General features: G+C 45.2%; 1 protein-coding gene and 1 pseudogene across 2 annotated transcripts; both read right to left on the bottom strand.

Annotated features, from left to right (window-relative positions):
- Nucleotides 1-36,231: 36,231 nt before the first annotated feature.
- On the bottom strand, nucleotides 36,232-47,825 carry LOC125518189 (mediator of RNA polymerase II transcription subunit 15a). Its single transcript, XM_048683109.2, has 10 exons — nucleotides 47,476-47,825; nucleotides 46,747-46,858; nucleotides 45,555-45,657; nucleotides 41,818-43,035; nucleotides 40,923-40,993; nucleotides 38,135-39,577; nucleotides 37,237-37,578; nucleotides 36,865-37,050; nucleotides 36,701-36,789; nucleotides 36,232-36,623 (listed from the first exon to the last, which is right to left on the bottom strand). The coding sequence occupies exons 1-10, from the start codon at nucleotides 47,619-47,621 to the stop codon at nucleotides 36,425-36,427; spliced, it is 3,909 nt and encodes a 1,302-aa protein (XP_048539066.2). The 5' UTR covers nucleotides 47,622-47,825; the 3' UTR covers nucleotides 36,232-36,424.
- A 1,871-nt stretch (nucleotides 47,826-49,696) lies between these two features.
- Nucleotides 49,697-62,768, bottom strand: LOC125524943 (uncharacterized; annotated as a pseudogene). Its single transcript, XR_015610215.1, has 13 exons — nucleotides 62,623-62,768; nucleotides 58,722-58,873; nucleotides 57,662-57,923; nucleotides 57,287-57,506; nucleotides 57,069-57,195; nucleotides 54,264-54,476; nucleotides 53,761-54,189; nucleotides 52,948-53,106; nucleotides 51,097-51,192; nucleotides 50,849-51,040; nucleotides 50,603-50,748; nucleotides 50,312-50,383; nucleotides 49,697-50,158 (listed from the first exon to the last, which is right to left on the bottom strand). The product of XR_015610215.1 is annotated as an uncharacterized LOC125524943 (transcript).
- Nucleotides 62,769-72,089: the final 9,321 nt, after the last annotated feature.

Genomic DNA, 72,089 nt, shown 5'->3' with positions numbered 1-72,089 from the left:
AGAAAGCCATCTAGCTACTAACTATGGATCCGAAGGTCTACAAAGAACTACTCACGCATCATCGAAGAGGCACCAATGGAGGTGGTGAACCCCATCCGAGATGGTGTCTAGATTGGATCTGGTGGTTCTGGACTCTGCGGCGGCTGGATGAATATTTCATCGACGCTTCTAGGGTTCTGGTATTTTTGGGGTATTTATAGAGCAAAGAGGCGGTCCGGGGGCACCCGAGGTGGGCACAACCCACCAGGGCGCGTCTGGGCCTCCTAGCGCCCCCTGGTGGGTTGTCCCCTCCTCGGGACTCCCCCCAGGTGCAACCAGGGCCCAACATGTTCCTTCTGGTCGATAAAACATCTCCGTAAAGTTTCGTTGCATTTGGACTCTGTCTGATATTGATTTTCTGTGATGTAAAAAAACACGGAAAAAATAGGAACTGGCACTTGGCGCTATGTCAATAGGTTATTACCAAAAAATGATATAAAATGATTATAAAACATCCAAGATTGATAATAAAATAGCATGGAACAATCAAAAAATTATAAATACGTTGGATACGTATCAGCATCCCCAAGCTTAACTCCTACTCGTCCTCGAGTAGGTAAGTGATAAAAACAGAATTTTTGATGTGGAGTGTTGTTTAACATGTCATATCATATTGTTTCCTTTATAACATGGACAATTGGACTTTTTATGTGATTCAAAGCAATAGTCTAGTTTTGACATAATAATTTAGATACTCAAGCATATCAACAAGCAACCATGCCTTTCAAAATACCAATGCTTAAATAAGTTATCCCTTGCCCACCATGCTCAAAGATTGATCCATTCATGAAACACACTTGAATATTAGCTACACCCAATACTTAAGTACAATCATATTGCCTCCTAGTTGGTGCTTTTATGAGAGAAGATGGAGACTCAAATTCAAAATAAAATTTGCATAAAGTAAAAGAAGGGCCCTTCGCAGAGGGAAGTAGGGATTTGTAGAGGTGCCAGAGCTCAAAGCGAAAAACTTAGAGATAGAAAACATTTTGGGAGGTGTATCCATCCCACCAACGAAAACGACTTAGAGTTCCCAACACTTCCCATGCTAGATATGCCATAGGCGGTTCCCAAATAGAAAATAAAGTTTATTCCTTTTTCCACCATGACTTTCACTTTCCATGGCTAACCGTATCCACGGGTGCCCTCCATACCAACACTTTCCAAGGAATTTATTATTTGACAACATAAAGTAAATTCAATTATTCTTTTTTGCATTTCGGGACTGGGCATCCCTAAGACCTTTGCCTTACTCTCTTGCAATGGCAAGTGAATAAACACTCATCTTGAGAATAACACATCCAGCATGGAAAATATTAGCCACCCCTCACCGCTCCGTGAGCGAAACAAACACACAAAAGAGAAGTTTACTTTGAAAAAGAGATGGCACATGCAAATTTGCTTAGAACGGCAAGAGAATGCCGCATATAGGTAGATATAGTGGACTCATGTGGAAAAACTAGGTTAAAGGTTTTTGGATGCACAAGTAGTGATCATACTTAGTGCAAAATGAAGGCTAGCAAAAGATTGGGAAGCGACCAACCAAGAAACGGATAATCTCATAAGCAAGCATTAAGCATAATTAACATCGAATAATGCACCACAAGTAGGATATAATTTTCAATGCATGATTATTGACTTTCGTACTTGCATAGGGAATCACAAACCTTAACACCAATATTCTTACTAGAGCACAATTACTCATCAACATAACTCACATATCACATCATCATATCTCAAAACTATTACTAAGAATCAAGTTTATTTTGTCCAATGATCTTCAAGAAATTTTTTTTCTTTATCCTTCTTGGATATCTATCACTTTGGGACTAATTTTCACATGTTGCTTTTCATAAGCTCAAACAAATATAAGTGAATATCATGAGCATAACAAATTTTCTTTCTCTCAAAATAATTTAAGTGAAGCAAGGAGAGAATTTCTTCAAAATTTTGCTAACTCTCAAATAAATCTAAGTGATGCAATAGAGCATTTCTTCAAAAATACTAAGCACACAGTGCTCAAAAAGATATAAGTGAAGCACTAGAGCAAGTCCATTGCTCATAAAAATTTAAGTGAAGCATAGAGAACAATTCTAACAAGTCATGACATAATTTTGGCTCTCTCAAATAGGTGTGTCCAGCAAGGATTGATGACTTAAAACACAAAATAAAACAAGCAAATACTCATATCATACAAGACGCTCCAAGCAAAACACATATCATGTGACGAATAAAAATATAGTTTCGAGTAAAATACCGATGATCGTTGGAAGAAAGCGGGGATGCCACTCGGGGGCATCCCCATGCTTAGTTGGTTGCTCATTTTTGGATAATAGCTTGGGATGCCGGGGCATCCCCAAGCTTAGGCTCTTCCATCCTTCCTTCATCCATCGTAACATAACCCAAAACTTGAAAACTTCAATCACACAAAACTCAACAAAACCTTCGTGAGATCCGTTAGTATAATAATAATAAATCACTACTATAAGTATTGTATCAAACCAATTCATATTTTGTTTTTGTATTATATCTACTGTATTCCAACTTTTCTATGGAAAAAACTCATCAAATAAAACCATAGAGCCATCAAAATAAGCACACAACACAAAGAAAACAGAATCTGTCAAAACAGAACAGTCTGTAGAAATCTGACTATTTCGAATACTTCTGTAACACAAAAAATTCTGAAAAAATAGGACAGCCTGAGAAATTTGTATATTGATCTACTGCAAGTGGAATGGGTATTTTATCGCTCTCTGATAAAAATGAAAATTAATTGCGTAAGCGTAAAAGTTTATGTTTTTTCAGCAAGATCAAACAAATATCACCCAAGAAGATCCTAAAGGATTTACTTGGCACAAACACTAATTAAAACATAAAAACACAATCATAACAGTAGAATAATTGTGCTAACACACAAAAACAGGAAGCGAAAAAGCAAAAATAAAATTTATTCATTGGGTTGCCTCCCAATAAGCGCTATAGTTTTACGCACTTAGCTAGGCATAAGGCAAGGATCTAAGTTTTGTCTTCCAGAGTTTCGACAACTTTTGTAAGGGTTTTCTCAAACCCGAGAGGCTCTTTACGCTTCGCTAAATTCTCCGGGAAAGAAACCATCTTAAGATCCAAAATATCCAATCGCTTGTTGCAAAGAGTAATCAGGGTATTCATGCGATTGATACTACCATTGAGGTGTTTGAGGGGTTCGTTATATTTCTGTATTTCAACCATATGTTTATGCAAATCACCAAGTTTATCCAACAGTTGAACTCCCTCAGGGGTAAAAGAAATCCCCTTCTTTTGAGGAGGAATTCCCAAAATCCCTTCCAAAATTTCATAGGCAGCGCTTGCATCAAGTTCAATAAAATTTCCTTTAGCGGCAAAATTCAGAAGTTGTCTATGATGCAAAGCTAATCCTATGTAAAAATTACGAAGCAAAACCTTAGCATCCCCCTTTAGAATGGAAATACCATATGATTCCATAAGCCTATACCAGGCATCTTTCAAATTTTCTCCTTGTCTTTGTTTGAAGTAAAGAACTTCAAAATCTGGTGACAAAGGAGGAGTAGGGATGCTAGCCATCGGGACTAGAGACAAGAGATCGGCGAAAAAGAAAGGAGAATAAAACGGAAAAAAATTGTGAAGTGGGGGAGAGGAAAACGAGAGGCAAATGGAAAATAATGTAAATTGCGAGGAGATGAGATTTTTGATTAGGAACCTGGTTATGTTGAAGATCATCCTCGGCAACGGCGCTAGAAATTCCTATTAATTGCTCCCTTGCTATTGCACTAAAAAAGCTCTTGTCTGCTAGGACTATGTCAGTATTTCCCCAAAGAGGAAGGGATGATGCAGCACAGCGACGGTAGGTATTTCCCTCAATGATGAAACCAAGGTTATCGAACCAGTAGGAGAACCAAGCAACACAACGTAAACAGCACCTGCACACAAATAACAACACTTCGCAACCCGACGTGTTAAAGGGGTTGTCAATCCCTTTCGGGTAACAATGCTAGAAATTTGTAGTAGATTGAAATAATATATCGTAAATAAAATAAAGTGCAGCAAAGTATTTTTTGTATTTTTGGTTTAATAGATCTGAATAAAAATGCAAAGGAAAAGTAGATCGCAAGCAAATATATCAGAAAGAAGACCTGGGGGCGTGGGTTTTGTCGTGGATCTAAGACTGACAGTAGAATGGGGGGTAGGTATGAGGAGGCAAGATCCTAGCTATGGAGTAGTTGTACACACGAGTTTTACGAGTTCAGGCCCTTCTCGGAGGAAGTAACAGCCCTACGTCTCGGTGCCCTGAGGCGGTCGACTGGATTATACGTGTGTGTGTGTGTGTGTGTGTGTGTGTGTCTGTTTACAAAAGTGCGAACCCCTGTCCCAGAGGAGGGGGGTGGCTTATATAGAGTGCGCCAGGACCCCAGCTCCCCTCCGTTACACAAGGTTCAATGTTCATAAAGGTGGGGCGTTACTGGTAACGTCTACAATAAAGTGTTATAAATGCCCATAATGCTATGGTTTAAGTCGCGACCGTTGCAGAGTGGAGGGTTTCTCGTCTTCTGGTGGTCGAGTGTCTTCAAGGTGGTCGAGTGTCTTCAAGGAAGTCGAGTGAGCACATCTTCATGGTCGAGTGGATGATATTTTCTCTTCGACTGCTTCTGATTTTTTTGTAAAGATGTCCTCGGGGAGGGTATGCTGGACAGGTCCATGACCCTACCCTAGGTACATAGCTTCATCATTAGCCCCCGAATGGATCAGGGTTCAAATGAGGAAGGGGTTGAGAACACTTTCGACCCACTCTTTGTGCTATGAATATGCCTTGTCCTGAAACAATGAGTTGAGGAGACGACGTCGACTCCTTTCTCAGTCGCCTTGGTCCATTCTTGGTTGTTGTCGAGTGAACTTTCATGGTTGAATTCCGAATGATGATGTAGAGGGTGTTTGTCTTCAGTCTGACAGGTTGTTCCGCTCTCCGAGGATCTCGCGGGATTCGAATTTTGGGAAGTGCGTCAGACGGGAGGAAACGAGGTCATCGGGACGGATTAGGTAAGTCTCCTCGATCCTCGCGCCACCTTTTTCGCCACGCACTGCACACGCGACTATTGCGGGATTTGTTTAGATCGCTTGGGTCCACTAGTCAGCCACTTGGCGGAAGGTCTTATAAAAGGTCTCGGGCCAGGCCTCTGCTCCGCACGCCACCATTCTCTCTTCTCTTTCTCCCGATCTCTCTGCCACTCTCGCTTCCGCCTCGTCGCCGGACCTCCGCTCGAGCTCGATCTGCCACCATGGGGAAGGATAAGACGGCGGCGCTGGAACACATGAAGAAGGCGACCGCGAAGGCGAAGGGTAAGCGGACCAGCCGGGGAAGATCCTCCTCGACGTTCGGCCTGCCAGCGGGCTGGATCCAGGGCGACTGGATCCGCTCAGCAATCATGCAGGACGACCTCGACGACCTGGTGGAGGGGGGATTGATCCCCCACAAGTCGGCTCGGCTCCCGAGGGACGAAACTGAGCCGCAGCCTAGAGAGGGTGAGTGTGTCCTCCTAGCAACCCACGTAGATCGCGGATTCTCGCTGCCTCCCCACCCTTTCTTCCGGGGTTTTTTGAACTTCTTTGGGGCTCAGCTCCACCATTTCGCTCCAAACACCATAGTCTATCTGGCCGCTTTCGTGTCCATGTGCGAAAACTTCTTGGGCTGTCGACCGCACTGGGGGCTTTTCAAACACATCTTCACTTGCCGTTCCCAGTCGGTCAAAAAGGCCAAGTCGAGTGACGAGAGGACGCGGGTGATCCAGATGTGCGGTGGTCTGGGGATCCAGATGAGGAGCAAGAGTACTTTCCCAGTGATGATCCTTCCTGACTCGGTCTGGGGCTGGCAGTCGACTTGGTTTTACTGCAAGGATCAGCCAACCCGTGGCCAGTCGACTGGACTTCCTCCTTTCTCCTTGGCTCGAGTGGAGAAGCCTGCTCCCCTGAAGGTAGTTCCAGAAGAGAAGGCGCAGGTCAAGGAGCTAGTCGAACGGGTCGTCCAGCTTGTCCGCGATGGAGTGACCGGGATGGATCTGCTGAAGGTCTTTCTCGGTCGACGCATCCAACCTCTTCAGGCGTGCGATCATCCGATGTGGATGTACTCTGGGCTCGAAGATACCACTCGGATCCACCCGGAGGAGGTCAGCGAGGATATCTTGGAGAACTGGTTGAGGGGAATCACTGGCAACAAAGACAACCCTCGGGGATCCAAGAGGGCGATTCCATTCGACAACTCGCGCCAGCTGGAGCAGGTATATTTCTGTTTTATCAAGTATCTTTCCGATTCACCACGTGATGTCCCGTTTGTGGTCGACTGAATGTCTTTTGATTGTTATCCTTTCAGGCCCTCATTGAAATGTACTCGATGCCCAACGGAGTGCAGGACCCCGGCGCTGAAGAAGAAGGGAGCGGGGGCGAGAGCGGCGAGGAGCATTCGGAAGCCGAGGAGGACGAGGAGAGCAATGAATCAACCAATGAGGAAGAAGTCGACTCGCCTCCTCGCAGGGAGAGGAGGTCCAAGCACACTCATGACCCGGCACGTGCTCCGGACTTGGTGGCTGCGCCGATCGAGCAATCCTCAAAGCGCCCCAGGACGTCTTCCCTGACGCTGACTGAGAAGCCTCCAAAGCAATCCAAGGTCGCGCCGCTTCCAGCGTCGAAAGTGCCGAAAGCCATCTCTTCCAAACCGCCCAAAGCTTTGCCTCGGATCAAAGTGACCGTTCCTACTATCTCCGGGTAACCATCTGACTTGTCCTTTATGTGGACTCAATTAACTGGGTGTAACTGATTGAATGCGGGCCTTTGCAGTGCTGCTACGTCAGGGACCTCTTCATACCAGTACCGGGATGAGGAAATGGAGGATGCGGTGACCTCTAACCCAGGTATGAACTCTTGCGATTTCGATTCTTGATCCTTTTAGGGTCGAGTGGTTCACTTGGGGTCGAATGTTCTGTCTGGCAGCTCCACCCAACATCATTGACCTTCCGGATGACGACGAAGATGTGGCTCCTAAGCCTAGGAAGAGCAAGAAGGTAACAGCTGGCAGGGTGGCTCGGCAGGAACCAACTGCAACGCCTCCCGTCTATCAAGCTGAAGATGCGGGCAGGGCCACTGTGACGTTCGCTGCACTCTTGCCGAGTGGGCACCCCACGCAGTCGACCGCGCCTGTGGTTCCTTCAACTATCCAACTCCACACCACGGAGCCTCAAGCAGCTGCACCTGGGTCGTCTGCACATTTTTTCACCAGCTACCCCGTCCCAGACAACCAGTCGGAAGCGGCTGCGGAAGCCATCCGACAGGCTGATATGATGATGGAGCGGGTGAAGATAGTGCACGAGAGCAGTCAGGCTGCCTACGACGCTAGTGCCGCTCTTCGGGCCAACGTCGAGGTGAGTAGACTTTCCGACTGTTTTTGTTCTCGAAAAATCTTCTTCTGCACATTCTCCTATTGTTCGCGTTGAATTAGAGCACCCACTGGGTGTTGCTGTCGTTTTTGGTAGTTTCGCTCTTCCACTCGGTCTGGGCGAGTGGGATCAGAACCAGTGGGGGCACGCCAAGTGCACCCACTGGGTGTAGTCCCCGAGACCGCGGTCGACTGCTGGCAGTCGACTGTGGTCTGAGTTATTCTTTTCTTGATGGCGCAATTGTTCTTTCTCTCTCTCTTTTCTTTACTCCTTGCACTCGACTCCGGCGGGCCGGGCGAGTGGGATCAGAACCGGTGGGGGCACGCCAAGTGCACCCACTGGGTGTACTCCCCGAGACCGCGGTCGACTGCTGGTAGTCGACTGGGGTCTGAACAGCTTGTTGTCCACTTCTTTAGGTTTTATTCATTCGGAAAGGAACTGCTTTCGAACCTATCGATTGACCTGTCTCTTGCCTCCTGCAGAAGTCTTGTACTCTTATCTCCAAGTTTGCCGAACTCGAAGAGAAGCAGAGGCAACTCAACTTAGACTTGGAATTGGCTCAGCAAAATCTGAAAAAAGCTCAGGACGAGGCCGCTGGTATGGAAGGTAACTGATTGCCGACTGAATTTCAATATATCTCTTTGATCTCTTTTTTGATTCGATTATTTCTTTTGCAGAGAAAATGAAGTTGGCTCTGGACAAGAAGGACTCGGACCTCGCCGCCGCGCAAAAAGCAGCCCAAGACAAAACCGCTCTCGCAGAGAAGAAGCTTGCTTCAGTCGGAACACTTGAAGGAGAGGTGACTAGACTGACATCTTGTCTTAATGAAGCTAACCGCGAAGTGACCAGCCTGAAGAAGGATAAGGTCGCCCTGAACGAAAAGTTGGAGTCTGCGATCCGCAAGAGGAACGACACAGAAGCTTATCTGAGGACCCTCGCCAAGAAGCTTTATCTCGTGCTGGGAGGTATTTCTTTTAATCCGACTGTGTTGATGTTTGCCATCGGATTTTGCTCGGTTGATTGAACTGACTTTTGGCTGCAGAACTTTTTCAAGACTTTGACGAAGAAACTGGGAGGGTCAAGACAGGTCTGGACCCTATCGCTTCCCCGGTCTGCGACGAAACTGCGATGAACGTGCTCCGACTGGAGTCCCGTATCGCCAGCGCCACGAGCTACCTCGCACGCCTAAAGGAGGTTGTCTCTCGAATCGACTCGACGCTTTGGCCGAAGGCGATGCTTCAGAATGATCTAGAATCTCTGATGACTCGACTGAACGAAATTCCTGACCGAGTGCAAGAATGGAAGAAATCCTCCGCCCGGTGTGGTGCTGACGTGGCGCTGTCCCTGGTGCGAGTCCATTGCAAGGAGGTTTGTGAAGACAAGCTGGCTGCGATCAAAGTCGCTAACACCAAAAAGCACGACTTCCAGTCCTTCATGGAGACTTTCATTGTTGCCGCCACTCGGATCGCTGATGGGATCGATCTGGACTCATTCGTGGAGCCTGCCAGTCCTCCTCCGGCTGAGTGAACAATCTTATGAAACTTGGATACGCTTTAAATTTGCCTCGGAATGCCGAGGGGTTTCTGTAACCGTTAAACTCCTTCGGGCTTGGTGCCCGAGTACTTTTGATTCGCTGCTTGGAACCTTTTAGTATTTATCTGAATTTGGTTTATCTCCGAATGTGCTTGTGTTTGACTTCGGTTGGACTTTGCTTGCTGCACCTCTTCGTCCTTGTGGATAGGGATGGAGCGGACGTTGTATTTGTGTCGCAGCTCCGAAGGAGAAGGTGGAAGTCGACCTGCACCTCGTCGTCCTTGCGGATAGGGATGGAGCGGACGTTGTATTAGTGCCGCAGCTCCGAAGAAGAAGGTTGCAGTCGACCTGCACCTCGTCGTCCTTGCGGATAGGGATGGGTCTCAAACTTAGGCGAGTACTGGACTGCAGCTAAGCCCCCGAGTGGGAGGATTGCTCTCCACTCGGTAGGATTTTTCCAAACTTAGGCGAGTGCTGGACTGTCGTTAAGCCTCTTAGTGAGAGAACTTAGGCGAGTGCTCGACTGCAGCTAAGCCCCCGAGTGGGCGGACTGCTCTCCACTCGGTAGGATTTTTTCAAACTTAGGCGAGTGCTGGATTGCCGTTAAGCCTCTTAGTGAGAGAACTTAGGCGAGTGCTCGACTGCAGCTAAGCCCCCGAGTGGCAGGACTGCTCTCCGCTCGGTAGGATTTTTTCAAACTTAGGCAAGTGCTGGACTGCCGTTAAGCCTCTTAGTGAGAGAACTTAGGCGAGTGCTCGACTGCAGCTAAGCCCCCCGAGTGGGAGGACTGCTCTCCACTCGGTGGGATTTTTTCAAACTTAGGCGAGTGCTGGACTGCCGTTAAGCCTCTTAGTGAGAGAACTTAGGCGAGTGCTCGACTGCAGCTAAGCCCCCGAGTGGAAGGATTGCTCTTCACTCGGTAGGATTTTTCCAAACTTAGGCGAGTGCTGGACTGCCGTTAAGCCTCTTAGTGAGAGAACTTAGGCGAGTGCTCGACTGCATCTAAGCCCCCTGAGTGGGAGGACTGCTCTCCACTCGGTGGGATTTTTTCAAACTTAGGCGAGTGCTGGACTGCCGTTAAGCCTCTTAGTGAGAGAACTTAGGCGAGTGCTCGACTGCAGCTAAGCCCCCGAGTGGAAGGATTGCTCTTCACTCGGTAGGATTTTTTCAAACTTAGGCGAGTGTTGGACTTTCGTTAAGCCTCTTAGTGAGAGAACTTAGGCGAGTGCTCGACTGCAGCTAAGCCCCCCGAGTGGGAGGACTGCTCTCCACTCGGTAGGATTTTTTCAAACTTAGGCTAGTGCTGGACTACCATTAAGCCTCTTAGTGAGGGAACTTAGGCGAGTGCTTGACTGCAGATAAGCCCCCGAGTGGAAGGATTGCTCTTCACTCGGTAGGATTTTTCCAAACTTAGGTGAGTGCTGGACTGCCATTAAGCCTCTTATTGAGAGAACTTAGGCGAGTGCTCGACTGCAGCTAAGCCCTCGAGTGGGAGGACTGCTCTCCACTCGGTAGGATTTTTTCAAACTTAGGCGAGTGCTGGACTGCCGTTAAGCCTCTTAGTGAGAGAACTTAGGTGAGTGCTCGACTGCAGCTAAGCCCCCGAGTGGGAGGATTGCTCTCCACTCAGTAGGATTTTTCCAAACTTAGGCGAGTGCTGGACTGCCGTTAAGCCTCTTAGTGAGAGAACTTAGGCAAGTGCTCGACTACAGCTAAGCCCCCGAGTGGAAGGATTGCTCTTCACTCGGTAGGATTTTTTCGAACTTAGGTGGAACGGATTCGCGACTAAGCCCACCCACTGGGGGATTTTAGGAGTAAATAAGAACAACACAATCGAATGAGAGAACCGTAAGCTCTTGTCTTTGATAAACGAATTACAAAAGGTGTTGCTTATTACATTTTATTCGAACAAGTGTTTAAGTATAAAAGGGGCGGAGCAGCTCCGCGTTCCAAGCCCGTGGCTCGTCTTTCTGATGCTCGATACTGTAAAGATGGTATGCTCTGTTGTGGAGAACTTTGGTGACGATGAAGGGGCCTTCCCAAGTTGGAGCGAGCTTGTGTGGTTTCTGCTGATCCACTCGAAGAACCAAGTCTCCTTCTTGAAAGGCCCGACCCCTCACATTCCTGGCGTGGAATCGACGCAAATCTTGCTGATAAATGGTCGAGCTGATCAAGGCCATCTCTCTTTCCTCCTCTAAGTGATCGACTGAATCTTGCCGGGCATGCTCTGCTTCTGCTTCGGAGAAGAGTTCAACTCGGGGTGCGTTGTGGAGCAAGTCACTTGGCAGAACAGCTTCGGCTCCGTAGACTAAGAAGAAAGGAGTTCTTCCAGTCGACCGATTAGGAGTTGTCCTTAAACCCCACAGAACTGACGGAAGTTCATCAACCCAAGCACCCGCTGCGTGTTTGAGATCACGCATCAGTCGGGGCTTCAGTCCTTTGAGAATTAGGCCCTTGGCTCTTTCTGCTTGTCCGTTCGACTGCGGGTGAGCAACAGAAGCATAGTCGACTCGAGTGCCCTGAGAGGCACAGAAAATTCGAACTCATCGGAATCGAAGTTTGATCCGTTGTCCGTGATGATGCTGTGTGGGACTCCATATCGGAACGTCAATTCTCTGATAAAACTGACAGCGGTGCTAGCGTCAAGGTTCTTGATGGGTTTGGCTTCGATCCATTTGGTAAACTTGTCGACTGCAACGAGCACGTGAGTGAAGCCGCTTCTGCCGGTCCTCAGCGGTCCAACCATATCCAGTCCCCAAACAGCGAAGGGCCAGACGAGGGGGATGGTCTTCAGGGCTGACGCTGGCTTGTGAGACATATCGGAGTAAAATTGACAGCCTTCACATCTGTCGACTATATCTTTCGCCATCTCATTTGCTCGTGGCCAATAGAATCCAGCTCGGTATGCTTTAGCCACGATGGCCCGAGAGGACGCATGGTGACCACAGGTCCCCGAGTGGATGTCATTGAGGATCATTCGACCTTCTTCTGGTGTTATGCACTTCTGACCGACTCCAGTCACACTTTCTCTAAATAGCTGCCCTCTTATCACAGTAAAAGCTTTAGATCGGCGGATGATCTGTCGAGCTTCTTCTTCATCCTCTGGGAGCTCTTTCCTGAGGATGTACGCAATGTAGGGCACCGTCCAGTCGGGAGTAATGGCCAGAACCTCCATGATTAGGTCGACCACAGCTGGGACCTCGACTTCAGTCGGATCCGTGGCGCTCTTGGCTTGTGGGGGCTCTTCAATGAAAGGGTCTTCCTGAACTGTCGGTGTGTGAATATGCTCCAAGAACACATTGTTGGGAATGGCCTCTCTCTTGGAACCTATCTTTGCCAATTCACCGGGTGCTTGATTTTTCAATCGGGGGATGTGGTGGAGTTCTAACCCCTCGAATCTCAAGCTTTCTCACCGCGTTGCAGTAACTAGTCATGGCTGGGCTTCTGACGTCCCACTCCTTCATCACTTGATTAACTACCAAATCTAAGTCGCCATAGACCATGAGGCGACGGACGCCGAGTGAGATGGCCATGCGCAACCCATACAGGAGTGCTTCATACTCTGCTTCATTGTTGGAGGAATCAAAGTGAATCTGGAGGACATATCTGAGCTTGTCTCCTCGGGGGATACCAGAACTACTCCAGCACCAGAACCGTTCAACATCTTGGATCCGTCAAAGAACATGGTCCAGTGCTCTGAGTGAACTTGAGTCGGCAGTTGCTGTTCAATCCACTCGGCGAGGAAATCTGCTATTGCTTGGGACTCGATAGCTTTCTTTGCCTCAAACTTGATATCCAAGGGAAGGAGTTCAATCGCCCATTTTGCCACTTGACCAGTTGCATCCCTGTTGTGGAGAATCTCTGACAATGGAGCGTCGCTGACGACTGTAATAGAGTGATCTGAGAAGTAGTGTGCAACCTTCTTCATGGTCATGTAAATTCCATAGACAAGCTTCTGATAGTGAGGATATCTCTGCTTTGACGGGGTCAGGACTTCAGAAATATAATAAACTGGGCGTTGAACTTTGTACGCTTTTCCTTCTTCTTCCCGCTCGACCGTAAGTACTGTACTGACGACTTGTCCAGTGGCTACTATATAAAGCAAAAGAGGCTCTTTGCTGATTGGAGCAGCAAGCACCGGCTGGGTGGAAAGCAGGGCTTTTAGCTCTGCAAATGCTGTATCAGCTTCTGGAGTCCACTCGAACGCATCTGATTTCTTCATCAGTCGGTAAAGAGGCAGGGCCTTTTCATCGAGGCGAGAAATGAATCGACTTAGGGCGGCCAAGCAACCAGTAAGCTTCTGGACATCATGCACACGCACAGGGCGTTTCATCCGAAGTATAGCACCAACTTTCTCTGGGTTAGCATCGATTCCTCGTTCGGAAACAAGAAAACCGAGTAACTTTCCGCCTGGAACTCCAAATGTGTACTTTGATGGATTGAGCTTGATATCATACCTTCTGAGGTTGGCAAAGGTTTCAGCGAGGTCGGTCAGCAGGTCAGAACCTTTACGTGACTTGACCATAATGTCATCCATGTATGCTTCCACATTTCGACTGATCTGAGTGAGCAGGCACTTCTGAATCATTCGCATAAATGTGGCTCCGGCGTTCTTCAAGCCGAATGGCATTGTGACATAATAGAAGCACCCGAACGGGGTGATAAAAGCTGTCTTTATTTCATCGGGTCCGTACAGACGGATCTGGTGGTGTTGGGGAACGTAGCAGAAATTCAAAATTTTCCTACGTGTCACCAAGATCTATCTATGGAGAGACCAGCAACGAGGGGAAGGAGAGTGCATCTACATACCCTTGTAGATCGCTAAGCGGAAGCGTTCAAGTGAACGGGGTTGATGGAGTCGTACTCGTCGTGATTCAAATCACCGATGACCAAGTGCCGAACGCACGGCACCTCCGCGTTCAACACACGTGCAGCCCGGTGACGTCTCCCACGCCTTGATCCAGCAAGGAGGGAGGGAGAGGTTGAGGAAGACTCCATCCAGCAGCAGCACAACGGCGTGGTGGTGATGGAGGAGCGTGGCAATCCTGCAGGGCTTCGCCAAGCACCACAGAAGAGGAGGGAGAGAGAGAGATGCAGGGCTGCACCAACGAGAGATCGAATCGCGTGTATTATGGGCAGCCCTAGGCCTCATATATATAGGGGAGGGGAGGGGCTGCGCCCCCTCTAGGGTTCCCACCCCCTAGGGGGGCGGCAGCCCTAGATGGGGATCAAGGATGGCGGCCAAGAGGGGGAGAGGAGAGGGAGGCGCACCAATATGGGCCTTAAGGCCCATATCCCTTAGGGTTTGCCCCCTTTCCACCTCTTAGGCGCCATGGGCCCTTGTGGGAGGCGCACCATCCCACTAAGGGGCTGGTCCCTCACCACTCTTAGCCCACGCAAGCCTCCGGGGTTGGTGGCCCCACTTGGTGGACCCCCGGGACCCTCCCGGTGGTCCCGGTACATTACCGATAAACCCCGAAACTCTTCCGGTGACCAAAACAGGACTTCCCATATATAAACCTTTACCTCCGGACCATTCCGGAACTCCTCGTGACGTCCGGGATCTCATCCGGGACTCCGAACAACATTCGGTAACCACATACAAACTTCCTTTACAACCCTAGCGTCATCGAACCTTAAGTGTGTAGACCCTACGGGTTCGGGAGACATGCAGACATGACCGAGACGTTATCCGGTCAATAACCAACAGCGGGATCTGGATACCCATGTTGGCTCCCACATGTTCCACGATGATCTCATTGGATGAACCACGATGTCAAGGACTTAATCAATCCCGTATACAATTCCCTTTGTCTATCGGTACGATACTTGCCCGAGATTCGATCGTCGGTATCCCGATACCTTGTTCAATCTCGTTACCGGCAAGTCTCTTTACTCGTTCCGTAACACATCATCCCGTGATAAACTCCTTGATCACATTGTGCACATTATGATGATGTCCTACCGAGTGGGCCCAGAGATACCTCTCCGTTTACACGGAGTGACAAATCCCAGTCTCGATTCGTGCCAACCCAACAGACACTTTCGGAGATACCCATAGTGTACCTTTATAGCCACCCAGTTACGTTGTGACGTTTGGCACACCCAAAGCACTCCTACGGTATCCGGGAGTTGCACAATCTCATGGTCTAAGGAAATGATACTTGACATTAGAAAAGCTTTAGCATACGAACTACATGATCTTGTGCTAGGCTTAGGATTGGGTCTTGTCCATCACATCATTCTCCTAATGATGTGATCCCGTTATCAACGACATCTAATGTCCATGGTCAGGAAACCGTAACCATCTATTGATCAACGAGCTAGTCAACTAGAGGCTTACTAGGGACATGGTGTTGTCTATGTATCCACACATGTATCTGAGTTTCCTATCAATACAATTCTAGCATGGATAATAAACGATTATCATGAACAAGGAAATATAATAATAGCTAATTTATTATTGCCTCTAGGGCATATTTCCAACAGTCTCCCACTTGCACTAGAGTCAATAATCCAGTTCACATCGATATGTGATTAACACTCAAGGTCACATCCCCATGTGACTAACACCCAAAGAGTTTACTAGAGTCAATAATCTAGTTCACATTTACCATGTGATTAACACTCGATGAGTTCTGGGTTTGATCATGTTGCTTGTGAGAGAGTTTTTTTAGTCAACGGGTCTGAATCTTTCAGATCCGTATGTACTTCACAAATTTCTTATGTCATTTTTGTAGATGCAACTACTACGCTACATTTGGAGCTATTCCAAACAACTGTTCTACTATACGAATCCAGTTTACTACTCAGAATAATATGGATTAGTGTCAAAGTTTGCATCGGCGTAACCCTTTACGACGAACTCTTTTATCACCTCCATAATCGAGAAAATTCCTTAGTCCACTAGTTACTAAGGATAACTTTGACCGCTGTCCTGTGATCCATTATTGGATCACTCTTGTACCCCTTGACTGACTCATGGCAAGGCACACTTCAGGTGCGGTACACAGCATAGCATACTATAGAGCCTATGTCTTAAGCATAGGGGACGACCTGTGTCCTTTCTCTCTATTCTGCCGTGGTCGAGCTTTAAGTCTTAACTTCATACCTTACAACTCAGGCAAGAACTCCTTCTTTGACTGATCCATCTTGAACACCTTCAAGATCATATCAAGGTATGTGCTCATTTGAAAGTACCATTAAGCGTTTTGATCTATTCTTATAGATCTTGATGCTCAGTGTTCAAGTAGCTTAATCCAGGCTTTCCATTGAAAAACACTTTCCAAATAACCCTATATGCTTTCCAGAAATTCTACGTCATTTCTGATCAACAATATGTCAACAACATATACTCATCAGAAATTCTATAGTGCTCCCACTCACTTCTTTGGAAATACAAGTTTCTCATAAACTTTGTGTACACCCAAAATCTTTGATCATCATCAAAGCATACATTCCAACTCCGAGATGCATACTCCAGTCCTTAGAAGGATTGCTGGAGCTTTGCATACTTATTAGCATCTTTCAGGATTGACAAAAACCTTCCGGTTGTATCACATACAACCTTTCCTCAAGAAAATCGTCGAGGAAACAATGTTTTGACATCCTATCTGCAAGATTTCATAAATAATGCAGTAATCGCTAATATAATTCCAACAGACTCTTAGCATCGCTACGAGTGAGAAAGTCTCATCGTAGTCAACTCCTTGAACTTGTCGGAAAACATCTTAACGACAAGTCGAGCTTTCTTAATGGTGATACTTACCATCATTGTCCGTCTTCCTTTTAAAATCCATCTGCACTCAACAGCCTTACGACCATCGAGCTGTTCTGCCAAAGTCTACACTTTGTTTTCATACATGGATCCTCTCTCGGATTTTATGGCCTCGAGCCATTTATCGGAATCCGGGCCCACCATCGCTTCTCCATAGCTCGTAGGTTCATTGTTGTCTAGCAACATGACTTCCAAGATAGGATTATGTACCACTCTGAAGTAGTACGCATCCTTGTCATCCCACGAGGTTTGGGAGTGACTTGATCCGAAGTCTCATGATCAATATCATAAGCTTCCATTTCAATTGGTGTAGGTGCCACAGGAACAACTCTTTGTGCCCTGCTATACACTAGTTGAAGAGATGGTTCAATAACCTCATCAAGTCTCCACCATCCTCCCACTCAATTCTTTCGAGAGAAACTTTTCCTCGAGAAAGGACCCGATTCTAGAAACAATCCCTTATTGCTTTCGGATCTGAGACAGGAGGTATACCCAACTGTTTTTGGGTTGTCCTATGAAGATGCATTTATCCGCTTTGGGTTCGAGCTTATCGGCCTGAAACTTTTCCACATAAGCGTCGCAGCCCCAAACTTTTAAGAAATGACAGCTTAGGTTTCTCTAAACCATAGTTCATACGGTGTCATCTCATCGGAATTACGTGGTGCCCTATTTAAAGTGAATGTGGTTGTCTCTAATGCTTAACCCATAAACTATTGTGGTAATTCGATAAGAGACATCATGGTATGCATCATATCCAATAGGGTGCAGTTATGATGTTCGGACACACCATCACACTATGGTGTTCCAGGCTGTATTAGTTGTGAAACGATTTTCACAATGTCTTAATTTTGTGCCAAACTCGTAATTCAGATATTCATCTCTATGATCATATCATAGATCTTTTATCCTCTTGTCACGACGATCTTTCAACTTCACACTGAAATTACTTGAACCTTTCAATAATTCAGACTCGTGATTCATCAAGTAAATATACTCAACATCTACTCAAGTCATCTGTGAAGTAAGAACATAACGATATCCACTACATGCCTCAGCACTCATTGGACTGCACACATCAAAATGTATTACTTCCAACAAGTTGCTTTCTAGTTCCATTTTACTGAAAATAAGGCTTTCAGTCATCTTGCCCATGTGGTATGATTTGCATGTCTCAAGTGATTCAAAATCAAGTGAGTCCAAACGGTCCATTTGCATGGAGTTTCTTCATGCATATACACCAATAGACATGGTTCGCATGCCTCAAACTTTTCAAAAATGAGTGAGCCCAAAGATCCATCAACATGGAGCTTCTTCATGCGTTTTATACCGATATGACTTACGTGGCAGTGCCACAAGTAGGTGGTACTATCATTACTATATTTTGGCATGAACATGTGTATCACTATGATCGAGATTCAATAAACCATTCATTTCAGGTGTAAGACCATTGAAGGTATAATTCAAATAAACAGAGTAACCATTATTCTCTTTAAATGAATAATCGTATTGCGATAGACATAATCCAATCATGTCTATGCTCAACGCAAACACCAATCTCGATGGTAGAGGGAGCGTGCGATGCTTGATCATATCAACATTGGAAACACTTCCAACACACATCGTCAGCTCACCTTTAGCTAGTCTCCGTTTATTCCGTAGCTTTTATTTCGAGTTACTAACACTTAGCAACCAAACCGGTATCTAATACCCTGGTGCTACTAGGAGTACTAGTAAAGTACACATCAACACAATGTATATCCAATATACTTCTATCGACCTTGCCAGCCTTCTCATCTACCAAGTATCTAGGGTAATTCTGCTCCAGTGGCTGTTCCCCTTATTACAGAAGCACTCAGTCTCGGGTTTGGGTTCAACCTTGGGTTTCTTCACTAGAGCAACAGCTGAATTGCCGTTTCATGAAGTATCCCTTCTTTCCCTTGCCCTTCTTGAAACTAGTGGTTTCACCAACCATCAACAATTGATGCTCCTTCTTGATTTCTACTTTTGTGGTGTCAAACATCGCAAATCTCTCAAGGATCATCATATATGTCCCTGATATATTATAGTTCATCACGAAGCTCTAGCAGCTTGGTGGTAATGACTTCGGAGAAACATCACTATCTCATCTGGAAGGTCAACTCCCACTTGATTCAAATGATTGTTGTATTCAGACAATCTGAGCACAAGCTCAACAATTGAGCTTTTCTCCTTAGTTTGTAGGCTAAGAAAATCGTAGGAGGTCTTATACCTCTTGACATGGGCACGAGCCTGAAATCCCAATTTCAGCCCTCAAAACATCTCATATGTTTCGCGACGTTTCAAAACGTATTCGGTGCCTCAATTCTAAACCGTTTAACTGAACTATCACGTAGTTATCAAAATGTGTATGTCAGATGTTCGCAACATCCACAGACGACGTTCGAGGTTCAGCACACAGAGCGGTGCATTAAGGACATAAGCCTTCTATGAAGCAATGAGGACAATCCTCAGTTTACGGACCTAGTCCGCATAATTACTACTATCAACTTTCAACTAAATTTTCTCTAGGAACATAACTAAACAGTAGAACTGAAGCGCGAGCTACGACATAATTTGCAAAGATCTTTTGACTATGTTCAGGATAATTAAGTTCATCTTATGAACTCCCACTCAGATAGACATCCCTCTAGTCATCTAAGTGATTACATGATCTGAGTCAACTAGGCCGTGTCCGATCATCACGTGAGACGGACTAGTCAACATCGGTGAACATCTTCATGTTGATCGTATCTGCCATACGACTCATGCTCGACCTTTCGGTCTTCTGTGTTCCGAGGCCATGTCTGTACATGCTAGGCTCGTCAAGTTAACCCTAAGTGTTTTGCGTGTGTAAATCTGTCTTACACCCGTTGTATGTGAACGTTAGAATCTAACACCCGATCATCACGTGGTGCTTCGAAACACGAACTGTCGCAACGGTGCACAGTTAGGGGAGAACACTTCTTGAAATTGTTGTAAGGGATCATCTTATTTACTACCGTCGTTCTAAGCAAATAAGATGTATAAACATGATAAACATCACATGCAATCAAATAGTGACATGATATGGCCAATATCACTTTGCTCCTTTTGATCTCCATCTTCGGGGCTCCATGATCATCATCGTCACCGGCATGACACCATGATCTCCATCATCATGATCTCCATCATCGTGTCTTCTTGAAGTTGTCACGTCATCTATTACTTCTACTACTACAGCTAACGGTTAGCAATAAAGTAAAGTAATTACATGACGTTTATGTTGACACGCAGGTCATAAATAAATTAAGACAACTCCTATGGCTCCTGCCGGTTGTCATACTCATCGACATGCAAGTCGTGATTCTATTACAAGAACATGATCAATCTCATACATCACATATATCATTCATCACATCCTTTGGCCATATCACATCACATAGCATACCCTGCAAAAACAAGTTAGACGTCCTCTAATTGTTGTTTGCATGTTTTACGTGGCTGCTATGGGTTTCTAGCAAGAACGTTTCTTACCTACGCAAAAACCACAACGTGATATGCCAAGTGCTATTTACCCTTCATAAGGACCCTTTTCATCGAATCTGATCCGACTAAAGTAGGAGAGACAGACACCCGCTAGCCACCTTATGCAACTAGTGCATGTCAGTCGGTGGAACCTGTCTCACGTAAGAGTACGTGTAAGGTCGGTCCGGGCCGCTTCATCCCACGATGCCGCCGAATCAAGATAAGACTAGTAACGGCAAGCATATTGAACAAAATCAACGCCCACAACTACTTTGTGTTCTACTCGTGCATAGAAACTACGCATAGACCTAGCTCATGATGCCACTGTTGGGGAACGTAGCAGAAATTCAAAATTTTCCTACGTGTCACCAAGATCTATCTATGGAGAGACCAGCAACGAGGGGAAGGAGAGTGCATCTACATACCCTTGTAGATCGCTAAGCGGAAGCGTTCAAGTGAACGGGGTTGATGGAGTCGTACTCGTCGTGATTCAAATCACCGATGACCAAGTGCCGAAAGCACGGCATCTCCGCGTTCAACACACGTGCAGCCCGGTGACGTCTCCCACGCCTTGATCCAGCAAGGAGAGAGGGAGAGGTTGAGGAAGACTCCATCCAGCAGCAGCACAACGGCGTGGTGGTGATGGAGAAGCGTGGCAATCCTGCAGGGCTTCGCCAAGCACCACAGAAGAGGAGGGAGAGAGAGAGATGCAGGGCTGCACCAACGAGAGATCGAATCGCGTGTATTATGGGCAGCCCTAGGCCTCATATATATAGGGAAGGGGAGGGGCTGCGCCCCCTCTAGGGTTCCCACCCCCTAGGGGGGCGGCAGCCCTAGATGGGGATCAAGGATGGCGGCCAAGAGGGGGAGAGGAGAGGGAGGCGCACCAATATGGGCCTTAAGGCCCATATCCCTTAGGGTTTGCCCCCTTTCCACCTCTTAGGCGCCATGGGCCCTTGTGGGAGGCGCACCAGCCCACTAAGGGGCTGGTCCCTCACCACTCTTAGCCCACGCAAGCCTCCGGGGTTGGTGGCCCCACTTGGTGGACCCCCGGGACCCTCCCGGTGGTCCCGGTACATTACCGATAAACCCCGAAACTCTTCCGGTGACCAAAACAGGACTTCCCATATATAAACCTTTACCTCCGGACCATTCCGGAACTCCTCGTGACGTCCGGGATCTCATCCGGGACTCCGAACAACATTCGGTAACCACATACAAACTTCCTTTACAACCCTAGCGTCATCGAACCTTAAGTGTGTAGACCCTACGGGTTCGGGAGACATGCAGACATGACCGAGACGTTATCCGGTCAATAACCAACAGCGGGATCTGGATACCCATGTTGGCTCCCACATGTTCCACGATGATCTCATTGGATGAACCACGATGTCAAGGACTTAATCAATCCCGTATACAATTCCCTTTGTCTATCGGTACGATACTTGCCCAAGATTCGATCGTCGGTATCTCGATACCTTGTTCAATCTCGTTACCGGCAAGTCTCTTTACTCGTTCCGTAACACATCATCCCGTGATAAACTCCTTGATCACATTGTGCACATTATGATGATGTCCTACCGAGTGGGCCCAGAGATACCTCTCCGTTTACACGGAGTGACAAATCCCAGTCTCGATTCGTGCCAACCCAACAGACACTTTCGGAGATACCCGTAGTGTACCTTTATAGCCACCCAGTTACGTTGTGACGTTTGGCACACCCAAAGCACTCCTACGGTATCCGGGAGTTGCACAATCTCATGGTCTAAGGAAATGATACTTGACATTAGAAAAGCTTTAGCATACGAACTACATGATCTTGTGCTAGGCTTAGGATTGGGTCTTGTCCATCACATCATTCTCCTAATGATGTGATCCCGTTATCAACGACATCCAATGTCCATGGTCAGGAAACCGTAACCATCTATTGATCAACGAGCTAGTCAACTAGAGGCTTACTAGGGACATGGTGTTGTCTATGTATCCACACATGTATCTGAGTTTCCTATCAATACAATTCTAGCATGGATAATAAACGATTATCATGAACAAGGAAATATAATAATAACTAATTTATTATTGCCTCTAGGGCATATTTCCAACAGGTGGTACCTGGAGTAGGCATCCAAAAAGGACAAACGCTCGCACCCAGCAGTCGAGTCGACTATCTGATCGATGCGAGGGAGAGGGAAGTGATCTTTCGGGCAGGCCCGATTGATATGCTTGAAATCGATGCACATGCGGAGTGAGTCATCTTTCTTTGGGACATGACAACATTGGCTAACCACTCGGAGTGGTAAATCTCTTGGATAAACTCAGCTGCCAAAAGCCGAGCCACCTCTTCACCGATTGCTTTTCTTTTCTGGACGGCGGACCGTCGAAGATGCTCTTTGACTGGTTTCACTTTCGGGTCGACTCGCAAACGATGCTCAGCCAGTCCCCTGGGAACACCTGGCATGTCAGAAGACTTCCATGCAAATATATGTCCCAGTTCTCACGGAGGAACTGGATAAGCGCTTCTTCCTATTTGGAGACGAGTGTGGTCGAAATGTGGGTCGGAGCTGCATTGGAGTCCGTCGGGTGAATGTGAACAGACTTCGTCTCGCCAGACGACTGGAATGCTGAATCCATGGCTGGCTTCTTGGCTCACAACAAGTCACTTGGGTCTGCATTTTTCTGGTATTCTTGCAATTCTGCCACGGCCATCTGGGCATCGGCGATCTTTGAGCCCTTCTGGAAACACTCTTCCGCCTTTTTCTGATTACCAGAGATAGTGATCACTCCTTTGGGACCAGGCATCTTCAGTTTGAGGTACACGTAACAAGGTCGAGCCATGAATCGTGCATAAGCTGGCCTGCCCAGAATTGCATGATACGCACTCTGAAAATCCACGACTTCAAACGTCAACTTTTCTTTGCGGTAATTTTTGGCATCACCGAAAACCACGTCAAGTGCAATCTGACCGAGGGGCGCAGCCTTCTTGCCTGGGATGACCCCATGGAAACTCATGTGGCTTTCACTGAGTCTGGACATCGGAATGCCCATTCCTTTCAACGTTTCTGCGTACAGAATGTTCAGGCCACTGCCACCGTCCATCAGGACCTTTGTCAGTCGAGTGCCTTTGACCACCGGGTCGACCACCAGCGCTTGCCTCCCAAGGGTGGCGATGTGCGCTGGGTGATCAAACTGGTCAAACGTAATGGCAGTCTGCGACCATTTCAAGTAATTGGGTGTCGTCGGAGCAACCATGTTCACTTCTCTGTTGATGACTTTCAATCGACTCTTGTTTTCAACATCAGCAAAAATCATCAGAGTGGAATTCACGTGAGGGTAACCATCATCATCTTCCCCTTCACTCTCAGCCTTGTCTACCTCCTTCTCCTTTTCCTTGGGCTGTTTCTCTCGGAACTGCTGGATCAGGAGCCGACACTGTCGAGTGGTATGCTTCGGGTAAATGAAATTACCTTCTTCGTCTTTTTTGGTGTGGATATGGCACGGCAGATCCAACACGTCATTTCCATCTTGATCTTTTACTTTCTTGGGGTTCCACGGCCCTTTGGGCTTCCCCTTGAACTTTCCTTGAACCACAGCCAAGGCCTCACCCGGAGCAGCTGGTTCGGCCTTGCGTTTTTGTTTCTGACTGGAGTTTCCTCCTCCGGCTTCATGGGCGACTGCTTTGTGCTTGCCGCTCCGCAGTCGCTCCTCCTCTTCACCATTGGCATACTTGGTGGCGATTTCCATCATCCGAGTCAAAGTCATGTTTCCTATCCGACCGAATTTCAGATTCAACTCTCGGTACCTGACGCCTTCCTTGAAAGCACAAATTGCCTGATGATCAGACACATCTTCCACCATGTGGTGCAGGGTGATCCACCTCTGGATATAATCTCTCAAAGTTTCATTCAGTTTCTGGACGCAACACTGTAATTCTGTCAAACCTGCTGGCCGCTTGCAAGTACCCTCAAACGTTCTTACAAACACTCGGGCGAGATCTTCCCAAGTATAGATGCTGCCAGGCGCCAACTGATTCAGCCACGCCCTAGCCGAGCCCTCCAACATCAGAGGAAGGTGTTTCATGGCCACCTCATCATTGCCGCCACCAATCTGGTCAGCCACTCGGTAGTCTTCGAGCCAGGTGTCAGGCTTGGACTCTCCGGTGAACTTACTGACTCCAGTCGCCAACCTGAAGTTGGGGGGAATCACTGCAGCTCTGATAGCTCTGCTGAAGCACTCTGGGCCAGAGACATGCACCCTGTTGCTAGTTTGCGGGCCTCTTTCATGGCCATCTCGGTGAGCTCTGTTTCTGTCGACCAAGCCTTGTACGAGAATAGATCTCGCATCAAAGCCTGGCTCCCTGGGGTCGACTGGAATACCTCTTCCGACGCTATTAGGGCGCCTGTCTTCTTGTGGCCGCGGCACGTACGACCCACTCCTTGGAGGAGGCGTGGGCACTCGACGGCGACCATCGCGACCGGCTCGACGATCATACTGCTCCTGGTTTCTGTACTGATCACGCCGCTCTCCACGTCCCTCACGCCTCGGGGGCGATCTCGGGCTATGGGCCGACTGGACCGTATCTGCGACCACAGATCTGCTATGGATCCTATCTCGCGACTAAGACACGGCCTTATTCTGCTCTCCTGCTGCCCGGAGCAAGTCCTGATCTGCGCCAGACCTCGGCCAGCTTCTGACTGGGAAGGTTGAATTGACTCTGCTATCCGGGCCGCAGCTGCTAGGTTTTGGATCGGTGTTCGGTATACTTGAGCCGGAGGTGGAAAAAGTTGGCGTCGGCTGGACTCAGGAGCACGTTGACGAGCGCGATCATCGAGTGCGCGCTGTAGGTTCTCCAGCCGAGTGCGCTCAGCCAGATTGGCCAAGCGAGCCTGTTCCAAGGCTTGGGCCTCGGGCGTTTCTCCAACTATAGGAGTATGCAGGGCATCCATGTTTCGGCGACGAAGTTCTTCTCTCTGCTGCGAGGAGAGAGGCCCGGGGCGGTACTCCTCGTGAACGCGCGACGGATCGCCGTTCCCGTCACCTCCGTCTTCACGATCGAAGCCAGGAGGACCGCGTGGTCCATTGACCATCAGGACTTCCGCTGCCGAGTCATTGCTGCCGCACTCGGATGCAGTCTCTACGGAGCCAGTCGACAGATCAAACAGGCCGTAGAGAGACTCGTCGAGATCGAGCGCCGCGACTTGAGGGGTGGCCGACTGGCGGGCCACCGCATGCTTCACCCACCGTTGAACCCTCGACCGGCTGGTGCGCTTGTTCCGGTGGGTCGCGGGAAGGGGGAAATCCGTAGGAGTCGACTGGCACTGGGTCGACGGTTGCCGCAGGAGGACGCACGCGTGAAAGTGCGTTGCCCCGCAGGCGGGGAGCGCATCGACGTCGAGTGGTGCCTCCTGAAGCCAAGCGGAGTCGTCGGCGACAAACACGAGCGCACCGAGACGGATCTCGTGGCCCTCAGCCAAACCTCCGCCTGGAACCATGATGATGGGGATCGGAAAAATTGCAACTTCTCCAATAAGTCGCTAAGACACCTGCCCCACGGTGGGCGCCAACTGTCGTGGATCTAAGACTGACAGTAGAATGGGGGTAGGTATGAGGAGGCAAGATCCTAGCTATGGAGTAGTTGTACACACGAGTTTTATGAGTTCAGGCCCTTCTCGGAGGAAGTAACAGCCCTACGTCTCGGTGCCCTGAGGCGGTCAACTGGATTATACGTGTGTGTGTGTGTGTGTGTGTGTTTACAAAAGTGCGAACCCCTGTCCCAGAGGAGGAGGGTGGCTTATATAGAGTGCGCCAGGACCCCAGCTCCCCTCCGTTACACAGGGTTCAATGTTCATAAAGGTGGGGCGTTACTGGTAACGTCTACAATAAAGTGTTATAAATGCCCATAATGCTATGGTTTAAGTCGCGACCATTGCAAAGTGGAGGGCTTCTCGTCTTCTGGTGGTCGAGTGTCTTCAAGGTGGTCGAGTGTCTTCAAGGAAGTCGAGTGAGCACATCTTCATGGTCGAGTGGATGATATTTTCTCTTCGACTGCTTCTGATTCTTTGTAAAGATGTCCTTGGGGAGGGTATGCTGGACAGGTCCATGACCCTACCCTAGGTACATAGCTTCATCAGGTTTCACTAGTGGCTTCTCTCGAGAAAAATAGCAAACGATGGGTAAACAAATTACTGTTGGGAAATTGATAGAACCTCAAATAATTATGACGATATCCAAGCAATGATCATTACATAGGCATCACGTCCATGATTAGTAGATCGACTCTTGCCTGCATCCACTACTATTACTCCACACATTAACCGCTATCCAGCATGCATAGTGTATTAAGTTCATGGAAAACGGAGTAATGCAATAAGAACGATGACATGATATAGACAAGATCCATTTATCTATTGCGTAGATATATATCCCATCTTTTTATCCTTAGTAGCAACGATACATATGTGTCGGTTCCCTTTCTGTCACTGGGATCAAGGACCCTAAGATGGAACCCACTACCGGGCACCTCTTCTCATTGCAAGATAAATAGATCAAGTTGGCCAAACATAACCCAAATATCGGAGAAGAAATACGAGGCTATAAGAGATCATGCATATAAGAGATCAAAGAAACTCAAATAACTTTCATGGATATAAAAAGGTATGACTGATATTAAACTCAAAGTTCATCAGATCCCAACAAACACGCCGCAAAAAGAGTTACATCATATGGATCTCCAAGAGACCATTGTATTGAGAATTCAGCGAGAGAGAGAGAGAGAGAGAGAGAGAAAGCCATCTAGCTACTAACTAAAGACCCGAAGGTATACAAAGAACTACTCACGCATCATCGGAGAGGCACCAATGGAGGTGGTGAACCCCATCCGAGATGGTGTCTAGATTGGATTTCGTGGTTCTGGACTATGCGGCGGCTGGATGAATATTTCGTTAATGCTTCTAGGGTTCTGGTATTTTTGGGGTATTTGTATAGCAAAGAGGTGGTTCGGGGGGCACCCGAGGTGGGCACAACCCACCAAGGTGCGCCAGGACCTCCTGGCATGCCCTGGTGGGTTGTCCCCTCCCCGGGACTCCCCCCAGGTGAAACCAGGGCCCAACATGTTCCTTCTGGTCCATAAAAAAATCTCCGTAAAGTTTCGTGGCATTTGGATTCCGTCTAATATTGATTTTCTGCGATGTAAAAAACATGGAAAAAACAGGAACTGGCACTTGGCACTATGTCAATAGGTTAGTACCAAAAAAATGATATAAAATGACTATAAAATGATTATAAAACATCCAAGATTGATAATAAAACAGCATGGAACAATCAAAAATTATAGATACGTTGGAGACATATCAATCCACAATGGATCAAAGCCTTTAGCCTTCAACACCTCATCTAGGAAATCCCACCTCACTCTATCGTAAGCTTTCTCGAAACCGATTTTAAGTATGAACACTTCCTCCTTTGTGCGCTGAACCTCATGCAATACTTCATTTAAGACTACCACCCCATCTAGTATACTACGGCCTCGAATGAATGTCGTTTGACATGGGTCCACCACTTTATTCGCTACCGGTGCCAGGCGTGTTGCAAACCCCTTCGCGAAGAGCCTGAAACTCACATTAATGAGGGTAATGGGGCGAAATTGTCTAATGTTGTCGGCGCCCGGGACCTTTGGGAGGAGAGCCAAAACTCCATAATTTAACCTTTTCACATCGATTTTTCCAAGCGTGAACTCCTGGACCAGGTTGGCGAATTGTGGCCCCACCAGATTCCAAAATTTCTTATAGAACGATACCGGAAAACCATCAGGGCTAGGGGTCGTGTTCCCTCTCATCTCTTTAAGGTTATTCGTGATCTCCTCAAAGGTGAAAGGTTGCATTAGTGCCATGTTATCCGTTTCTGACACAATACGGTTACCCTCCTAGAACTGTGGGCCTAGGGATGCTGTTCCACCACCCGTCGATCCCAGCAGCTCTCTATACAAACCATCAATATGCCCTCGCAACTCGCTTAATCCCGAGAAGGTGTTTTCCCTCTCTCTTAAAATACTTATTGTGCATCTCCTTCTGCGGCCATTTTCTATGGTGTGGAAGAATTCCGTACTCGCGTCACCTTTGAGGATCCAGCGTTGTTGCCCTCTTTGCTGCCAATAGATGTCTTCGCATGTTAGAACGAAGACCATCTCATCCTCTGCCGCATATCTACGTGCCCACTCCTCTTGGGATAAGCCTACTGAATCAGCTTTGTATCTAGGGTTTTTATTTCTGCGATTAACGCCTCCTTCCGCGCCCGTGTCTGACCGCCCACATTCGCCCTCCATCCTCTCAAGTGATGACGCGATCTCCGGATGCAGTGCTGCCATTCGTCCAGCGCATCACAAAGAGGGCCATGTCTATGCGAGCGATTTGCCCTTGCTGCCACCCAAATTGACACCATCCTCTCAGCAAACACCGGTTGCAATAACCACTGACATTCAAAGAAGAATCTCCTTGGTGGTCGACGAATTTCTTCCCCATATTGCAAGATGAGGGGGCAGTGGTCCGATCCAAGATGCATCTCGGCCATGAGAGAGCACGCGGGAAACTTGGCTTCACACTCCGTGGATACAAAACCCGATCTAAGACACACCACACAGGGTTGTCCTGGTTATTCGTCCAAGTGAAATGAGCTCCCCCACGTTGAAGCTCGAGAAGTTGGAGGTCCGCCACCCAACCATTGAAATTTTCGACCAAGCCTGGGTTGTTAATCCTATGATTACTCTTATCTTCGATTGATCTAATAAGATTGAAATCCCCTCCAATAACCATCGGATTTTGTGAAGACGTAATTTTTCTACACAATTCCCTCAAAAAATCTAGTGATCTAGCATGATCCGCGGGACCATATACGACAAGCAACTCCCATTTGAAGTTGTTATTTTTCTGCGCCATCTCAGCCCCCAAAAAGAATTCGCCCCTCAAGAATGAAATCTGGTCGAAGGTGTCTTTATTTAAACCCAACAATATTCCCCCCGATCGACCAGTTGCCGGCACCCACTCCCATTGGAACGCCGTGCCCCCCCCCCCCCAGCGAATCGACCTCCCATGTCGTGAAGGAGTGTCGGATTGTTTCCTGTAACCCCACAAAGTCTAGTCGTTGCTCTTTAATATATTCAATAAGCTATCGCCGGCGATCCCTCTGCCTGAACCCCCGCAGGTTCCATATTATGCATGCCCTTCATTGAGCCACTATGGGGGAACGGGCCCCCGCCCCTTCAAGATCATCTGGGATACCACCCTGAGCACTCCTGCCTCTGCCCCGGCCACGCCCTCGGCCGACAGCCCGCCCATGTCCTCGGCCCCGACCAGTAGATGCCCTGGTCGATGGTAATGCCTCCTCCCTGGCATTACCCCCCACCATGGCTCCCCGGGCCTCGGCCTCCGCTTCAGCCGCCACCACACGTGTCATATCCCTCCATGCAATGGCCTCGGCGATGCTTGCCTGGGCTGCCTCCTTAGCCCAAAACGAATCTAGCACCTCTAGAGGGGATCGCTCCTTGGATCCCAAAACCACATTGCTATCCTTGGCCACTCTCAACAGGTGTGCATTAGAGGTCAACGCAAGAACCTTAAAAGATGACATAGATCGAGTAGTGGGCTTTGATATTATACCTGGGAGAGACCTGCCAGCCTTGAGCTTCATCGCCTTGTCCATCATCTTGGATGCCTTGGTGCTTGCGGCCCTGGCACTAGACCGTGCAGCGCGAACCAGAGATGTAGAGATGCCCTTCTTCCGCCTTGGAGACACCTCCTCATGCTGCTCCTCGTTGTTTCTGACCGCCTCAAAGGCACACTACTAGGAAAAAGGGCTATAGATGATATAGACATGAATGGTGCACCGTGTATGTGGTGCGCCACTGCTAATGGCGCACCGTGGGATATACTAATGGCGCACTGCGTGGTGCACCATTAGTATACCGGATACTAATAGGTGCGCCATTAATAAAAAATTCTAATGGCGTGATGCTAGTGGCGCACCTGTAGTGCGCCATTAGTAGCCAAAACAGGTGCGCCACTAGCAGGCCTTTTTCTAGTAGTGGCGACCACATTGTCCTCAATCGTCATCATGTTGTCCAGGAAATCTTCTCCCTCAAAGCGATCCAGGAGCTGTGTCGGGGCAATGTCCGCTGTCTTGGGCTGGGCCACCTCCCCGGTGTTGATCGCGATAGACGCCACGGAGCGCAACGCGGGGAGGAGCATGGGGTCTTGGAGCTAGGAGTCGGCGTCGCGCTTGGGATGGGTGATTCAACCATGGTAATGCCCGAGCCGACCGCCCGCAGCCCACCTTTGCCTGCTAGTAAGGACCCGGCCTCGCCCGCCACCTTAGTAGAGCCATCATCCGAGACCTCGCGAAGCTGGCCCGCGCCAGATAGATTGGAACCATACTGATCAACTTCAAGCGGCACCAAGCCCATCTCCCTTCTTAACTTACGCGGCGTGTCCACCGGCGGCAGCCGGACATCCCCCGGCCGCACCCGCACAGGGGATTTCCCGCCCATGACCTGATCAGCAACAGACAGGGTAACCTGACGGCCCAACCCTCTTGAAGCCCCGGCGGCCGTCCTGCTGACCGCAGTTGTCGTTGCAAAAGATTTGGCCTTGGCGCCGGCCGCATCCCAGTCCGCGGTCGTCAGACTAGGCGCCGATTCCTCCCCACCGTCTTGTTCCTCATCCGATGGAGGGACTGCCAGAGGAGATTGAGGAGGAGCTGGTGGAGCAAGGGGGCCTCCAGTCTCGATTTCCACACGCATCAGAAACCCGTTTTGAGCCCTGAAAACCTCATAAGTGCCCTTCATCAGGGTCGGGTCCCTGCACCAAATCTTGGCCCGAACCGATGCTCCACGGATGCCCCCATGTCAGGCATCACAATTGACAGATCATTGATTGTCACCACCTTGCCGACCACCCGGAGGAATTCCCTGATCAACGGAGCTTGGCGCAGCTGATCAGGGGTCCCGTACACCAGCACCATCCCTCCTGCAGCTGGGAAACGGCACGGGGCTCGCTGAAGGGCTCACCAACCTCGGCCTTGTGCTCGTTGATAGGCAAGTTGAACGTGCCGCTTTTCTTGGCCATGCGCAGCACATCCTTGGAGGGATACACGACTGAAAAACAATTCTTGCGCACCTCCGTGACCTGCCAGTCCCACTCCGAGTCCCACATGTCATTCAAATCCGCTCTCAAGGACTCCTCTGTTGCCTCCCCTTCGGTAATGACCAAAGATGCAGCATTGGCAGGGATATGCACCTCCTCCTCAACTCCTCCCTCCAACGCATAAAAGCCCTGGCCTTTGACGCCGAACCCATACATGACCAGCTCAGGCTTAGCCTGCCGAGAAGGACACTGCCCTGATGTATGCCCCTCTTGCTTGCACACAAAACATAGCAGGTCAAATTAACATCCGATTTGGTAGTGGCCCTTCCTCCCGCATTTGAAGCATAGCACCTCCGACAAGTCACCACCCGATCCCCCGCGGCCCCCAGCTGGCGCCCGCCTGGCTGGTCTCTCAGATCCAATCTCCCCCTTCCAACCGCGTCAGTCTCCCTCACCACCCCACTGACACGACGCCCCCGCCCCCTGCCAATTCTGCATCCTTTGCTGGCCTTGGATGGGGGAGGCCCGGCGGAGGTGGTGGGAGAGGCAAAGAACCCTCCGTGTATGACTCCCTCCCCCGGGATGCCAAGCGTCGAGAGCGCGACCACGAGTCACGAGCCTCGCCCGAACCCCGGCCAGCCACCGACTGTGTCTCCCTGCAAGTCGACAACTTGGCCCGGAGATCTCTTTCCTGCCTGATCCCCTGCTCCGAGACCTGGAGCTCCTCGCACGGCCGCTTGTTTCGGCCATGGCTCTGCATCTCCATCCCCACCGCCTTCTCCACCAGACGAGGCACCGCCGCCGCCAAAATGAACCTCATTGTGCACCCCCACCTCCTGATGTCTCTAGGGGGCATAGCTATCTCGCGCGCGAGCGTTGGCACGTTCGTTTTCCGACAAGATGTGTTCTCCAAAAAGGGAAAGTGTACAGCGCCTTCTTAGTTACCTTAGGATTAGTTGCAGGATCAAATTAGAGCGGCCCCCACCCCCCTGAAAATCAGTGGGGGCAATTAAATGTTGATTGGATTGGGTTCTTACCATATCAATCGCTGCATGCACGGAGTGCTTGCTTTCAAGCAGTACTTCGCGTAGGCCTGCTCCCCATGCAAAAGAAAGTAATCCTACGTAATTAATGCTACTACTTGTGAGGATGCTACTCTGTGGAGTACTAATCTGTGGATTGATTCGATCGTTGGCACGCGCGGCCGTGAAAGAGTCAATTCCCCCCTCGATATTCCCTGCTAATCGATCGGTGTAAAATCGTGAAATGGGCACAACAGAGGCGGAACTTGGCAACTATATTGGTCACCAACGATTCTCGACCCTCGACCCTATAGACCCAGGAACTTGACAACTATATTCCCTACAAATCGATCAGTGTAAAATCGTGAAATGGGCACAGCTGAGATGTTGATCTAGTGCACGACAGAGCAATAAAGCATAGAAAATGTAGAGGCGATGGGGTCGATGAGCAGGACCGCTACCTTTACTCGGTGCCGCCGGGCCGTCGCGGCCGCGACCGCGCGCCCGCCCGGCAGCGCAACTGCGTGACGGTGGGGTCCCTGAGCTCAGCCCCGGCGCACTGGGCGCCCGATGCATTGCTCCCGCCGGTGGCCAGCCCCGTCATCGCCGGCTTCTGGATTTGGGGAAGAAGATGCGCACCTCGGGTGAAACGAACAGGCGAGAGAGCACGGGGGAGGAATACACTAGCAGTGAGATTGGGCTGACTGAGATAACGACGTGGGCTTGATGGGCGCTCGGCCCGGCTAAAATGGATAACAAACAAGATGGCAACACTTACCCGCCCAGTCCGGCCTTTCGGAAACCACTTAAGTCTAGATTTCTGATAGGTATCCTCGTAGATGGCCTCCAGCGTCAACAAATATGTTCATCCTCTCATACATATCCGATTTGGGGTCCATTTGTAAACCTACGGACAGTACCGGACGGGCCACTCTAGTCCGCCCAAACAGATGGTTGCAGCCTCGAGATATGCTCTACAAGATAAACGTTGATGCATCGGTGGCCGGGAACAGACGAGGAGGGGCTATAGCTGCTATATGCCGTGACCATGAGGGTATTTTCCAGGGGGCTTCATCTCTGGTTATCAGAGGGGTCTATGATCCCCCAACTCTGGAAGTTTTGGCTATCAGGGAGGCGCTAGCCCTAGCTGATGATTTGAATCTGCAAAGGATACATGTTGCATCTGACTGCAAGGTGGCAGTGGACGACATCAAGAAGAGGAACATGGCGAGCTACGAAGCCATTATAAATGAAATTATCGATCACAGCTGTATGCTTTTGGTTTGTAGCTTTGTCCATGAATTTAGGAGCTCGAATTTCGAGGCTCACGATCTAGCGAAGCGAGGTTTGAATTTGGGGGTGGGCCGCCATGTTTGGTTAGGCCACCCCGGTGATCTTTGTTTTGTACCTGTAAACATTATGACCATTTGAATAAAAGCTTCGCGAGATTGTCTCAAAAAAAACTTAAGTCTAGCTAGGTTCCCGGCTTTCTACTACCAAAAGCCCTAATCCCATGCGAATCTCTCTTTTTTTGAGGGAAAATCCCATGCCAATCTCTTTTTTTATGGAAAATCCCATGCCAATCTTTAACTCTAGCTAGGTTTCTGCTACCGTAAGCCGTTGCGCTTTGCGCTAGTGGCTTCGTTTAGCACCCTGGGCCTTACAATGCAAGGGGCTTAGCGAATGTGCTTAGAAAAATGAACATGGGTCCTCTTAAAAAAATGAACTTGTTTTTTTAACCATCAATGTTTTTGTCAGAGGGTACATGCTTAACTAAGTATACAGTGTATAGAAATAAGCATCGCTGTTTAAGAAAAAATTGGTTTGTTTTGCTAAGCGCCTTTGCATTGTACAAGGCATAATCACTCTGGGGTGTGGTCTGGTCTCGCCATCGCTCCTTCTTTATTTGTGTTTTTCCTCGGCATGTTTGATTGGTGGAAAATAGTGGTAGGTAGTGAGAATTTAAGGGTTACGAAATTCCCATTCCTTTTCCCAAATGTAGCCAAACACGTTGTTGAGGTTTGAGGTCAACTGGTATTAAGAAGCGTCCGTATGTAACATATGAAGGTGTGCCTCCATTTCTTTGAGTTCAAACACCAACTTCTACCTGCCACGCAACCTCAGCAGCTCTACTCGTATTTACCACAGGTTCCTTTCAGGGTACCAAAATGTAGGTGAAATCTTACCCAGCTCAATTTGATGGCTCTCTTTGTTGGTTAATTTGTTGAAAGGAGCTATTGACCCCCCCCCCCCCCCCCTAATGCTATCACTCATCTTCATCTTGGCAGCACTTATCAAAATCTCATGAGACATTAAGAAGTAAAACAACGAACAAAAAGATCAACAAACATGTCAGGAGAGAAAGGGATGGAAAAAAGGGCGGCAAAGAGTGTGGGGGTGGGGGGGGGGGGGGGGGGGAAGAGAAGAGAAGAAAGGAAAGAAAAGGAAAGACAATAAAAGAGAATAAAAAAAGCAGAGGAAATAAAAGAGAGAAAACTAAAATAAAATGAAATACAATTTGTGGAGTGTTGTCTGTCGGCAAAGCATAAACATCAATAAAAAGAAGAAATAAAAAATGTTTTGTCGAGTGCCTCCCCTCCATCAACCATGGCTAACAGGGATACGTGTCCTGATTTCTTGAGCGGCAGTCGATGTTTTTCTGGCCTGCACTTTGTCGGGTGTCCTAGTTTTGCCGAGTATTTTTTTCGCCCTCTATTTAGCAGGTGCTTTGACGAGTGGCCAACCAAAAAAACTCGGCAAAGACCTAGACGAGTGACCAACCAAAAAATACTCGGCAAAGAGCTAGACACTCGTTAACTCCATCGATTACTCATCATTTGTGGGTCACCGTCTCACACATTGGTGTGTTGCGTGAAGGGGCACTAACTCCGACAGTTATGATGAACCAACTTGTAGTTGGATGGTTATGAGAACAGTGGTATTCTCAACTCATCAGGATTTAAATCCTGATGCTCGCATAGACTTTGTCAATGTCAAGATGATATGCGTGTATAAGAACATCTTGATGGTTAGAAGGTGCTCATAAAGATAAAGTATATGTGTGTGTGTTCATAAGGATAAGTATATACGCATATATCTGAACAGCTGCATCTATACTGTGTTCTTAAAAAAAAATCATAGAAATAAATGTATACACGTATATCTGAACACCTGCGTCTGTACTGCGTTCTCGGAGAGAAAAAACTCCAACGGTTACGGTAGTAGCTAGTTGCAAGCTGAGTTGCCGCTATGTCACATACGTACCAAAAGGCAGTGTCTTCTAAAAAAAAGCTGAGCCTTTTTATTCTTTCTTAGCGAAAATAATATATTTTTTCTTAAAATATACTTCCTTCGCCTTAAAATAAGTGTCTCTAGTGCTAGTACAAAGTTGAGTACTTCTGTTAACAAAGATAATTTTTTAAAAAATTGGGTTGTGCATGTCCACATGATAATGATTTTTTTTGTTTGTCACTACACTTTACATTCTGGTGGAAAAGAAATACCCATCCGTTCCTTTATAAGGTGTTTTTGTTTTTTCTCGAATGCATGTTTGACAAGTATTTAGAAAAATATATCAATAACCATAATACAAAATTTATATCATTTGATTCATCATGAAAAATACTTTCATATTTTATCTATTAGGTATTATAGCTGTTGTTATTTTATTTTATAATCTTGTTCAAACTTTTAAATGATTGACTTGCACAAAAATCAATGCAACTTATATTCTAGAACAGAGGGAGTACATTCTTCGAATTCCGACAATGTGAAACAAAATAAGCATCAGCCTATAAGAACATCTAACCAAAGTTTCATTCATACAACATTTATTTATTTTGATTAGGTCATCATTTTTTTATTTTGGTGAAAGTTGCCGTCTGAGCATGTTCATGCCTCTAGCCGGGACATATATAATTTATACATAATTCAAGGACAAACCATAATAGACGGATCAAGCACCTACACTACACAGGTCTCCCAGCGACCATAACTCGAACTGAAGCTTCCTCCACCACTCTTCTGGGCATACTCCGCAATGGCTCCGCGCGCGCAAGCATCCCACGTCCTTGCGATTTCTCGCAGTGACATGGGCTCCTCTAGGCCCCGCAGCAATACGCCAAATTTTGACTTCGCTTTGCTAGACAGGTCGTCCGAGTTTCTGATGCACAACATAGTTAGTTCAATCTTCACCTAAACAACTTTGGCAAATAATGAGTGAGCAGAGTGGCTACAGACCTTTGTTCGTCCAGAAACTTGTCGAGGAGCACCGGGGAGCATTTAGGGTAGCCAGCAGGGACAAGCAACCTCAGCGGCATAATCGGACTCTGCCACATTTCAACAAGAGGAAATGAGCAGATGTCCACAACATCGAGTATGCGTGCTTTCTTTCAAAAACTTACCGTCTGTGCAGACGCCAACATGGACTTCAAGCTCGGACTAACAGCCACAGCAGTATATGTGCATTTGATGACTGTCCCTTCAGATGTGGCAGCGGGTGACTCATCATCATCCTCGCATACACGGAGCGTCGTATCTATGAGCCCTTGGTTTATCTCCTCGATCTCCTCCAAGAGAGCATGATTTACCTGCACAAAGATGAATCAAATGCCAGTGTAAATGCAAGGCAGCCAACAATTAACAACATCTGAGTCAAAGGAACTATTACATTCCCTTCTATGGAAAGGGTAAATAAATAAATAACCACTACTTGAAGTATAACCACTGGTTCGAATAATCTTCTCTTCATTTCTCAACAGATAATCTTAACATACCTCAATTTTTCGCCGCTTGGCACGCGAGGTTGCGGTTGACTGTAGATCAGGGGTATCTACACTAAATGTTTGCTTGAAGCTATCGTCGACACTTCCAGCTGATGACACGTTAAGAGGCATGGCACTTATATCACGCTTCATTTTCTTCGATGCACCACTTCCATCATTTGCTATGAAATTCCTGGCTTGTAACCGGCACTTTGTCATAGCAACTAAATCTTCACCAACAGCAGTTCTCGAACCATTACCGGGTGCTGACCCAGCAATCCTGTCCATCATGCTGACAACAGATCGAATGTCGCTAACTGCAGCATTAAGAGACTCGCGCTGTGTTGTTCGCAACTGCATGTGACATGACATTGAATATAAAATAGGCAACAAATAATAATTAGAATAGTATGAACTAATTTACAGCATTAAACTGAATCATGCAAATGGCTTCTTATGTACTACTACAACAGCAGGACAGGCTGCCGGACAACAAATCTGGATTCTCTAGTAACGAAACCAGTTCAATTCTTGCTACACATGCTTTCAAATATTAGGATAGCAAGAATGGACATGGATAGGCAGCATTGCTATCATCTGAAATACTAATTGACCGAAGTGAAGTGTATTTTTCATGTTACACATGCTTTAGAATCTTCAGATGGTGAGGACGAAAATGATTATGCACCATTCTTATCATATGAACTAATTGATGTGGACCAGAAAAGAGCATGATATATCTAACTCCTATAATCAAATTCCAATTCTTGGCCATCATTTTTTTAAGTCAGTATGCTTCAGAATAGTTTGGCTAAATTTGAAAATAGTCAAGTTCTACAATACATTCAGAACAAAACTGATTAAGAACAAAAAATTACAGACAGTAAACATAAAATGGCAAGACACTTACTGCTTTCAGTAAGCGGTCCATAGGCCTTTCTGCTGCATTTGATTTGGTTGGAACTTGAGTTGGCATGTTAGCCTGATTTCCATCCACACTTGTAAATTCTGCTAGTAAGGGTGATGCTGATATTCCTGGTGTATTCACAGCAATCGATTGTGTCTGGGGCGCTAGGGAGGTTTGCTGATGTCCAGTCTGCCCAGTATTAGTAAGTGATGATATATTGGAGTGTTGTTTGTCTGAATCCACTGGTATAGGAGAGGGGGCAACAGATGGGGATGGCGATGGAACATATGGTGAGTTAGCTGAATTCAATGGTGTCCCAGTCTTGACTTGAGATGGCAACAGGTTGTGCTGATCAACCTGAGGAGAATGGTGTGAAATTTGTGGAGATGATTGTTGGAGGTTTTGTGGTGACGAAATTGGGAAAGCACCACCCTGTTTCAACTGCGGATGATAGTAGTTACTGCGTTGGCCCAAGTGCTGTTGATAAATTCCAGGTTTCACTGCAGTTCCTTGTCTAGCCTTTGACTCATTAACATCATTTCCAGCATGAAGCTGTGGAACCTGCATCTGTACTTGCTGCTGTTTCTGTGACTGTTGCTGTATTGGGAACTGTTGTTGAAGCATTTGTTGCTTTTGCTGGTACTGCTGAAACATCTGACGCTTCATTTGCTGGCTCTGCATCATATGATGATCCTGCTGTTGCTGCTTCAGCTGCTGTAATGAACTTGCATTTGCTTGCATGGAGTTACCATTAGGTTGCATCGTGCTCATTGAGTTATGAGATAGCATGCCACTACTTGTCTGCGGTTGTGTATTCATTGTTCCCTGCATCAGCCCAGTGTTTCCCTGTTGTAATGCGCCACTCACCGAACCATGCTGCAAAGAATTCAAATTGCCTCCTTGAGCAGCCTCCATATTAGAGACAGCCTGATGCTGTATGTTTGCACCATTTTGCTGTGTGGGGGCACTGAAGTTTGTTGTTGGAGGCACAGGGACATGCTGCATACCAGCTACACCAGAGGACTGTAATCCAGTGCTCATACTTGACAAACTTGCTTGAGGATTAGTATGACTATCATGCTGCTGCAAATTCTGGGAAGTCTGTTGCTGCTGTAAAATGCTGGAATTAGGAGCTTGTCCTGCAGGTGGCTGGAACTGTTGCTGTATTTGTGGCTGCACTGGCTTCCTTCTTTGTGAACTTAAGATACTGATAATCTGTTTCTCGTATTGAGGAACTTTGTCCCTCATAGCAGGTTGGATAGTACTTTTGCTAATTTGCAGCAGTTGTAATATACGGTCCAACATATTTTTAAAGTTCTTCATTCTATCATACTGCTCAGATGGCTTTTGAGGTGGCATAATGCTGTCAACATGTTGTAGCTTCATAGATATCTTATTGGACAAATCACTGAGTTCTGCAAAGTATTGGTCCTTCAAGCTCTTAATCTGTCGATAACGAAGACCACATACATATAAACTTGGTGCAGAAGCTATATAGAGATGATAAAAGAAAAGCTAATAGACCATGGTTTGTCAATAAGCCAGCAAATATGGCACTGGCAAGATATTTCAAGTAGCTTTTCAAAGCATACAAATCTAAAACAAAATAAGAAACTATGATGCCCATTAAATAAGATCATTTAATAAAGATTGCTAACTGCCTTGAGGCTTTGCTATATCTAGATACTCTGTATGGTTGTATGCTCCATACTCCACATTGATACAGAATACGGAATACGGTATATATATACATATAATATATGCTCCCTTCGTCCGAAAATAAGTGTCACTTACTAAATTTGTACTAAATCAGTGACACTTATTTTGGGACGGAGGGAATATCTTATAAGAAGAATGCCAGAATGTAGTGCATCTACACACTAGACTATTGTGCTGTATGAATTCTGGTTCCAGTTCAAGAAGAAGAATTTGTTGGAACACAGACCAAAAGAAAAGGAGATGGGCAACATTAAGAACAAAAGTAAAAGGCCCCAACATACAACGGCATGTTGTTTCATCTTCTAACAATCTAGGATCAGGGAAATCTCCCCCTAGAGTTCATGTCTTTTTGTGGCTCTTTGCTAATAATAAAATTATGACAAAGGACAATCTCTTGAAAAGGGGGATTGACAAGAACCCTGATTGCTTATTCTGTTCTGAACCTGAGAGTGTGCATCACCTCTTCTTTAGGTGTGTAGGGGCAAAACAGACCTGGCAAGTACGATTGATAATCTCTGTTGGCAAAACTTTCTCTCTCCGGTGCTCCGGGTAATAGGGCAGCTTTACCTTCGCCACCAAGGAGCGCCAAGTCGCCTGCTGCTGGACTGCCACACTGGGAGCTGAAGGCCATGGCTATCAGCCCTGTGACGCCTCTGGAGCTGACAACTTCGCCAAATCAATCGCCGCTGAAGAGGTCGAAGATTGAGCTCACACCTTTGGCTTGCATTGCCGCAACAACCTCTTCTCTGTAATTGTTGTGTGGCTCCACCGCCTAAATTAACGCCTTCTCCTAGTTACTTTCTAGCCTTCTGAACTTTGAGATGATCCTCCACCCCTAGCTGCTTTTAGCCTTGCCTTTTTGTTTTATTTTGTGCCCTCACTTTTAAACAGCAAAGACTTTGTTACAATCTGGTTTCTTTTGATAATGGAACCGGGGAGGCCTTTGTAGCTCCCTGATGCTCTAAAAAAGATCAGCAATCTCAAGCTTTGTTCTAGGGGCCTCTCTCTATGAATTTTAGGATGTTCCAAAAAGGGAATTGCTAAAAAGGATTATATCAGTATCATGTCTTACCATTTGATAGATCTCCTCTTGCCAATCACCTGCACCTGCAAGGCCTGTTTGAGTGGTAGAGTCCGCAGATGCTGCATAAAAAGCAAGGTTGTCAAGGAGTACCAGGATACAATGAACAAGCCAACAAATAACAAGCTACAAACACATTATAGGATGGAATGCAGGGGCAATTGGGATACTTTTGAACCAAATCGAACAATCACAGAAGATCCATATGGTCAGCTTTAGTCATCATGAATATTGCACAGTATCATTTCCAGAAAATTTCAACAAATAAGAAAACCGAATGCGGTGAACAAAAGTCACAGAAGATCAACATGGTCAGTTTAGTCAACATGATGATTACAGTGTACTAGATCACTAAACATCGCAATATATAGAGCTTGGTTGGCTTGATGCCAAAAGTAAGGGAAAAAGAGAGATATTGTATCTTATCTGGATACAGTTCTTATCAGGTAAGACAAGATAATTATTCTTTTTCTGTCACAGAATATATTAAATGGAAGCTCCATTAGATACACCACTAAGATATAGGTAATGCATATGATACAACACAAGATACAATGCACTGGAGTGCCCTTATGGTTCAGTAAGAGTTAGGATACAAGAATCCAGGTTGTAGTCTAATAAAGACATTGTATTATGGTCCAAAATGTAACTGTTGGCAAGAAAAGTATGGGCATGGAGGGTCTTGATGGGCAACACGCATTTTCCCCTGAACTTCTCTACATGTGTAAGGCAAAAATAACGAGTCCAGATCGATTAGCTAGTTTAGACTGCAGAAGGAAAGTAAGGTCACAATAGAAAGATAAACATAAGAATACGGAGAAAAAGAAGAGGGAGAACAATAAGAGCATACGATGGATCTACAATGAAAGTATATGTGAAAACTTACTACTAGAGGAAACTTCTTGAAGGCCCCTCTGTGCCTGAATAAATTGCTTTTGTTGATCCATGTTATTTTGTTGCAAGAGCATGCCTCCTGAAGTTTGAAGTCTTTGCTGCATGGAGGATTGCTGCTGCATCCCTAATTGCTGTTGTAGTTGATTAGGCTGGGACTGGAACTGCGACATAAGATGTTGTTGCGATTGCTGAAGTTGGTTGTTTTGGGACTGAGGTTGCATCAAACCCATTGGTGACTGCTGAGCATGCTGTTGTTGCTGTGTTTGCTGAGCTTTCATTTGCAGCATATGCATCCGCTGCTGCTGTTGATTTTGTTGCTGCTGCTGTAAACTTGACATGTTTGCCTGAGAGCCCAATTGTTGTGGCTGATGCAAAGGCATAGACTGCTGGTTCAACATCTGCTGCTGTGTTTGCTGCACGTTCAAAAGATTATTTGACTGAGCTGGTAGCCTCTGTTGCTGCTGCATCTCCACAGCACCATTCTGTTGACCAATTAGCTGATTTCGCTCTAAATTTGGTTGTTGTCCCATCAACTGTTGCTGCTGCTGCTGCTGCTGCTGTAAAGGAATATTGGGCTGCTGACGCTGCAGAGAAGGCTGTTGATGCATGGACGGCTGTGCTTGTTGTTGCTGCCTCCCAACAGATTGCTGAGGTTGCTGGAGTAATGATGGAACAGATTGTTGTATGGAATTCAATTGATTTTGTTGAATACCACTCTGAGTAACTGACTGCCTGGACATTGGCTGTGTCTGTGGAACGGTAGACTGCACAGGGTGAAGGCCAGATGACATCTGCATCATGGATTGCTGTGTAGATTGCATCTGTGTTGGCTGCAACAAAGATTGCTGCTGCTGAATATGCGGTTGCATGAGCGAATTCTGCTGCAATTTCTGCTTCATCAGCATTTGCTGCTGCTGATAAATTAATTGCTGTGATTGTTGCTGTTGCTGCCTTCCTGCCATTTGCCTCTGTGCAGCATAAATATCTTGTGAAGTACCTTGCGCCAAGCCATTATTCATTGTGTTCTGTGGCATGACAGACACATTCTGCATCGTTGATGTTTGGTTGACACCTGGCAAGTTCTGTCCAATATTAGTGAGTGAAGAAGCCTGTACAGATGTAGTATTTGGTTGCCGGGCCTGTTGCTGAGACATCAAGGGAATTGCTGATGGCTGTGCTTGATTACTGCCTTCTGAAGGAAGTCCAGGGGCTGTTTCAGAAAAGGTACCATACGTTATGAAAATATCTTGTGAACAAATACTTCTTGTGGAACAGTAACAGGCACACAAAGCGCTGAAAGCAGCATCTTACATATAAAATTAAGACATTTTGCGTTCTCCACTAGAAAAAAATACATGTACTAAAGCAATTAAAGGGCAGGCAACGTGATTTGCTTTAGACTAGAGAACATGCAAATAAGTGTTGGCATATCTTTTCATTAAGACGACAGTCAACATAAGTACAGCTGAGAGCTGACCAACTGATTTAGCAGCTAACAGTTAGTTCTTTTAGGCAAGCTGAGAAGAAGATCGCATCTGAGTAGTTGCAGAAGTTTTACTTGCCAACCCATTCATTTTACCCCTTGGTCCTATCACATGTGGTATTCTGCTTACTCAGAAGGTAGATGCTAGACTTACGGCATCACTATATACCTCAGCAACTTAACTATAAAAGGTTATCCTTGAAATAAAAAAGGAAAAATTATAACATATATTTTTGTAAAACCTTAATTATTTTGAAAATTCAGAAGGATTCAATAGTCAAATGATGACATGTTGCTAAGTTGTTTAATAGCCAGTCCAGATAAACTTTTTTGAGTTCCCTAAAAAATATATACACGTCTTTTCAAATATTCAGCCTGAAAAAATGTTTCCCTGAATTTCCTTTGAACCCATTATATGATTATTATTTTATCCTAATGTTCTCAAATTTTATATTTTCTTTCTTAAATTGCTGCTTTGGTGTGTAAGATGATGCCACGTCAGCATCTCCAACAGCTCCCCTTTCCCATCCCCATTCTATATATCAAGGGAGTTGGGCCAAAAATACTGCTCCAACATCCCCTCTCCCAATACCCTCCCCAATAGTGGGCGCAATAAACTGCTCCGTTCCCCGCCCGAGCAGCCCCCCCCCCCTGCACCCTCAGCCGGCGGCAACACCCAGGGCAGGAGCACCGCTAAGCTCGTGTCCCGTCCCTGCCGGCATCATGGGAGAGAATGGAGGCGCCATGCCGGGCAGCAGCGAACAAGCCGAGGGCGACAATGGCCATGCCACCGCCAGCCTCCTTCACTGCGACCCCACCGGCGTTCTTCACCGCACCACCACCGGCGAAGACATCGATATGGACGATGCCCACGAGGTGTTTGACTACACGCCCGAAATGTATATTTTTTATTTTTCATTCTTTTGTTTTTGCTATATTAATAAAATTCAATGCAAAGTTTGAAAATTTGAATGATGGTGTCGATGCAATGCTCATTAGTTTCATGTTTGCGTATATGTAGTGAGCAATCATATCTCAACATGATGAACGAGTCTGTCGGCATAGATGGCATTTTATTGTCCACTCAGCTTGAGGCTGATGATGCTCCCGTTGGGGATGCCCCAACAAAACTCCTAGCTTGTCGGCGACCACTAATGCCAAACAACAGGCCATCAGGGAGTGGGGGGGGGGGGGGGGGGGGGGGGAGGGGGGTTGGTAGTTCACAGTTAAAAACAACCAAGTTTCAAAGTTCAAGGTTGAAAAGTGAACTTTTGCAATAGCTCAACTTAAAAAGTGAACCTTTTCAATGCTACTGCTAACACATGCATCGTTGTTAAAACCGACCAGAGCGCTAGTCTGACCAGAATAAACCCGAACCAAGCCTGTTCCAATCTAGTTCACAGTGAAGGCTGTTTAGCCGATCAACCTGCTGTTTGGAAAACCAGGTTGAAGAACCCAAACTGACGCTGGACCACGGGTCAATAAAATATTCTGAGTGTGCAAAGACTCGGACTGTCTTCAAGGTAGCAAGGTGGACTACCCGAGTCGAATAACTAACTGAACTGTTTGTTTGTTATCTTCATACTTAACATTGTTTCTACCATATACTAAAAAAACATACAATAATATTATACTCCCTCCGTTCCTCTTTTCTTTGCGCATAACTCCCAGCCCAAATACCAAGGAGCCATTTGGATAGAATATTTTGGACTACTTTGCCCTTAAGCTGGTGTGATCTGCATGAGATACGGGGAAGCAGGCGTGATTAATGAGCATGCAGCGATTGGTTCGTTCCTCCCTCTGCTTCGTTCTACTCATTCCACCCCACACGCGCCCAATCTCCTCTCTGCATGCATGCAGAGGAGTAATTGCTAGGAAACGAAGGAGGAGGGTAGATTAGGAAAGTAGTGCTTGTTTTGGCTGAGGCGCAGACTAAATAGGAAAAAACCACAAAAAGTTATACGCAGACTATTTAGGATCGGAGGGAGTATCTGAACCAACAGATTGAACCGCCAAACCGGTGGTCTGACCACTGAACTGAGGCACTTACCGTGCCGCTCTGGGTTCAATAAATACGCACACACAACACAAGCTAGATGTGAAATTCTCATACATTATGCCGGAGAGGGGAGGGTGATGTAATGCAATAAAGCACATAATCTCAGCACTTGATGGAATAAAATATTGACATTCAAGCAAAGATGATAAATTGTGCAACACTCAGTTTATTGTATATGACACCTTACTGGAGTTATTTTGATTTGGAATCACTTGAGCATTTCCAGCAGCCTGTTGTGTCTTCGTCTCCATAGAGAGCATTTTCAGAGAAATCTTCCGCAAATAATCAGACTGAGTAATACAAAAGAAAATGGTGTGAAGTTCTATACCAAATTAGTAATAGTGGCTTGCAATCAACAGTTCTGATGCAAGCAGTTTAGCATGGTAGAGAAGGTGTCTCCGCTCTTAACAATTGAATTCAATAAATGCTATCTAAGCAGCAAAACACAGCACCTCGAATAAGTGATATGAACAGTAAATCCAAATCAAAATAGTGACACTGTACCCCAACTTTATCAAATAAACAAATATTCACCATAACTGAGTTAGGCAATATGATGAAGAGTTGTAGATTGCTCCAAGGTTTGCAACAAATAAGCCAGACGAACAGAAATTCAAAATGGAAATGGTGGTATGATACACCCCAACCAAACAAATACAATTGAATTTTTTTACCAGACTGGAGTATATGCAACTCAGATAAAGCCCGTTCAAATGGAGGGAAGGAGGAAGCAAGGTCTTGTTTTATTTTTAGTCCGAGAAAAATGATTGTATACCACTGTGAATCCCATGGTCTTGGGTAGTACTATCCTTCCAACATAAGATACTTTTATTTCATCTATAACAAATTCAGATGCATGGACACATGGCATAGAAACATGAATTGGAAGAGTAAGTAACTGCAGACGCTTAAGGTACAAGCGTACGAGATTCACCATGTGATCGATGATAACCAAGATTAGGATTAGTGTTTTGGTCTATCATTTATGTAACATACATTAAAAATATAGTAGCTTGTTAACTTACATTATGTATGTACACTAAATGTGAAAAATAACTGGGATGTGCTGCAAATAGTTTGAGTCCCGGCAGCACATAATTTTTTTGTTTGTTCTCAAGCATGAGAAAAATCAGGATGTATTCCCAAGAGTAGGTGAAGAAAACTTTAGCACTTGGAGGAAAAAATTCACCCAAGGTTTCACAAAAATAAAGGTGGAACTGCTAAAGGTACTCAGACATGCCAGGAAAAAAATCTTCTACAACAATTGGAGGCAGTTCTACTGTATTATTATACCATAAACTCTGTTTCTAGAAGAAAACCTCATAACTAATATTTGTGTGCTCTGCTCAGAGAAGCAGTGAAGATAGGTTAAAAAAAACCTGATTGGTTGCTGCAGTATAGATCTTCTCTTCGAATCGCACGGCGATCTTTTGAAGTTCATTCACTCCGTCTGGCGCAGACGCTGGCAGATGCTTCTTCAGAGTTTCCGTTCTGCACGCATCACGCAGAATTTGAATAAATTCAGGGGACGCATTGCTTCTCAGCAGTTGTGCGCAATAAAACATGCCGCATCTGAGATGTAAAGTGGAACGAGAGCAGGCAGCGCAGCCAATACAGACAACCAATCATCAATCATAATATGCAAAATTTCCTTGCGGAAGCATTCGAGGAACCCTAGTTCAGGAACAAAACTAACAAAATGGTTTACCCTAGCTACGTACGCGGTGAAACAAAGGTTATGATATTCTGTGGCATGGCAAATTCGCACCTCTTGGCCAACAAACTCGTGTCAAAAATGGTCAGATATAATTCTGGTCTGGTTAATAAAGTAAATTGGGTGGATGGATTCGAAGCGGGTGCCCTACAGGCTGATTAGTGAATTCGACTACCGGGGAATTTCAACTAATCAAGAACAGAGGGGCGCACAAACTGCGCGCTCTGTGCGTAGATCGAGGGCGAATAGGTTGCCGCCGCTAGCTAGATCGAGGCTCTATCAGATCGACCGACGACAAAGTTGACCCGAAAAGGGGGACGAAGGATCGAATCATAGGATTAGAGGAGGGGAAAGCGAACCCAATCGGATCAGATCGATCGGGGGCCCTGCTTACATCTTGTTGACGATCCTGGCGCGGGCGTCGGGCTGGAGCCCGGCGCGCCAGTCGCCCCCGGCGGGGGGCGGCGGCGCGTTCGGGTCAACGCCCCCGCCCCCGGCGGCGGGATCCGACCCCTGGGTGGGGCGCCAGTTGGCGTCCATGGCCCGGATCGGCGGGTGGCGTGCGCTGCTGGGTAGGGCTCGGGGGGATGGAGGTGGAGGTGGGGATCGAGGTGGGGTGTGGAGGTGGAGGTGGAGGCGGTGCCACCGCCTGGGGTTTGTATATAGTACAGTGCGGACCGGACGACGGCGACGAGGTGGTCAAGCCTGGCCGCCGCGGTCTCCGATAATAATAACCCACCGACCTGATTAATAAATAATCGGAAATACGACCCCGATAGCGCGTTTCTCAGTTTCGGTTCCGGAGCAGGCCGAGCCGCGTTGAGTAGTGGTCGGGTGTTTCCTGCTACGTTCGCGCGAGCTGCTGCGCCCGTTCATTTTTTATATTTATATATTTACTAATTGGAGCCATCATCCTTTTTCTAAGAAAAAACTATTAATACCGTCAATCTTTTTAATACGGTTTTCTATAACTCCCGAATGTGCCGCGTTTAGACATCTGGTCCCGAACGTGTCAGATTAATTGCACAAATCGTAAAGCACTAGGCAGAGACATTGTCATCAGAGAACCCGCTCGCTGAGAATTCGCTCGTCCCGAACACAACCTTGTCCACGCCCACTCTCTCCATTCCCCATCCCGCCTTCTCCCATCCGCTCCACGCCCCCAACTCCCCACCGCCGTCCCCAGCTCGCCGGCGCCGTCATATCATATCCTCGCCGCCACAATACAGTAATAAAAAGGACAAAAAATAAATAGTTATAAATAAAAGTAATAAAACTACAATAATATAAATTAAAAAACTACAGTACAACACAATATAAAAATGATCACCACCTACCAACAAATAAAAGGGACAAAGAATTGAAGTCTCAAAATATAATATAATAATGTTCATATTGACAAAATAATATTATTAAACACATTCTAATCAATTAAGAATAAATGGTTATAAATAAAAGTAATTCCAAAAAATAAAATAAAACTACAATATATATAAAACTTTTCCTAAAAACTTGTTCATAATACTTCAAGCCATAAATGTTTTGCTCTTTAGAAACCATCAAGATCTCTTCTGAGCAAATCTGCTGCTCATCAAAATCTAACAATTAATCGGGATTCAGATTCCCGTGAAGATCCTGACAGATTCGGAGGCTAAGGACAAGGTCATCCTCCACCGGGTAGGACCATGGAGACATAAAACCCAGGGAACATGGAGGCCCAAGCCCATATATTCTACAAACCAAGACAAGGCAACAACATGGGGGTTTGATGACTCGACATGGGCACCCGCAGGAGGATTACTTCACTCGGCACGCAAGGACATTCTTCACTTGGAGTAACAGGAGCCCAACAGCCCGAAGCATTAATAGAGACGTCCACTCAGCATTGAGGCCTGGTGTTATATACCACCAATAGCAATTAGACAACTCATAGTGGGGAATAACTTAGACTAGTAACATGTATATGTTACCTGTGTATGTTACTACCTCTATAGTGGGAAGTAATATATATGTGGTGTCATGCAACACTTCATTTATTAGCTTGTAGACTAATCTTGTCTTGATATGTGTGATGTTACTCATAGTGTGAGTAACTAGTTATGTTACTCAAATCATCTCTCTCCTCATTAAATCATTGACATATAAGCAATTTTGCTGAGTTGGACTTTATGTTACTCTTAAAGTTACTCCCAGTATAGATAGTCTTAGAACATCCATTATCTTTGGTAGTTGACACGAATTATTTCTCTTTATCTCACATGTAACGTAAATAGCAGCAGCCCAGGGGGTATAGCGAACTCTCTATATAGTCTACCCCTGGTGTCCAGATGCGGGTTCAGAAACCTTTGTATTCACAAATCCATACGCAAGAAACATCTCTACGTGAGAACATGACTAGGGCTTTTACCTCCACCGAAGAGGGGTCTGAACCTGTATAATCCTTGTGTCACCTACTTGTGTTCGAGAAATCAAGCCTTGTCCTACTATCCTCTTACTGTTAATAGCTAGATGGTTTGGATTGACTCGTAAATTCTCTTTTTTCTGGTTAACTCGTAAATTCTCTTTTTCTGATTAACCCATAAATTACCTTTAATCTATAGTATAATACATAGATGGATCGGATCCCCAACCATTAGATTGTTACTTTATAGAGTATCTCTTCATTCAGAAGTCATCACCTGGACCATTTTCAAGCAAATGTATATGCCCCTGCACTCTCGAGCAAAAATAACTAATCTTCATGAAATCATCAACTTCTACACACAATCTAGATAATGCCCACCTCTGTGAGAGAGTTGGCTGGTTGTTGAGCTCCGAACGACACTTTTCATCTCCAAAAAGCAATCGTTCAAATTCCAGATCTAGGAATTCATGATGTTGGACACGGTGGTCAACTACGTAGACGTGCCATATGTATCACTTCGAGAAAAATGAGTTATACTCCAAAGTGGTACTAGCTTTGGATTTCCAAATTTGTCGCTGATAAGGAATTCTCATTGCTGCCTGTGCTACCACCTTGTTCCTCTTCATCACGAATTTCCATCAACGACACTCCAGTTTTGTGTGCAACTACAAGCCTGCAGATAGATAAACGAACACATGCTTTTACTAATCTATAATCATAGGAAACGAAAAGGATATAATCATGTAAATGACCACACCATCTATATAGCTAAGCATGCTACGAAGGGGAAGTAAGAAAACTAATAAGAACTAGAAATATTGATTACCTTCCTGATCCCACCAAACATGCGAGACCCACAACCCATCCACTGTCATGAAAGTTATGTATTCTCTTGAGCCTGGAAAATATGAAGCACTCAGTAATTTACCATTATAGAGGCTAACCGGCATGTGCGTGTGCACGCGCGTGCGTGCAATGTCATGTAGAGGTGCCATGTTCTCAAGGTGTGTGTGTGTGTGTGTGTGTGTGTGTGTGTGTGTGTGTGTGTGTGTGTGTGTGTTCGCGTGCGTGCGTGTGTGTGTGTGTGTGTGTGATAAGGACATACTCTAGTGGTTACCTGAAATCATTTGAGCTCCACGCGTGAACATCACCATCCTTTGTACCTGTAATTAGAACTGGAAGATTGGGATGGGAAACGACCTGAAAAACTGCAGACTCATGTTCAAGTGTATGAACGCACTCCTTCTTGTCCATGTCCCATATCTGATTTGAAAAAGAAAAAAGAAAAAAGAAACAAGGCACAGATATATTAGAAATGTTAGATGCATGTTGTATTAATGTACTTCCCAACATGATAGCCGACCTTGGCAGTCGCATCCCAAGAGCCACTAATCAAATACTGCTGACCATCACGCGTGAAGAAATCCAGGAAGTTCACTACATGCCTATGCCCAAACAGAGTATACTTGGATTTGGGAGAATCAAGACTCCAAACCTGAACACCAACCATAAGAGCTTCCAGTCAAGGTATAGTAGAAAATGAAACATACTCCGCCTTCATCATTGAATCAAAGATTGCTTAGCAAAGTAATAAGAGAGAGAAAGCAAAACCTTTATTGTAGCATCATGCGAAGCACTTGCAAAACTGTTGGTGTCCTCCGGGTTAAATTTTAGGGCCATGATAGCAGCCGAGTGCTCTTCAAATGTCTGTATGCAATTACGGTCCCAAAGCTTTATTTCGGTAGCACATCCTGACAGCACATACGGCTGGGTTGGATGAACGGCTAATGTACACCAAACATCTGCACGACCCAGAGCTCTGAAACTCGTGACTTTTTGCATTTCCTTTTCGTAGTTGTACACATGGACGACACAGTCAGATGACACTGCCACAAACCACCCCTTTCGTGCAATGAACTTCACATCCGTAACTGCAGTGAGAACGATCATCTTATTAGCATATCAGTGTACATATGGTGGAAGAAACTTATGTCGACAAACAAGTCAGAGAGCTTGCCAGGTTCTGCTGAGACCTTAGTCAAACCGGCCACTTTCTGCCAGTAAACACAACTGACTAAATTGTTAGTCCAATGTAAGCAAATATGACCTAAATACACACTCAACAACTGCTGAAATACTGCCATGAGAAAACAGTGGGTAAAAACATTTGCCATCTACCATCACCAAACACAGGCTTTTCCTGGTATTTGGCAATCAAAAGAAACTGTATATGCTCTTATGAATAAAATCAAAATTGCTTGGGCTGCGAGCATCTTTTTTGTACAGAGGGCACGAGGTAATAAATTTCTTTCTTTGTCTTAAATAGTAACTACCAAAGCAATACAGTAACTTGCCTGTGTGTCATAGTTCCATGTCTTAACATTCCCAAGTGAGGTACCCACTATAATCCTGTATGATAAGAAGGTATTAAATGCAGGATAATCGCAACTAGTGCATTCACTTGAAAAGGAGGTTTAGGCCTCCTTTGGTTCATAGGAATATTGTAGGAATTGCAAAGGATAGAAACTTTGTAGGAAAAATTCCTTTGGAGCCCTTTGGTTTGTAGGAATGGATTCCTATTCTTATGTAGGATAGGAATCAATCCTTCACGTTACAAAAAAAAACATTGACCAAGACTCAATGGAAAAATTCCTATCCTATGCATCAAATGACATCTCTTTATCTATAGGATTTGAGATGCATGTCATCTCACTTCCTATGATTTTTCTATTCCTATACTATTCCTATCATATGAACCGAAGGAGGCCTTAATATTCAAATGCCCATATTATTCTATGCACTTACAACGGCTCTTTCTGATGTGCATCTATGCAATAGATTTTCCCAGCTGTATCATCTATGATCTGACCAAGCAAAATTCATGTGAACATTTGAGAAACCACCCCCAAGATGGAGGATCTGGGAAGAGAGGAAAATGAAAATCCCAAAACCAATACCTGTATTAAAGGTGGCATTGTCTGCTGTGTTGTTAGTGCATCAAAGAAGAAAAACAAAATGAAGCATCAGTACAATTCACTAAAGCATCAGTAAAAGAAAATCAAAATATAAGTCACAAGACCACAAAATGTATATTGTAAACTATATTTTCTGTTCGTGATTTTACATAATAAAAAGTATTTTTTTTACAATCGATATATATTTTCTTACATTCTCGTTTGACTACCGACATCAGGAAAAATTATGAGAAGTAAAAATATGGTTCAGTGATGTAAAAATAGAGGGGGTGAACAATAACTATTCTTCACCCTGGTGATGAATAGTCTGACCCTACAAATATAAGGGGACTACTGTGATTATATGGACGTATCAAAATAACTAAAAAAAAGAATTTGATCTAGAAGTATATTAATTTGGCATTCCAACTACAATCAAAGATCATTTGCACCGACCACTAATTAGATAGACAAAGTTGTGTAAGTTAATATTCTTAGAATGACGCACCTCATTGGCATCAAAAACCACATCCAAATGCACCTCATCAACCATGGTGTCCGCCTCTTTAATGAGCTTGTTTGTAGTTATATCCTCAATTGCAAGGCCATCAATCATCACTTTGGTCCACACAGTAGATTCATTGGCACGATCTGTGAGGGCATTGCCCTGCGGTTGCAATGTTATTCCAACATTACACTTTGGATCGTGGCGTGATAATGCCTTTCTGTGGGTGGGTGCAGTATGCAGGGGTCTTACACCACTGGTAACCAATACTAGTTCACATATCCTAACTGAACAAAAAAAATCACTCGAAATATCGGACCCCGAAAGCTATAGTTTCCCTTTCTGAAATTTGTCTTCATTACTTTTCTGATATTGTTTGCTTTTACTTGCACCATTATTCATTACACACAGGTTTCATTTGTATCGGCTGATAATTAACTAGACAAAGCATTGCAAAAAGTTTTATTTCTTAGATTAGCGATCCTAGTGGTTGTATCAGGTGTTGATGCGCGCGCGCGCGCACACACACACACAACTGGTGAGACATATCAACAAACAAAATTATGACTTGTGATTGTCAGCAAGAGTTAAATTTATTCCTATTGATTTAATACTTCTTGAAAAAGGAAATAAGTGTAAGCTAATCTAATCTACATATAATAGGACTACTGACTATATTGTGGTATTAAAATAATTGAAGAATCAATTTGATCGAGATGTTTATTAATTCGTCTCTCTAACTACAATGAATGATCATGCGTGCTCAATGCTAACTAAATGCAAAGCTTTGCAAGTTAGTATTCTTAGACAACTCACCTCACTGATTTTGTCACTTGCTTCTTGTGGCTCACTTACATCAAAAACCACATCTAAATTCACCTCATCAACCACATTCACTGTCTCTTTGATGAACATGCTTTTAGTAATATCCTCAAATGCAATACCATCATTCACTTTGGTGCTCCACACAACAAACTCATTGGCACGCTGCATATCTATCGGCACATTGCCTTGCGCCTGCAGTGTTATTTCAATGTTACACTTGGAACGTGGTGGCATAATGTCTTTCTGCGGTTGTGTGTTGTATGACTTGGGGCTCATATTTTGGACATTGAAGGCAATGTAAGAGTCCGTCTCATTGGTTAGCTGAATCTCGCAGGACATCTGTTTGTTAAGGGCAAAAGGAAAATGTAGTTTGAGTGGCTCAATTCCAAGCATATCATCCTCCTCTAGGCAAGAGCTTATCTGCAAGAAAAGTGCAGGACATATATGTATTCAGTATGATAAAGATACATGGCCAGGGACATTCAAGAGTTTACCTCCCCAAATGTATATTCGTTGGCATTGTTGATTTCCTCATTTACAACTTCCATGTGGCTGATATCATTTATTATATCCCATATAAAGGGCCGCTTGGATGGTTCACGTTCTTGGCAGAGTAACCCAATTTCGATGCATTTTGCTACTTGTTGGTAGACCAATGGTGTTTCCTTTCCAGATTTTTTCCATCTGTGTCTCCATCTCCTAAGTACCTGTCATCCCACAAAATATGGCTTAAATAGAATAAATCAAAGAGTTTAAAAAAATAACCTCAAAAGTGATGGGACATGATGACTCGTACCACAAAACCCTTGTATGCGTCTCTCTCCTCTACACATAGTTAGATGCAGGTGCTAGATGCCTAGGATCGATGCAAAAAGTCTATCATCAAGCACGTAAGCTCCTAATATCTTTTCCCAAATGAGCATCCCATGTGTTCTTTTTGCTTCAAGAGAGATGAAAAAGGCTTGATACATAAAAAAATCATAGAGATAAATGTGGATGACCATAGATGGATTTTCTCGTTGCATGCACGTAGTGAAGGTGTGGGTACTGATTCGTCCTTCTGGGAATTGTTGATTTTATATATAACCTACTTTTGTGTTTAATCTAAACTATGTTTTTAATCTTATGCAAACTATTTTGATTATAGGAATTACGTGAATATATCTGGTGCAAATATGGTTGTATATATGTAGCCTTTTGATGCAGGTGCAAATATGGTTGAATATATCTCGTTGTATATATGTACTTGAACAATCTTTTGATAGTAGGCTAAAATTGGCTTTATGCAAAATAAAATTTAGAGCTTTCCATTTTAGCCATATCCTTGCATATAGATGATAGGTCTCACTTGGGTGTCACTTGTCGGTACACTCAATATACTGACCTGCATGACTGCAACTTATCATGTCAAAGATTTTATATGACGAGTAACGGATGCGACGTAGGGTTACGATGTCCATACTCAACTTTGTCAGCGGCGCTGATGGGACTCCATAGTTTTATTTGTTATTTTTTGCTGTGTGAACTAGCCTGTGGGCTATGAGGTAATAAATACTCTGGATTTACGTTATATTCTTACATGTGATTTTTTTGTGGTATTTTATCAAGTACTGTTTGTGCTAGCTGCTAATTAAGATTCAGTTCAGATAGTAGCATAGTGACCACAGGGATTCAGATACTACCATATCTGGGTCGTTACACATTCTCCCAAAAATACGGCAACCAAGGAAAACACATATTGGACGCTTGGTCATTTTATTTACTTCAAGCCCGCACGCTAGGGCACTCGTTGACTCAAACCCTTAAGAATTCAAGAAGAATAATCTATTACTTGAACTAACACTACTACACCGACATACAAAAAATACTATTAACACTACGAGACTAACATATAAAAACCATAAAGATGCGGGTGACCACCGAGATGGACTTGGGGTGGTGGAGGAGGCGCCGCACAAGGTAGTTGAGGGGGGAATGGCTTCTAGCGCCCATAGTCAGGGCGAATCCCTAGCCAGGACACGCACATGTGTGTAGAGGGGAAAGAGGAAGTTGGAGCCGACATCAAGGTTGATAGTTTATGCCGTGCAATTGAATCACATCTCACCAGAAAAGCCAGAGAGAGGAAGTTGGAGCCCTCTAAGTAGGGGGTACATCAATGAAACGGTTCTTTCGACAAGAGGCCTTAGGCAAAATCTCACTTACAGAACCCCCCCCCCCCCCCCCCCCCGCCAGGGGACTACATCCTTGCTCGTGATGAGCCCCCTGTAGGCTAGGAGGCCAAGGCCTTTTTCAGTGTATGTGGACGTTGGAAATGGTCTTCTTGACATGGAAAGCTTGTCATTGCAGGACCAAGTGTCATTGGGCGCCCCATGTCATGCCCATTTACAAGTCAGCAGCAAGATGAAGAATTAACCATGATGCCTTGGTCTATTTCCCGCATCGAAGCTCCGTGTGGTTACATCCATCAATACCCTATTCATGCCCAAAACCCCAAGGTTTACAAAGAGATTGTAAGACGTGGGGTGCGTGAAACTAGGAATAAATACACACGGTGTGAACAAGATCTTTCAGAGATGTCATATGGGTCGTGTCATCATCATTTTGACTGGATAGGATGGAGTTTGCTTCAACCATATGCGAGATTATCACAATAACAAAAAAATTTCTAGGAAAGTGTGCAAGAGGACAACCACAATTGAAGTTATGAAACATCTGTCAAGCTTTAGCGAATCTAGTGTTTTAGCCATCCGTCCACATACATCCTTGCAATCACCCCCAAAAGATACAAGATCTTCAAGGCAGGACGTAGAACTTTTACCCATGTTGGGGGCCTAAACCTATGTAGATCTGTCTTTCGTATCATCATTCTCATCAGTGCATCGCCCACGGGATCTTGTGTCAACCCTAGTCCCTCAATTTTTACTTGACTATGTAGAAACGACTGACCCAAATCATGCACTGATACCGGTGCCACATGGCTTAAATATAAATGTTTCTAGCCATCATATGAAGCTACCATGTGTTGGCACCGATTTAAAACGGTGGAACGAGTGATATGGAACTCAATATGGTGAGCTGCTAAAGGGTTTACATTCCGGTGATGTGCTTGTTTTTGAGTAAGACCATCACGTTGCTTATATTTTCATTCTAAATATGTTCTTATACTAGATAATCCATCCAACACTGTAATATGCAAATTAAGTAGGATTATTAAGAAAATGGTAACCAATATGCAAGGTAGAAAGTTAGGATATTTCTACAAAAAAGATTGTCTGCATGGCGAGATAGAACCCTCTTACAGTGTTGCTATTATTGAGGATCTCCTTTCCTCCCGTCACTAGCTCGATAATTATTTTGCCCAAACTGTACATGTCTGATTTGAATGACATATTTCCTTCAGATATGTACTCTGGAGCACAATATCCTCTGCAAGAAGGTCGGCATTTCAATGTATTACAGCATTAGAAAATGTGAAAGAAGATGCCGAGAAATTATGTTGTTTTGATGCATAGCTTACAGTGATCCGAGACGGTCTTCACTCATGGTTTTTGACTTTTCATCAAGTCTTGATAAACCGAAATCTGTGATTTTCGGCACCATATCATTATCTAGTAGTATATTGCCAGGTTTCAAATCCATATGATATATGTGCTTCTCCGAGTGCAGATGATGCAAACCTTCACAGATTCCTCTAATTATTCCATAGCGTGTATTCCATTCCAGTCCTCTTAATTCATCTACATAATGCAAAAAGTAACAGTGAGCGATAAAAGTTTCCATCATTTGATTTGTGCATGCGCTAAATTGCATTATGAATGTATATATCACATCTTGATCATGGAAAATAAAGATAAGTTAGTAAAGATAAGAGCTTGTTGCAAGAATGACGTACCAGTAACATACTTTTGTAGACTTCCATTGCTGATATACTCAAAACAGAGTAGTCTTTCTCTTACCTCAGCATAAATATGTCGTTTTGATCCTGCAATTTGTATGGCTATCTGATCTGTGCTAGCACAGAAGCCAAGAAAGCGTACGACATTTTTATGTTTAATGTTCAACAGGCTGTCAACTTCTCGATAAAATAAAGTCTCATTGATTGAATGACTGTTCCTTATCCTCTTTACAGCAATGTTCCCATTACGAAGCACTCCCTGTTTAACTTCTCTTGTGAGCATTCAAAAAGTGTTTAGCTGAATTTGAAGATACTGTGCAAGAAAGATAATACAGAAGTTTGGGATGCAGCGACGAAAGCCCCTTTTTTCCCGAGAGAGCACACCTAATGTTACAGTACAATTGCACCACCACACATGCACATATATGCTAGGAAAAAGGTTTGTAGCTCCATGACAACCTTAAGGCGGTTCCATTTTCCGAATTGATGTTGGATACTATGTTCGACCCTAGGAACAGAATTCCGTAATATAAGACACAAAGAATATACCCGGTTGTCTGACTTCAATATATACCAGATACTGCTAGAATCAAGTGGCATCTTGCAGACGAATGTAACATCTATATATGGTATTTACTAGTTGGCAACACCGATTATCTTCTATATCTAAATAGCCCCCACTAACATATTTCTCTCAACATGCAAGCATGCCACATCATCAAGCAACATGCATGGCAAAAGGCCCACCATAATATGCATTCATGCACATGAAAATGTCCACCTCAACATGCAAACATATATTAGATATTTTACAATACATTAATCAAACACAATAAAGCGTATGGATTTGCAATTTTAGTTTACGTAGTATCACTATTCACGTTCCATAGAAAACACATATCATCGAAATGTATTGCAAATATTCCCGCAACAACGTGCGGAGTATCATCTAGTTAACATAGTTTTGCTAACTCGAGGACTGCTCAAGCCAATATAACAATTCCAAGTGCGATCTCTAGATATCATATGCCTAATTTATGGTTAAAAAGCAATTTACCTTATAAACAGTTGCAAATCCACCGTGACCGATTTCTCGATCATCCGAGAAATTTTCTGTGATATCCTTCAAAAGTGCGAGTGATAGATTTGTCGGCTTCTCTCTTCCATCAAGTATATGCTCCAGGACCTCATGATCCATGTACGATGTATCTGATGTGCAATCAGTTTGACAGTATGCAGTATCAACATTAGCAAAAAGAGGTTTGTTTCAGATCAGCGCTATTTAAGGCAGCATATGGTAATTTTGGAACAATTGTCTATAGTAAATCGTTCGTGCACCGACCAATATTTAAGGCAACTGTATTCTACCTTTTGTGATCTTCAACGAAATAAGGAAACGCAAATGTGCAGTGCAATAGTGGGCGCCTGAGTTTATGCTTTACATATTTATGCATTTGAAGAAATCCATTCAAGTTTATTTGTGTGCATCATGTTAAAGCTTATGCACCCACAATCAAGGGCCGAGGTAGGTCCTGGGCAAAATCCTGTAGAAAGCCCTAGTGCAAGGCCCAAAAACTCTACCGAAGACTTATTATTGGCGGTTTTTCTGACCTTTGATGTGCTCACGATGGAATCAAGTTAGTTGTGGAGATTTTACTTGTTCCACTAAGCCGGCCACAAAAATTAATTCCAAATGCAGCTAATGTATGCATTCCTTTGAGATAAGACGATTAATTGCAGCTTTTTTTTTCTTTACGTCTAAGTATTACTCCCTCTGTCTCATATTAACTTTCGGTCAAACGGAGTTAATCCTTCGAGCTTGTGGATGAATAATACGCCTTCCTCCATTCTATCCCTTATTGAACAATGTATCCTTATTTGATATCAAATAAAAACCACCATGATGGCACTGCCTCAAAAAAAAAACTTTCTAAATTTTAATTGCAAAGTTTGTGCCTCTCCTTACCATGTTCTTCACAAAGCCAGCAATGGGAGATCCCGTTGCCGGTAAAACAGAGGCGGTCACGGTGTTGTTGCTTTATAAGATCCACATCTTGCTATATATGCCGAACCACTCAAGTGGACTGAGACGGTGTTAGCTGATGGAAGTTGGTTGAGAAGATGGTCCCTTGTTTGGTGTTGATCCTAGAGTAGTAGATACACTCTTTTATTTTGTTTTGCTTTGTTATGTTGAACTTCTCTAAGGCTAGTAATCCCCTCGGACAGTCTGGCAGGTTCGACACATGTTTTCTCAGCTTTGCAAGTTCGTGACCAATGTGCACATTTGTGCAAGTTCATAGATTTTTTTTCACTCTTGAGGAGCCTACACTTTTGAGATAAGAAAACTAATCACATTCTCCCCTCTTTATTTACATCTTAAAGTATTAGCTTTCTAGTACTTTGGGTTTTAATTGCAAGGTTTGTGCCTCTCCATGTTCTTCACATGGAGAGGAGGTCAAGGTGTCGTTGCTCTCTTAAGATCCAGAAACTGATATGCCCTAGGGCATCCCCGATCCCCTAAATTTTAAAGGAGTAAACAGCCGAGTAAACGAGCAGATATGCTCCTTAAAAAATGGCCGTTCCTAGCCGACCCCCTAAATTTAACGGAGCAAAATTTTATTTGGCTTAAGCATTTCATGAAACACTTGCTATGCAGCAAGCAGCGATGATGGTGACCACGCCATCAACGTCGGAGAGCATGTCGGACACGCATGTCGCAGTAGGTCACGTGCCCGGTCACCATGCATTGTCGGTGCTGCCGATCACCGTCGTGTCTAGCCTTCGGCTGCCCGTGCGGCCGCAGCAGGTTCGGCGTCCTGTACCACGGAGTGCTCGCGGACGGATCGGTGGTGCTGCTATGGGAAAAAAAAAATTCCTATACGACCGGGTCGTACAGGACCAATCGTGAGACCCTTTCCTGCATGCGACACCTGGCGATACAAATCTTAAAGCAACAACCATCTCAAATCTCTCCAGCGCCCCGAAACTACAGCCACCCAGCCACCGTTGTGATGCTCGACGGCACATCACCGCCGGCGTGCTCCTCGACGGCACATCGTCTCGGCACAACCCCAGCTCAGCGCGCTCCATTCCCGTCAGAAACGGCGACGTCGTCGCCGGCCGAGCTTATGGCAGCTTGTCCCCGCCGGCCACGGCGATGTTCGTGGGCACCTCCACTCACGGCACGGCCGGCTGCATGCATCCTTTGGCTGCGTCCAAATTCACGTCGCCAGTGTTTTAGTAAGTTAGATATGTCTCGGCATCTGTAGATGATTCAATGAGCACGTTAATTTGTTGGTGCTTGAATTGAGCTTGAGGATCTGAGGAGCGTCGTCGTGGAGGCTGGGGAGAGCAGCAGGGGGCCAGGGATGGAGCTCCAGTGCTTCCGCGACAGAGCGAGAATAAGACTAGTGGTGGCGGCGGCTGCGGAGACGAGCGAGCGCTGGCGGCGGCGGCGACAATGACAAGCGAGCTTTGGCGGCGGCGAAGAAAGAGGATTAGGGATTTGGTAGACGGGATTCACAATTTGCTACCTGGGACTGTGCTTTGAGATTCGTTTATCCAGGTGTCAGGCGCTGGGCAGGGTCTCACGAACGACAGCGTACGACCTGGTCGCATAAGATTTTCGACGTGACGAGGGGCTGGAGTACATGCACTACGGCGTAAAGCCGGGATCTACCACTACGAAGATCTACATGCACTACGGCGCGAAGCGAGGGGGCTGGAGTACATACTCTACATGCACAACGACGTGGAGTGCATGCGCGTGGCGGACTTCGGGCTGGCACGCCGGAGCCGGGACGGGCAGTCGCACCTGACAACGCGCTGGAGGTGATGAGCGGCCCGCCCACGCTGGACCTCGCGGAGCCATCCCGGATGGTGCTGGTCACGGACTGGGCGTGGACGCTCGTCAAGGCCGCCCGGACGAGGGAGGTGCCGGGGGGCTCTGCTTCGGGAGAAAGATTGCCGGGCGACCGTGGCGGCCATGGAGAGGTTCGTGCTCGTCGGTCTGTCGGTCGCAGACGAGAAGGTATCCACCAGCATGCGCCTGCGCCTGACGAGCGAAAAGGGCCGCGAGGTCGCCGACGAGGCCCAAAGCCGCCGTCGAGGGAGTACTTGACAAGGGGGCTTCACACGAGTCGCCAGGTGGCCACGCACACGAAGGAAGTTTTCACTCCAACCCGTCACGGAGGAGTATTTTTATGAGATAGGGAGGCTGTGGAGTAAAAATTTACCCCTCTAACGATTATAAGGGATCGGCTAAGTGCTGGCTAGAGGATAAAAAAATGATTTTACTCCTCTAAAGCTTTTTAGAGTATCGTCAAGATGCTTTCACAAAGTTACACATCAGGTGGACCAAGAGGATGTTGGTTGGTTGATGTCCGTTGAGCTGAAAAGATGCTCTCTTGTTTAGTGTTGATCATAGAGTAGTACGTATATTTGGTTCTGTGGGGCCTTAGCATGATAACTTTTCAACTATTTACAACAACAAGTTTTATCGACTCCAGCGAGAGAGGGGCGATGACGGCGGCATGCCTTCGGCTCGCTTCAGCGTTTGTAGTCGTCACTACGTAGTCTACATATCTGGATGCAATTTTTATTATTTTTGGTTTCCGTTGTACTATTATAATTGAAAATGAATAGATTAATTTTTTAAGTACTACGTACCCTCCTTTCTTTTGCTCATTTTATTATGTTCAACTTTTCTAGAGCTTATCCCCGAAGACATCCTAGCTTTCTATAACACTAGATGGAACAAACTTCTCTATGTAATTTTTTTTTTGTGGGAGTTCTCCATGTGCAATATGTAATACATATCTGCTTCATAACTAAGAAGCTACTTAGCAAAGTTGTGTTTTTTCAGATCAGAAGTGGCAAGATAGAATTTAAAAGAACATATACAAACTGTATTAATCGACATGAAAAATATTTGACAAGTAAATGGCTGGAGTACTAACCTGGAGGCTCAATCAGCCAGGATGGGGCTAGCTACTAAAGAAACATCCAAGAAGAGAGGAATAGCAAGATGAGACATGATCCACCTACCAGCAGCTAGTTGGGTTTATAGACAGAGCCATTAAGTGTGGGCGATATGAGGTGGGTGACTAAGTCCAAGTTTGGATGTAATGTAATTAAAAGGACTAAACGACTTACCGTTATAGAAAGTCAAGGTCCTTTTAGCAGTGCATGATGCATCATCCTTATCACAATTGTTACTTTTTGTAACATTCGGCAGTCTAGAAACTAGTATGCGAGCGCTAAGATTTGCCAACATTCTAGCTTTCTATAACACTGGACATTCTAACTTTCTATAACAACGGTAAATTATAGATCTTGGACACACGTGAGCCATTTAAACCAGAAAGAAGGAAGTACCTTCGATCGAGATCAAATTGAGTTGGCGACTTCTTTTATGCCTCAACTCCCTCCTCAATCGTTGATTAAGAAAAAAACACCACATTGTTCAGGTTTATTAGTCTTCGTCGTATTTTAGGTCAAATTTTGACCATAAATTTAAGTCATATGCTAAAAAATATTGTAGGATCCATATTTAAAAGTAGTTTCCAAAGTACTATTTTCTATTACATATAAATCACATTTTCCAAGTTAAATCTATTGACCCCAAATACGAAGAGGCTCTACTTGGCCACTATGCCAGTTAATAAATTGTTTATTCCTAGTGCAAAGGTCATGGCATTGGGTGGAGGTGGAAGAAGACATCAATGAAGGATGATCGTAGCACCAATTAATAAATTATTGATTCCTATAGTGCGATCATGACATTGGGTGGAGGTGGAACGGTCGTAGCAATATCCTTGCAGTCAATGTAGGTCACTCTTTTCTTATTGGACCGGACTAACTGGTGATCGTTCCAATTATAGGGACAAATATGAATGACCCGTTTTCTACCCGGTCGCTATCATATGTCCCGCGCATGCGCATGCCCACTGATTTTCTCCCTTCTTCCGAAAACCGCATGTCCCAACACTAAATCACCGGTGTTTTTCGCCGTGTTCATTTCTAGTCACAAAAGAAATAAAAAAATAAATGAAGTGCTGGAAGGAGGACTTGAACCCAAGTCTATTGAATAGCTACTAGCCAAATAACCAACTCAACCACCTTTACTTATTGTCCACCATACATGAAAAAAGGGTATTTGGCCCCTTCTTCTTCCTACCATGTTAGCAAAAAAAGTTAATTTTTGCTTTGATAACTTTGGCATGAGCATCCTAGTAACTTTAACATGAGCCTCCTGATACCTATAACATGAGAAAACCGATAACTATAGCATGAGATGACCGGTAACTTTACACATAGGTTATTAGGGCATGTTTCAATAACTTTTACCCCGGTGGAAGTTACGAAAATGTTTTAACGTAAGTTATGATATTTGTGGTGCTTAGATTACCATGTAATTTACACATGAGTTAATGGGGATATATTTCAACAACAACAAAAATCTCCGAGTCAAAGTTATCATGGTGTTTATACGCAAGTTATCAAGTCTATGGTGCGTAAATTACCATACCAGTTACACATGAGTTACCGGGGTATGTTCAACAACTACCCCCCCCCCCCCCCGAGAGGAAGTTGCCATGGTGTTTGAACGTAAGTTATCATGTTTGCGTTGCGGTCCATAAATTATCATCCTATTTACACAGAATATACCGGGGGTATGTTTCAACAAAACATTTCCTTGGGTCAAAGTTACCATGATGTTTATACATAAGTTATTAGGTCTAGAGCGCGTATTACCATGATGTTTACACATAAGTTACCAGGGATATGTTTCAAAAAATTATTTCCCTAGATTAAAGTTGCCATGTTGTTTATACGTAAGTTATCCGGTCTATGGTGCATAAATTAACATCTTATTTACATGGAAGTTATAGTGATATGTTTCAACCTCTTTTTTATTCGGGTGAAAATTATCATGTCGTCTATACATAAATTATCAGGTCCATGGTGCATAAATCACCATGTGAGTATATAAAAGTTACCTGGGGAATGTGTCAATAACTCCTCAAGGTCAAAGTTAATAAGGTGTTTAAATTTGTACGTATGTTATCAAGGTTGTGGTGCGTAAATTACCTTTTACACAGAGAATTACCGGGGTATATTTGAAACAGTGTTTGGAATTAATATTCATGCACTAATAAGAAGGGATGAATGGTCAAATAGTGTTTTTTCTTTCAACTAGAACCAAACAAGGGGGAGTTGGCAAATGGGCTAAGAGATTAGTGTTGAAGTCTTGAGTTTAATTCTCGGCTTCAGCGTGAATTTTTTGCCTACAAAACTGCAAACGTACTCTACGTCAACATCAAGTATGAAAACTGCTATCATGAAGGGAAAAATAGTCATGGTTAATGCTCACCTGCCCATGCCCACGCAGAAATTAAGATTCCCATTAAGAGCGCAAATTAGGATCACACAAAATCATGATACCAAAAGCGATAGGTAAATGATTGTGATGGGATGACCAACCGACACTCGGTCGGTCGCTCTCGCTTGCACGCGTGTGATGTGGGGGACATGTGTCGCTATCTCCCTTGACCTTATCCTTTCGCTGGAAATTAGGAGTCCCACTAAGAGCACAAATTAGGATCACACAAAATCATGATCCCACTAAAAGCGCTAGGTAAATGATTGTGATGGGATGACCAACCAAGTACTCGACCGATCGCTCTCACTCGCAGGCGTGCGATGTGGGCCACAGATGTCGCTATCTCCCCTTGACCTTATCCCTTTGCTGGTTGTGATGCTCTCCTCCACTTCTTTTCTTCTTCCTCCATCCACACATCTCCTTCTCTATCTCTATCTCTATATTCTCTCAACGAGGAAGTTGTTGCCTTGCGCGCCACTGCTGCAAGCTGTTGTCCCTCGTGCGTGCCCCCGGTTCAACAACATTGTGCCCAATCCCCCCCTCTTCTGATGCAAGGCGTTGCTCTCGCCACGTGTTGCCATTGCTACAAGTGAGGGAGGCCATGGACGACGAGCTGCTCCCCCTGTGAGCTCGACGCGACAACGCTCGCACACCCCTACGGATGCAACACCTTTTTTTCAAGGCGGCGTGCTCCTGCTATGGCTTTGTTTTTGATTTAGCTGTTTGCAGCCTTTTTATTTGTTGATTCCAGCTTTTTATTTCACCCGTCACAACAATTTCATCAAGCAGCACCAACTTTTGATTCACCAATTTTTTTGCTCATAGTAGCATTTTGCGTCGCTAGTTCCAACTTTTGATTTCGCCAATCGCAGCAATCCCCTTTTTGACAGTAGCATCTTTTTTGATTCGCCAATTGTAGCATTTTATTTCGGCAGTAGTAGCTTTTTACCGGAGGATGTGGGATCAATGATGAATTTTTTGCTACAACCGGAGACACCTATTGCCATCGCGACTGTAAGCACAGGCCCGCGGAGTTGCAGCTAGCGGTGCTATATACTAGATGTGCTTTAACGATGGGAGATTGCGACCTGCTGCAAGCGGTTCCTCGAGGGGGAGCTTTATCTGCATGAGCTCCGTCGAGCGACATCATTGGAGGTCTTGTGAGAGGCATCTACCAGTCCGGCAAGGGGGCGTTGCCGGCCATGAAGCACAGCGGTAGTGATTTGGCGCGTGAATCACTCGTGGGTTGTGTGGGGATGAGAAACGGACTATTATTTTGCATGGTCATTTTTTCTGCTGCAATGCATCCTAATCTAATGGTTTTTATCGGTTGAATCGGAGGGCTTGCTCATGGCCAACCAAAATTTGGGCCGGGGTACCGACGGCTAGCACCACTCAAAGCGCTAATTTTCACATGGCTGATATCCATGCGTGAACACAAAATCACGACCCCATTAAAAGCGTCAATTATCGCATGCAATCATGATCCCATTAAAAAGTGGCAATTATTCTCACGTTGACTCTCCTCTCAGTTTATGATGTCTACTACGCAATTTTTATTCTTGTAGACTCGGTTGGGCTTCAAACGCAGAGTTTTGTACGACAGTGGTAAATTTCCCAACTGGATGACCTAGGGTTTATCAATTCATAAGAGGTGTAGAATGAAGGTGGTCTCTCTCTCAAACAACCCTGCAATCAAAAACAAAAAATATTTTGTGTCCCCAACACACCTAATACAATGGTAAATTGTATAGGTACACTAGTTCGGCGAATAGATGATGATACAAGTGTAGAATAGATAGTATAATAGGTTTTTATAATCTGAATAAACAAAACAATAAGGTAGCAAGTACCAAAAGTGAGCACAAATGGTATTTCAATGCTTAGAAACAAGGCATAGGATTCATAATTTCACTACTGCAATCTCTCAAGTGTTAACATAATTGAATCATATAACAATTTCTCAATGTGCGACAAAGAATCACTCCAAAGTTCTTATCAATAGCGAAAAGCATAAGATGAAATTGTTGTAGGTAGTGAACCATCTCAAAGTTATCATTTCTGATCAATATAATCTATTGAGTAATCCCTATAAGTGCCACAAACAACCCTAAAGTTCGTACTAAAATAACATCATAAGATATGCATCAATTAACTTTAATGTTATCTAGATACTCTAATGTCACCACAAGTATTCGTGAGTTAATTATTTGACATGCATGACATACATCAAGTGTTCCAAAATCCAAAAAACTCAATCCGATAATAATGAAACCTCGAAGAAAAAAACCTAATTCATCACAACAAGATAGAGAGTGAAGAACACCACATGATCCAACTATATTAACAAAGCTCGTGGTACATCAAGAACATGAGAGAGAGAGAGCGCGTTGATTTCATGCGTGTGGGACCCACAAGCTCAGACGACACCCCCTATCTGAGGACTGCAAGATCGTTCAAATCTATATAAAAAGTACGGTTGGCCAAATAAATTTTTCGTTTCTTATTACTATCTTATTAGAAATGAAAACCCTGGTTTCACATAGAGCTCGCCAAACGGGCCTGCCTGGCACGACACGGCCCGCCCACCTTAATCATGCATGGCATGACACGACCCGCCCACCTTAATCATGCATGGCACCTCATGACCCGTCGTGGCACGTTTAATAGTCAGGGCGTGCCGTGCCGGCCCGCGTACTGCAGCTTGCAGCCCAACCACGGCCCATGTGCTAATCGAGCTGGCCCACCAGCACGCCAGACATGTAGGCCCACCTCCTGTTTGGCATGTGGGGCTATTTCTACCTACTGGGCTGATATTAGGTCATATATCTTTCCCTAATAATAAAGCACAGACTGCTTCTGGTCGTCCGTCATTTAAATTGCCCTTAAAACTACCGTAAATTACCCACCATGCCACCCATAAGCGAAGAAAATGATTCAAATTTTTTTGTCAAAGTCGCAGTTTGGTTCGGTTCTTAAAGGGCGAGACCCTAAAGGAATCACTACGACGTGTGAGATGTAGTGGCGAGACCCTTCTTTTCTCTCTTTATGCAGCATAGCTCTCCTCCTCCCCAGCACGAGTCCATGGGCCGGCCCATGTTATATTATTTTAATTTGTTTTTTATTTTTAAAATTAATTCAGGATTTTTTTTAAATTCTAAATTTAAAAAGTTGCAAGTGTTGAAAAAAATGTTCATGAAATCATAAAATATTCAGGAATTCAAAAAAAGGTTCAGGAAATCATGAAATGTTCACGGATTCAAAAAATGTAGATGATTTAAGAAAGGTTTGAATATTATAAAAAATCATGATTTTTAAAAATATATTCAGCAAATATAAAACTTTCATGATTTTGAAAATGACCATTTATTCAAAATATGTTCGTGAATTGGAAGAAAATGTCTATGAAATTTTAAAAAATGTTCACAGAAACTAACAAGGTCGCAAATTTCAAAATTTGTTCCCTAATTTTTAAAAAGTTCACCGATTCAAAAATGTTCGCTGAGTAAAAAAATTGTCCATGCATTTCAAAAAAAGATAAGTAGACATCAATCAATAAAATTGGATCACATGGACACATCAGCTATCATTAACGAGGACGGGAAAAAATGATAAGTGAAAACATGATGGGCTACCGGGATAAAATAGAAAAATAGAGGACATTCATATGTCAGGGTATCAAGTCATACTTATTTGATTAGGGCGTAATACTTTTGTCTCCCGTTGCAACGCACGGACATATTTGCTAGTACGTACATAAAAAATAAAAAAAAGATAAAATGGGTCGTGTCGTGCCATCCCACGTGCTCAGCCTAGCAGCCAAAGCACGTTCCAGGGTATGCCGCGTGCCTGGCATGACCCGTTTAGCCCGGTGCCATGCCTGACCCATCACATGTCGTGCCAGCTGCTACCTCTTGAGCACTGCGTTTGTTTCCCTTGAAGAGGAAAGGGTGATGCAGCAAAGTAGCGTAAGTATTTTCCCCAGTTTTAAGAACCAAGGTATCAATTCAGTAGGAGGCCACGCACGAGTCCCTTGCACCTACACAAACAAATAAACTCCTCGCAACCAACGCAATAAAGGGGTTGTCAATCCCTTCACCGTCACTTACGAAAGTGAGATCTAATAGATATGATAAGATAATATTTTTGGTATTTTTATGATAAATATGCAAAGTAAAGAAAGTAAAATAAATGGAAAAGGAAATAGCTTGTTGATGGAAGATTAATATGATGGAAAATAGACCCGGGGGCCATAGGTTTCACTAGTGGCTTCTCTCGAGAGCATAAGTATTTTGGTGGGTAAACAAATTACTGTTGAGCAATTAACAGAATTGAGTATAGTTATGAGAATATCTAAGTATGATCATGTATATAGGCATCACGTCCGAGACAAGTAGACCGATTCTTGCCTGCATCTACTACTATTACTCCACACATCGACCGCTATCCAGCATGCATCTAGAGTATTAAGTTCAAAAGAATAGAGTAACGCTTTAAGCAAGATGACATGATGTAGAGGGATAAACTCATGCAATATGAAATAAACCCCATCTTGTTATCCTCGATGGCAACAATACAATACGCGCCTTGCTGCCCCTACTGTCACTGGGAAAGGACACCGCAAGATTGAATCCAAAACTAAGCACTTCTCCCATTGCAAGAAAGATCAATCTAGTAGGCCAAACCAAACTGATAATTCGAAAAGACTTGCAAAGATAACCAATCATACATAAAAGAATTCAGAGAAGATTCAAATATTGTTCATAGATAAACTTGATCGTAAACCCACAATTCATCGGTCTCAACAAACACATCGCAAAAGAAGATTACATCGAATAAATCTCCACAAGAGAGGGGGAGAACTTTGTATTGAGATTCAAAAAGAGAGAAGAAGCCATCTAGCTAATAACTATGGACCCGAAGGTCTGAAGTAAACTACTCACACTTCATCGGAGAGGCTATGGTGTTGATGTAGAAGCCCTCCGTGATCGATGCCCCCTTCGGCGGAGCTCCGGAAAAGGCCCCAAGATGGGATCTCACGGATACAGAAAGGTACGGCGGTGGAATTAGGGTTTTTGGCTCTGTATCTGGTAGTTTGGAGGTAAGTAGATATATATATATAGGAGGAAGAAGTACGTCAGTGGAGCAACGTGGGCCCACGAGGATGGAGGGCGCGCCTGGGGGTAGGCGCGCCCCCTACCTCGTGCCCTCCTGGTTGCTTTCTTGACATAGGGTCCAAAGCCTCTGGATCATGTTCGTTCCGAAAATCACGTTCCCGAAGATTTCATTCCGTTTGGACTCCGTTTGATATTCTTTTTCTGCAAACTCTGAAATAGACATAAAACAGCAATTCTGGAATAGGCCTCCGGTTAATAGGTTAGTCCCAAAAATAATATAAAAGTGTATAATAAAGCCCAACAATGTCCAAAACATGATATAATATAGCATGGAACAATAAAAAATTATAGATACGTTGGAGACATATCGAGCATCCCAAGCTTAATTCCTGCTCGTCCTTGAATAGGTAAATGATAAAAACAGAATTTTTTATGGGGAATGCTACTTGGCATACTTTCAATGTAATTTTCTTAATTATTGTATGAATATTCTGATCCGAAAGATTCAAAACAAAAGTTCAATATTGATATAGAAATAATAATACTCCAAGCATATTAACTAAACAATTATGTCTCTTTAAAATAACATGGGCAAAGAAAGTTATCCCTACAAAATCATATAGTTTGGGTATGCTCCATCTTCACCACACAAAGTATTTAAATCATGCACAACCCGGATGACAAGCCAAACAATTATTTCATAATTTTGATGTTCTCAAACCTTTTCAATCTTCACGCAATACATGAACGTGAGCCATGGACATAGCACTATATGTGGAATAGAATGGTGGTTGTGGAGAAGACAAAAAGGAAGAAGATAGTCTCACGTCAACTAGGTGTATCAACGGGCTGTGGAGATGCCCATTAATAGATATCAATGTGAGTCAGTAGGGATTGTCATGCAACAGATGCATTAGAGAGCTATTTGGATATATTAAAACTGATCACTTTTCCAGCCCTCTCAGAGCATCAGCGTTCACAGCCGTCCGATCATCAATTTCATGCATTTTCAGGCGTCAGATTAGGTGGGGATCGCGCGTAATCTCGGTTCTTTTGCTAATACCGATCGCACACCGTGTGGGCCGCTGCTCCGTCAGCATTTTTGGACGTTCTGCGTTAAATTGGGCCCAATGGGCCAAGTCTCCTCTCCCCACCCGAACCGGATCGAGACGTCGTCTCGCACAACCCCCTCCTCTCCCCGACCTCTGTGCTCTTTCTCCCAATCTAGGCGGCTGGGCGTATCCTTCCTGACAGCGCCACCGACCACGACATCGACCTCGACCAGCGGCTCCCCTCGCTCTTTCTCGATCTCTAGCGTCAGCGCGCATAGCGAAACGGCGTCACACTCTCTATTGATTTGCCTACCACGACGATGTGCTCGGAGCCGTCCTTTTAAGGTGGAATGCAACCGCCGCTGTTGTCAACTCCCGATCCCGATCGAAGCTCGCCCAATCCCGATCAAGGTCCACCCGCCCAATCCAGCGACCGGAGGAGAGGAGCAGCCGGTGCGATCGAGGCCTCAAGGGGATTTAGCGGACGCCAGCCGCGCGTGGGATCCAGGATCGAGGGAGCCGACGCGACGCGCGCGAGGGAACCGGCGGTCCAGGGGAACCAGCCAAGGCGAGGCGCCCCGACCGGTCGATGCGCTGCGGTTTGTCACCTGGCTACGGGGCATGCTCCGCCACGCCGCCTTCTGGGAGAGAGAGGCTGCTGCCGGGCGCCGGCGCTGGCGTGCAGGACGGAGTCGCCCGCTCCAAGCGCCAGTTGTTGTTCGCGCCGTCGGGAGCGCGTTCGCAGCGGGCCGTGCCAGCCGTCTCTCGCCGATGCCGTGCCTGAGGGCTTTGCTGGTTGGGTCGCCGGTGGAGGACAAGCCAAGCTTGCTCCGCTCTTTTAGATCCAGGAGTGTAACAGAGTGCTGCGGCGA

The sequence above is a fragment of the Triticum urartu genome, chromosome 7A, assembly GCF_056163025.1.
Source record: "Triticum urartu cultivar PI428250 chromosome 7A, HENAU_Tu73, whole genome shotgun sequence".
NCBI lineage: Eukaryota > Viridiplantae > Streptophyta > Magnoliopsida > Poales > Poaceae > Triticum > Triticum urartu.
Note: the sequence above shows the minus strand (reverse complement) of the source record. Positions and strands in the feature narration are given on the sequence as shown.

What these genes read in the sequence shown, in the direction of transcription:
- LOC125518189 (XM_048683109.2), bottom strand. Translation starts at nt 47,621, where the DNA reads ATGGACGCCAACTGGCGCCCCACCCAGGGGTCGGATCCCGCCGCCGGG. An exon ending in AAGAGGAGATCTATCAAATG is followed by an intron (nt 39,578 to 40,922) that starts GTAAGACATGAT and finishes CGTTATCGACAG; the next exon opens with ATTAAGAGCTTGAAGGACCA. An exon ending in TGTTGGCGTCTGCACAGACG is followed by an intron (nt 36,790 to 36,864) that starts GTAAGTTTTTGA and finishes GAAATGTGGCAG; the next exon opens with AGTCCGATTATGCCGCTGAG.